We start from the raw sequence: 60,948 nt of genomic DNA on the forward strand, positions 1-60,948 counted from the left end.
ATTTGCCGCAAAGCTCATTTGCATGTGAAAATTATCAGTGGCAAATTTGCCATGAACTCTCTGTTTTCGTAAGTGTTCCCATCGCGGATTTCGCGTGAAGTTTAAGTTTGGTGAACTTTGACAGGCGAATTCGCCTCTTTGACCAGTAATAAGTTGCTTGTTTTGGCAGTGACCTCTGTGTGAGCTTTTCTGCTTGTATGGCTACAGGTCTGTTTTTGCATATTTGTTTCCATAAGTTCACATTCTGCATGATTAAGATGGATCAGGTATAGTCTTTTACAAATTCATTAAGATCATCGTGTCTCAGTGAATCAGCTATTAGCTAAAGTTCTTCATCAAGAAACTTTCACCTTACACCATATTTGCATCTTTTTGGATCAGAGAGGCAAGATTTAATGACTCATTGGGAACTGTCAACATATTATACTTTCATAAGGTAATAGTTCTGAATAATAAATACAATGCAAACATTCTGTTCCCTTTTATTACTAAGGATAGAGACCATATGGTGAAAAATAAGTAATCACATATGTTTGCTTACCTTTGATCCTCAGTCTGAAAATCCTTAAAAAATTACTGTCCTCTATTTATTTTCCAGCAAAATATGCTAATCTTTTCTCCTTGAACTTCAAAACATTTTCATCTATGGGCACTATTTGCCTGTCCTTTCAAATTAACCACCCTCTGAAATGAATGACTTTTAGTATGAGGACATCTGCTTGAGCAATCAGTTCAGGTTCAATCAAGAAAACACAGTAGACTGTTTGATAGCTGAGCTGTGTTTACTGATCACTTTGACAAACCTGGAATGTCCACAGTAATATTTTATTACACAAATTAAATATTTTCTTTCCCTCTCTTTCTTCTCTTTCTCTCTTATGAAATACTCCCACAGACTTGCCTGAATTTGTCCTTGCCAAGGTGTCTGAAAGGCCTTTTTTTCAATAATCTTCGACCTTTTGATTAAAGATTTGTATCAGAACAGACATACTTTCAGAAAAGCATTTTTCCATTACTTAATGTGTAGCATCTGATTGGATGAGACGGTGAGCTTTATTCTTTGATGAAGAGGTAACAGCGATATTACTCATACGTGTGTTGAGAGTTGGCTGAATCTGACCTTGTGTTTTTGAGGTTATGACGCATGAGTTGAGACCATAGCAGTGACTCACAAGGTATAAAATTTGAAATTTTGAAAGGTGAAGTTGCACACACTTTAAATGAATGTCTATGACTTTTGTTTTAGGAAAGCCAGCAGTGGTCACATTTTCTCTAAATCTAAGTCGCTATGTTATTATTGGATACTTGGGTACTTCAAATGCCTTTGCCGCTAGCTATAAACATGTGGACAGTTTAACCAACTAGTTATAAAGATTCTCTTCAAACAATTGCTCTTCCATAACAGTAGTTGACCTGAGAGAGAAAACTAACAATAGAGGAAGAGTGTTTAAGCCAATGCCCGCAAAAGCGCCCCTTGTGGCAACACTGAAAATGCAATATGCACTTCTGTGCGTTCAGATCAGAGGCAGCGAGAGCATCAAAATTTGCTCTGGCTGCCTTGCCAACAACGCTATCGAAGATTTGTGGACGCTCTGACGTAGTTGAAATTGGCTATATTTAAAGGGGCCGCAAAACATCCAGACATTTTGACCGGTATCTTTTTGACGACCTATCACAAGTAGTGTATATACTCATGAAATCATTTAAATGGTTGTTACCAAAATAAAGTAAATAAAATACAATTGTAATAATAACTATGGTCCTGGTTATGTAGTGCAATGGGTCAAATCAGTGCTTTATTACAGGGAAACCTAATTAGTTTCTCTTCCATTTTGTCTTTGGAACTATTGTTTGGTGGGAACCAAAGTTTACACGGTTGTGTTCTGTAGACTTCGCTAGAGCGGAGCACTTCTATACTCCAATAGGTTGCCGCCGAACCACGTCAAAGCTCATTACCATAATGTTGCCCACACTTTAACTTTCCACTGATGCCCACAATGCCCAAACCGCACCGGCCACGGATGCGCCGCTTCTCGCCGCCGAGAGACGCTGGCTGGCATAGAAAATTAATGACTTCCGATTGATTTGACGCTCTTGACGCCTCTGGTCTGAATGCACCATACATTGCATTATAAATTCCGTTCTGACAAATTTAGAAACACAACAAAGTGTGAAATCAAGCTTGTGTTTTTAAGTATGTTTTGGGCCTTAACCCTCTTACAATCTCCATTTGTTCAAAGTTTTTAAATCTTCTATCGTTAATTTTGTCAGCGTCTTTGTAGTTCTTAGTGTTGTATCATAAAATGCAATAGATTATCTAAAATAATAGCTACCTAGGTTAGACAAGGTCAACCCATTACACGTTTCATTTTAGGATCAATTGGCAAGCAATTCAGAATCATTCAGTTATACCTCATTATACATAATGCTACTGGGAGACCTAACAGTAGAATATATTGTATTTCTAGGAACTTATTTCTGTGTTCTCTTTTGATTAACAACAAATTTCCTGCAGTTAAATAATGCTTGGTTTTTATCATTTGTTGAAGATGTTAAATGTGATTTGACATAGTATTTAGGTGGCGATTGTGTTTTACTTTTGCCCCAAAGGAAGTAGAGAAATTAAAAGAAATTAGTGTTCAAACCTCATAATGTTATGTGGTCATTTCAGGTAACAATATTGCATAAAGAACTTTATTCTTGTGTGCAATATACATTTCAAACAAGCTCACAGATTGACATTTACTGCATGCTGATATATTGCTAAAAAGTAAAAAAGAAAGAAAATTGGTGCATTATTTATCCCAAGTATACTTATAGTATTAACTTATTTATATGTCCTAGTTGTGCTAATAATATCCACAATTTTCCTGAATGCAGAAGAGTTGGTGATTCATAACAGAAGCCTTTATTTTCACCCACAGCACTCTATATTTTTAGCAGAATATGTGATGTTTGCTGTATTAAAATAGTAACAATTGCCAAAATAAAATAACATGTTGCTCCATAGTGTGGATACAATTGACTGTCTTTTGTCTGTGCCTCACCTGTCTGTCATGTCATGTTATTATGTTTTCCCCCAAGGACACTTAATTTGAAATTTATAAAGACCCTTATTTTGAAAGTTACTTTGTTTCCCTTCATTGTCTGTGTCTTCAGTTCCTTGCCCTAATTTTATCACAGGTGTTCCTTGTCATCTTGTTAGCATGTGTGTGTATATATGCCCTCTTGTTCCTAGTTCCTTTGTTGGTCCTTGTTGGTATGTTTGTATATAGTGCTTTGTTAACCAGCATACTGCTGTTACGTTTGCGTTACCGTCTTCATAAGTTTCCTTCAGAGTTGTATTCGCTTCTGTTTGTTTATAATTAAAAGTTCAGCGTTTGGATCCTGACTCCTCGCCTCTTAACCCCGATTGAAGGGCCGACCAGCTAAATGGATCCAGCAGAACTTATTGAGCAGATTCCCAAGGGTCCACTTCTGCAGCTTTGGTTGTTCTGGAGACCCTCTTGACAGAGGCCCCTCGGCTCTCAGCTCTGGTGGTCCGGGAGAACCTCTCGACAAAGGCCGTCCCCCTGCTGCTGCCAACAGCCTCAGAGGCTGTTTCCCTGCCATGTCCAGCGTCCGCCACGGTCAACGAGCCCGCGCCCACCGCGGTCAACTAGTCCCTAAAGCATCTGCCATCCCAGAGCTAATGTTTGAAGCCTTGTCCGTCCCAGAGCCAGTGCATGAGTTGCAGGCCACCTTGACCCCCAAATTCTCCAAACCTCCCACGGCTCGACCCTCCGAGCCTTCTTCTGAGACGACTCCTCCAGTGGATCTGCCAGTGCCTTATGAGAATCTAGTGGCTCTACCCGCTCCTCCTGTGGCTCTGGCTCTGCCTCCTGAGACTCAATTCCCTGAGTTTACTGTGGCTCCGCCCGTTTCCCCTCAAGCTGCTCCGCCCACTCTTCCTCCGGCTCTGCCTCCTGAGACTCAATTTCCTGAGCCTCTTGCGGCTCCGCCCGCTCCGCTTCTTGTGGCTCCATCTCCTGGTTCTCCTGTAGCTCTGTCCACGCCTCTATTCTAGATATTTTAATCAAGCACCTGTATTAAGTGAGTTTTGAATGTGTAAGCTTCACATAATCTGTCACTAAATATTAACAAAGCATGCTGAAGAAGTCTTGAGCATATACACAATGTACAGATTTGCCCATTGAATGGTTATTTTTGCATTTAAAGCTGTATGCAACCCACAAAGACTTTTTATCACAATGGTTGATTGACAGGACTGAGTAGGCAGTTCTTTGCTGCTGTCCAGGACACATCAGGACTTTACCAGTGTTGGGTTCAATTGTAAAGTACTTAGTTACTGTAGTTGAATGACAAAAGTTGTGTAATGCATTACATTTTAAATTCTTGTAATCAGATTACAGTTACTGACTTTAAGATACATTATAGTATATTATAGGTTTATGCTTATTTCTAATATATTATTTTTGTAGAATACATTTGAAGTATGGCTCCATAATGAATCATTGTGAAGGAGAAATGTGAAGTGCTGAGTGTATGAATTGTGTTTAACAAAGAACAAGAAGTATAGACAATATTTTGAGATTTTTGAGTGGAAAAGTTTTTAGAAAGTAACTCAAATAAGTAATGTGATTACTTTAGATTACTTTTCGATGAAGTAATTAGTAATTACAATTTGAGTAAACAATTAGTAATTTGTAGTAGATTACTACTTGATTTTTACTTTTTTCGCTTTAGTGTAGATAAGGCCAAGCACGTGCAAACCACGTGCACAGATGCAGACTATCCTTGTGTCTAGATAACCTGGCTACACGTCGACAGTACATGCGTACTGTGGTAATAACTAAAACTACATCACGTAGCAATATACAGAAGTCCGTAACGGCACGCAGAAAACTGAAGTGTTCATAGTTTGGCCTTTACGCTACAAAAGCAATGTGATCACATACACTTCAAACTAACTCTGAATATGGTCTGAGTGATCCAAACCTAAAATGTTTTGGACCATGTTTACACCTGTATTTAGTGTCGTCTTCATCTTAATACCAGGTGTAAAATGGGCCACAGTTTGAGTGGGCAATTGCTTTAGTTTCCAACACAGTCCATCAAAATTACCTATTTGAGACTTCACCAAGATCAATTTGTTTTCATTTTCACTGTAATTCAATCATTCAGGTTTCCACTAGTAATAAAAACATCTGTCGATCAGTGCCATTTCTGCAGACAAAATTTATGTCTGCTGATATAACCCAGCTCCAGTCTTTTGGGCCAATCTGTCCAGCATTGTGTGGTGATCATTTCTGGCATACTCAGCGCCCGCTTTCTCCATCGGGCTGTTGAAACAGCCAATTAGAAAGTGGTGAGTGGTAAAGTTGACATGGCAACTCTGAGTCATTCTGCAACAAGCAGAATAGTCACACTTGTACAATAGAATGTGCTCTACAATACAGTGTCTTTCTCTCTCTTCAACACATTCACTCAGAATTGCGCAGTATGCATTTTTTGTATCCGTCATTTGGTGGTCGTCATCAGGGAAATTACTTCTGTCACCTATACCACAGTCACAGAGGTCAATGGGAATTAAATAGACTCACTGTGAGTGGCAGTACACATAAGAGAGGCACTCACGTCATAGGCTGTAGCGAACCACACACACAAGATAAGACAGTCACAATGACGGATGAAAACTGCTTTATTAAATAAAAGCAGTCCGGGCAAAAGTACAAACAAGGGGCAAATCCAGTGAAGAGTAGTCGTGGGAAGCGTAGGGTCAAAAGCCGGGGAATCAAAGATATAAACAAGGGGGCAGATCTAATGAGGGAGGTGAACGATAGCGGGGAAAACAGTTAACAACTAGGGCGAGGAACAAGACGAGACTAGCGGGAACGAAGACAGGGGACGAGAGGAATGGGGAGTTGGCAAGCTAACAGGTAATCAAACAGTGGGGAGGTCAAACTAGACGAGACTAGCAGGGCAAAACTAGACGAGACTAGCAGGGGCAAAACTAGACGAGACTAGCGGGGGCATAAACACGGAATCTAAATACACAATAACCAACACCCGTGAAACGGAAGTGCTGGGTATTTATAGGGGAAGGTGCAGGTGTAACGAATGACAGGTGATTGGGACGAGTGCAGGTGAAACTAATGTGTGAAGATAGGAAGCGCGTGAGTGCAAGTGGGTCAGAGGGGAGAGAGTTACTGAGCGAGAGCTCGTAATAGCAGAACGAGCGTGTGAGCTCGTGAGGGAGGAAACAGAGCGTACTGAGCTCAAGGGGCGGAGCGAGGAAGCGGAAGCGAGCACGCTCGTGGAGTGCATGTGTGCGTGCTTGTGGACGCGGAGATGGGGCAGAGGAGCGGGGTTCGTGACAGTACTCCCCCTCTGAATAGGACGGCTCCTGACGGCCGCGTTCGGCTGCGAGGAGCGCGAGGGGACAGAACGAGCGTGTGAGCTCGAGGGGACAGAACGAGCGTGTGAGCTCGTGGGGACAGAACGAGCATGTGAGCTCGAGGGAATAGAAAACCCACAAAACACACAAACAATATGAGGGCAGTCCAAGGGGGATAGAAGGTACAAAAGGGAAATGAAACAGTCCATGGGGGTCAATGGGCAGTTCAAGGCAAGGTCAGGGGGAACATAGTGGACAGGCGGGTGTTCGGGAGGTCTAGGGGGCAGCCATAGGGCAGAGACTGGGTCAGGAGGTCTGGAAGGCGACTGGAGGACAGGGACTGGGTCCGGGGGTCTGGAAGGTGACCACTGGACAGTAATAGGGTCCGGAGGTCTGGGAAGAGGCCACAGGACAGGTAAAGGGTCAGGAAGTCTGGGCTGAGCCGTGAAAGGCGGAGCCGTCAGAGGCGGCACCATAGGTGGCTCTGGAGCTGGGGTCCTGGAAGGCTCCGGAGGTGGAGCCGACGGAGGCTTTAGGGGCGAAGGCCTGGAAGGCTCTAGAGGTGGAGCCGAGGGAGGCTTTAGGGGCTAAGGCCTGGAAGGCTCTGGAGGTGGAGCCAAGGAGGCTTAGGGCTAAGGCCTGGAAGGCTCTGGAGGTGGAGCCGAGGAGGCTCAGAGGTGAAGCCCTGGAAGGCTCTGGAGGCAGAGCCAGGGAGGTGGCCGGGAGGTGGCGCAGAAGGCTCCATGAGTGAAGCCCTGGTAGGCTCTGGAGGCAGAGCCGGGAGGTGGCCGTAGGAGGCTCCAGAGGTGAAGCCCTGGAAGGCTCTGGAGGCAGAGCCGAGGAGGTGACGCTGGGAGGTGGCCGAGAAGGCTCAGGAGTGAAGCCCTGGTAGGCTCTGGAGGCAGAGCCGGGGAGGTGGCCCGAGGAGGCTTGGGAGGCAAAGCCGCAGGAGGCTCAGGAGGCGAATCTCTAGAAGGCTCTGGAGTCTTAGGGAGCAGAGCCGTAGGAGGCTCGGGTGGCGGAGCCGTGGAAGGCTCGAGAGGCGGAGCCCTAGGAAGCTCTGGAGTCTTTGGGAGCAGAGCCATGAGAGGCTCGGGAGGTGGAGCCGTAGGAGGCTCTGGAGGGGGAGCCGTAGGGGGCTCGGGAGGCAGAGCCATAGGAGCCTCTAGTGGCCGAGCCCTGGAAGGCTCGAGAGGCTTGAGGGGGGGAGCCATGAAAGACTCGAGAGGGGGAGCCCTGAGAGGCTTGAGAGGGGGAGGAGCCCTGAGAGACTCGAGAGGCGAAGCCGTGAGAGGCTTGAGGGGTGGAGCCATGAAAGACTCGAGAGGGGAAGCCCTGAGAGGCGGAGGAGCCTTGAGAGCTCTAGAGGCTGAAGCCGTGAGAGGCTTGAGGGGTGGAGCCACGAAAGACTCGAGGGATGGAGCCCTGAAAGACTCGAGAGGCGAAGCCGTGAGAGGCTTGAGGGGTGGAGCCATGAAAGACTCGAGGGATGGAGCCCTGAGAGACTCGAGAGGCGAAGCCGTGAGAGGCGAGGGGTGGAGCCATGAAAGACTCGAGGGATGGAGCCCTGAAAGACTCGAGAGGCGAAGCCAGGAGAGGCTTGAGGGGTGGAGCCCTGAAAGACTCGAGGGGTAGAGCTCTGGGAGGCTCGTGAGGAGGAGCCCTAGGAGGCTCGTGAGGAGGGGCCCTCGGAGGCTCGAGAGGAGGAGCCCTGGGTGGCTCGAGAGGAGGAGCCCTGGGAGGCTCGAGAGGCGGCGCCCGGGAGGGCTCTGAGGGGCGAGCAGAGGCCGGCAGAGTTGTGGACGACTCTGAGGGCGGAGCAGAGCCCGGCAGAGCCGTGGAAGACTCTGAGGGCGGAGCAGAGCCCGGCAGAGCCGTGGGAGACTCTGAGGGCGGAGCAGAGGTCTGCAGAGCCGTGGAAGACTCTGGGGGCGGAGCAGAACCCGGCAGAGCCGTGGAAGACTCTGGGGGCGGAGCAGAACCCGGCAGAGCCGTGGAAGACTCTGGGGGCGGAGCAGAACCCGGCAGAGCCGTGGAAGACTCTGGGGGAACCTCTGCAGTCTTGAGCACAAGACGAGACTGGGGAGAAGGGGCCCTCTTCCTTCTCTGACGTCTTCGGCCAACAGGGGATGTGGCCATGGGGACGGTCGAGGCTACAGGCGCTGGCTCTGGGGCGGTCGAGGCTACAGGCGCTGGCTCGCTGACCGTGGCAGACATGGGCGCTGGCTCGTTGGCCGTGGCGGGCATGGGCGCTGACTCGCTGGCCGTGCCAGGCTTCGAGGCTGGGGCCGTGACAGGCCTCGGGATTGGGGCCATGTCAGGCTTCGGGACTAGGGCCGTGTAAGGCTTAAAAACGGGGGCCGTGTAAGGCTTCGAGACGGGGGCCGAGTAAGGCTTCGAGACGGGGGCCGTGGTAGGCTTCGAGACAGGGGCCGTGGTAGGCTTCGAGAGGGGGGTCTTGGTGTGGAGCGCTGGTTCAGTGTCTGCCTCACCCACAGTGAACGAGGAACCAGAGTACAGTAGGGCGAGGTCAATAAACTGAACCAGGTTAAGGGGGCAGCGACCACCAGGCATTAATGATGAGGTTGGCTCATTCAGTCCACATTAAAATTCACCTGGTACGCCAGGACACAAAAATCCATAATATAAGCCTCCACGGTTTGGCTCCCCTGACGCAAACCCACGAGTTGGGCCGCTGGGTCCACAATGCCGAGGGCGGGGCCATGGGCCACACAACCGCCGCCTCGCATAAACACCCCTTGGTCAGCGTCAAAAGAGCCGCACAACCTCTCCGGGGATGGAGAGCTCACGGCGCTCAGAAATGCACTGGATGCATAAACGGACTCGGGGGCAGACACAGGTGAAACAGGGTGACATAAATCAGACATAGTGCATACCTGCTGCCCCCGGGCCATGAGCGCGTGGTCCTCTCTCCACACTTTAGCTCCTCGCGCCGAATGTGACGTGCTTCTCCGCTCGAGTGAGCTGCGCGAATCCTTAGCGCGGGGCATTGTGACTGTCAACGGTGAGGTTGGTTATTCTGTAGCGAACCACACACACAAGATAAGATATGAAAACTGCTTTATTAAATAAAAGCAGTCCGGGCAAAAGTACAAACAAGGGGCAAATCCAGTGAAGAGTAGTCGTGGGAAGCGTAGGGTCAAAAGCCGGGAATCAAAGATATAAACAAGGGGCAGATCTAATGAGGGAGGTGAACGATAGCGGGAAAACAGTTAACAACTAGGGCGAGGAACAAGACGAGACTAGCGGGAATGAAGACAGGGGACGAGAGGAATGGGGAGTTGGCAAGCTAACAGGTAATCAAACAGTGGGGAGGTCAAAACTAGACGAGACTAGCAGGGGCAAAACTAGACAGCAGAGACTAGACGATAGGGGCATAAACACGGGAATCTAAATACACAATAACCAACACCCGTGAAACGGAAGTGCTGGGTATTTATAGGGGAAGGTGCAGGTGTAACGAATGACAGGTGATTGGGACGAGTGCAGGTGAAACTAATGTGTGAAGATAGGAAGCGTGGAGTGCAAGTGGGTCAGAGGGGAGAGAGTTTACTGAGCGAGAGCTCAGTAATAGCAGAACGAGCGTGTGAGCTCGCGAGGGAGGAAACAGAGCGTACTGAGCTCAAGGGGGCGGAGCGAGGAAGCGGGAAGCGAGCACGCTCGCGGAGTGCATGTGTGCGTGCTCGTGGACGCGGAGATGGGGCAGAGGAGCGGGGTTCGTGACATAGGCATTTGCTGTTTGTGCAAGACAAGCTAATTCAAGGTTGACACTCAGCAGTGTCCAGATCTTCAAACACATTGATTTATACTATATTATTTATTTCATCTGACCTGTTTGAAAGGTCTCGATTTTTCTTTCTGAGTCTAATTAATGAAGAGATCTCTGATTAGTAGTGTTGCTTACAGTAGTTACACCCACAAACTACAATTGTAGTTCTGCTATCATTGCTGTCCTGTCGTTTAAAGCAGCTGATTATAAAAATGGCCTGATTGGATCTTCATAATCATGACATATTCCTATGAAGTGGGCTTTTATCCGAATGGAAGATTGTATCATGGATGTGACATAATTGAGAGCCATACTTTAAGTTGCTAAGCCATATTTTGAATGTTCGGTTCTTAAGGCAAGCATTACTAATACCAGGGGCAGATCTTCTGCTCTCAGCTCCGGTGGTCCGGGAGACCACCTCGACAGAGTCCGTCCCCCTGCTGCTGCCAACGGCCTCTGAGGCCATTTCCCTACCGCGGCCAGCGCCCGCCACAGTCATCAGCCCCTGCCGTCCCAGAGCTAATGTTTGAAGCTTCGTCCATCCCAGAGCCAGCGAATGAGTTGCAGGCCACCTTGACCCCCAAACCATCTGAGCTTTCCATGGGTCCGACCTCCAAGCCTTCTTCTGAGACTCCTCATCCATTGGATCCACCCACGCCTTTTGAGACTCAAGTGGCTCTGCCTGCTCACAATCGGCTCCAGGGTGGGGCGTGGATTATGATTTCCGAGGCCCCAAGCAACTGTCCAACTGGGGGCTCCGGGGCAGGGTGAAATGGCTTAAATTATATCTAAAAAAATTTCAGGCTGTTGACGATATTCGAAACATCTTGATAATTTGTATTTGCTCAAAAATTAGATTCAAAATTTTTAATGAGATAAAAGTCTAATTTTTCACTAAATGAACACAATCATGAATGATATTTAACTTAGTAATAAAATATATTATTTTAGTAATTATTTTAATAGGTTATGTTATTCTACAAAATATATATTTTTACAAAAAATGTTTGTGAATGAACATGGTGTGCAAAATCTACAACTTCACTCACTTTTTGGAACCTAGTTGAATAGTATTTATTATTGCCAGTCAAGTTTATTATTATAATATGATGCTGAATTAGTATTATTATTTTGAGGGCTTGTTCTATACAATAATAATATATTTCTGTTATATTGACTACACCTCCACCCGGAGCGTTTATTTTGACAGGACAATGATAGTACACCTCAGTGTCAGTATTTATTTCCAGCTAACAAATCTGGGGAAATGTTGTCACTTCCTCCATTTCTGTGATACTGCGCTAAGTTTTTAGATTTGTATAATAACTTTAAGCAGCTTTATATGTTTGGAATTGCACGAATGGGTGAACCTTCAGCACTTCGCCTTTACAATGCATGTAAAAGGCTCCGCAACTGCTGTAAACAGCATATCCACGCGTGAACACAAAACAACGCTTCACCCCTTGAGTCTTTTGCCGTCCAACCGGGCCCCCTGACATCCGGGGCCCCACATAATTTCGTGGTTTGCATGGTGGTTAACACAGCTGACTATTACTATTGCTTATACTTATAGTTAAGGATATAAACAAAACTCTAAGTAGGGATGCACCAATGTATTGCCTGTTGATTTATATCAGCCAATTATTGAGCAAATGAAAACCATTGCCATATCGGTAATAAGCATGAAAATGTCAATATGAAAAACAGAAGTTTCATGTTATCATATTTAGTACATAAAAAAGCTTTTTTCAACACTATCGGTATTAGGGATGTCATAAAATATTGATAAATCGATTATTGATTGGCATTGATTATTTTATATTTATGAGGCATTGATATTTCTAAATTAAATTACATTTAAATTAGAAACCCACTTCACATGCTTTCCAATTCACACTGGCCTCTGTTTAACAGTCTGGCATAATAGCATTGGGAGACTACAAGAGGGCAATATACCATTTACTGAAGCACACACACACACACACACGGGATGAACTGAAGCCACGCAGATGGCAGCGAAAAAGTTACGAAGGTTTTTGTACTTCTTCAACGATTAACAAAGTGACGTTGATGAGCAGGTTCGTTTATGAAACTGATGAAACTGCGCAAACTGAACCATTAGAAATGGTGACACTTATTACGCAATTTCTCTGTTTGTAGGCTTGAATAGGTCTTTCGTTCAAGCTGTGAAACCACAAAACAACATACTTGTAACTGAAAATAGGCTCTATGAAAGATACATGTTCACAATAGATCATCCAGTGATGGCTAGAGTAAATAGTCTTTGTCCTTTGATAATGATTTGGGTAGAATGTAATGGAAAACTATACGAGTTGGGCTCCGTGGTGCTGCAGAATGTTGACGCTGAGCATTGGTTGTGTGCATACCTTTGTAGAAACTTAATAATTCTAATTCTAATTTTAGAAGGCGCAATGTCATCCGCCAGATGCATCCAGCTCCCTTTAATTTGCCCTGCCGCTCACAGTTTAATGTGTTGTGTTGAGAAATTTGTCTAAAGAGACAAATTCTATTGTGCAATGAGCAGCCCTATTTATTTGTGGGAAAAAAATCCAGATACACTGTATATTAATAATCATTGGGCAAATTTTCTGATTATCGATGTTTGAAAAAGGCATCAATCCCAAGCCTAATCATTACTGACTTTTAGTTTTTGTTAAAATCGGTTCATAAAAATTCATATCGGTGCATCCGTATTATTTGGCATGTAAACTTATGATGTTTGGTTAGTGGATGATAAAAGGGAATTGGGGGTTGGCATTTTTTAATTGGTCAATAAGCAACCACCCAGAACACATTGATAACACCCTGGTAACCACCTACAACACCCTAACAACCTGCATAGCAATGCACTAACAAGCTCTCCGAACACGTTAGCAGTAAAAAGTTCATGAGAAAATGGGCAGTTGACAATTCACTATTCAGTGACGACTTTGCGCGACGACATTGAACTTAATTAAAACTTCTATAAGGAAAGTACATGGTTTCAGAGATGCCCAGTTCTCCAAAAAGACATTCTGAAGGGTCAGTAAGATCTTTTTTTTTTGCAATATATATATATATAAATTTAAAAATAATTCAAATGCTTTTTCAAGTGAATCATTCCTCTCTGGTTAAACATTTATGTGGCTGTGCCTTCTTAAGGTTTGTGTCATGCAACAGTTCTTTTCTTGTGCTGCAGACCACAACAGATCAAGATTACCACAGCAGAGTGATGCCACAGGGGTGTTATGGAGGTGGATGCAGACAAGAGGAACCCATCCGTTCATCATCCTCACAAGAGAAGGAAGAGAGGTGGAGGAAGGAAGTGTGTGTGGGTTGAGTGTGTGTGGGCATGAGCTGGAACCTAATCAGCTTTCCAGGGATCTATCTCTCTTTTTCTCACTTCCGCTCTCTCTTCATCTCCTTTTTTTCTCCTTTTAAGAGTAATACACCTTTTTGATTGATCAAGTCAGTTGTTCTTTAAATTTGGAGAGATGTTTTCAGCAGATGCTTTTATTTTTGATTCAGAGTATGATAAAGAAAAAAACCATAGGATAAAATGGCATTTGATAAATTGAGGTTTTCCGATTTTTTGAATGTGTGTCTTAGGCCCAAAACACAATCTACGCAAATGCGTGAGCGCATACACTTCTACCTATGCAAGCTGATTCCATGCATTGTATAGCAAAATGTGTCAGACTGCAATTCACAACTTAATGCAAGCACGTGCTGCAGTCTCAAGGTTGCCACAAGGGGTGCTTTTGCCAACATTAGTCAACTACCATAATGACTGAGCAGCAGTTTGAAGAGGATATTGCTGAGCAAGAGAGTTAAAGTCAATATATTTATATTAACGTACCTGAATAATACTAAATCAGGTTTAATGGCACAAACTTACAGTAGATAACTTTTTTGCCATACTTAAGTACTGAGATTTGTTATCACCACAGTAACACAACAATGCTAATTAAGTACAGTATGTTCGACCGGACCGCACAATGGCACGCTTGCACATGTTACTTTTATTGAGGAAATAACTTGTGATATTTGTATTATTAAATGACTACCTCTATTCTATACTGTACTCTAACAAACTCTAGACTGCTGTCAAACATCATCAGAGCATCCCCACAAAATTACGTTATGTCTATCCTCCTCCCTGCTCGTCATAGTGATGAGGTTTATAGTAAATTAGTGTCGCTGAATGACTGGATGTCTGAGTGGTGGCCGAAGAATAGCATAGGATTTCTAAATAACCTATGCTATTCTAAGACCACAGTCACCATCGATTTGCTCACTGGGGTTCTAAATACAATCATTATTTAATTATTTATTTTTATACACAATTTACAATAATTTACTCAAATTACACACTGATGACTCTTAAGATTTTATAGATATTGCAGTTTAATTTTCTGTAAAGCTGCTTTGAAACAATGTGTGTTCTGAAAAGCGCTGTACAAATAAAAATGACTTGACTTGTCACCCCTCCACCATTTTGTATTGGCAAGTGTGACATACATCTGACTGAAGAGAGCAAGATCTCAGCAAAAAAGTTGGTAAGTGTGACGCCCTTGGTCAAAATCAATCTGCTAGTCGGCTAGTTTGACGGCAGCTTAAGCGGCTGAAGGAAAGTCGGACGGATGCTTCTGAGTCCTAGTATCTGTGGCATGCAACCTCTGTCAGAGCAACTTATATACACTAATAAGCCAAAAAATTATGACCACCTGCCTAATATGCTGTTGTTCCTCTGCATGCCGCCAAAACAGTGCCGACCAACCGAGGCATGGACTCCACAAGACCCCTGAAGTTGTCCTGTGGTAACAGTCATGGTGAGATCTGGGGAAATGGGGGCCAGGGCAAGACCTGAACTCTTAATTATGTTCCTCAAACCATTACTGAACAATGTGTGCAGTGTGGCAGGGCGAATTATCCTGCTGAAAGAGGTCACTGCCATCAGGAAATACCATTGCCAGGAAGGGCTGTTCCTGGTCTGCAACGATGTTTAGGTAGGTGGCATGTGTCAAAATGACATCCATTTGAATGACCGAACCCGAATTTCCCAGCAGATCATTGCCCAGAGCATCACACTCCCTCTACTGGCTTTTCATCTTCCCACTGTGCATCCTGGTGCCATCACTTCCCCAGGTAAACAGGGCATACGTACATGGCCATCCACGTAATAAAAGAAAACGAGACACATCTGACTAGGCAACCTTCTTCCACTGCTCCAATGTCCAGTTCCGATGCTCACGTGCCCATTGTAGGCATTTTCAACAGTGGACAGGGGTTATCATTGGCACTCTGACAGGTCTGTGGCTACCCAGCCCCACACTCAGCAGGGTGCGATGCACTGTGGGTTGTGACATATTCCTCCCATAACATTATAAAAAATGTCTGTAACTTGTGCCACAGTAGACCTTCTGTCAGTTCAGACAAGATGGGATAGCCTTCTTTGCCCTTGTGTATCGATGAGCCTTGGGCGCCCAATACCCTGTCGCAGTTTGGTGGTTTGTTCCTCCTTGGACCACTGTCAGTAGGTACACACCACTGCTGACTGGGAGCACTCCACAAGCCTTGGTGTTTCAGAGATTCTCTGACCTGCTAATTTCTTCTGCATTCAACACGTTGAGTACAAGAACTGCTAAATATTCCCAGACCATGATGTGTGGCCTTGTTAGGAGACGATCAATGTTATTCACTTCACCTGTGAATGGTCATAATGTTTTAGCTCATCAGTGTATTTATCTGTGCTTGTTTCTCTCTCTCAGCAATGCAATTTTGACTAGGTTCAACTTTATTTCTGGGAAAATACCCTAAAAGGAATTTTTGTTAAAAATTAAATCTCTCCACACTTCTTCAATCACTTTTCCTGTCTTTTACTTTGTCTCTTTCTATTTCTTTCTCCAGTCAAGTGGCACCTGCCCATTCATGTGGGCTACACTCCCTATGACTCATTCTTAAGCACTGGCTCAATCTCTTAACAAGTTCCCACTTTCCTCTGCCTACCCGGCCCCTTAGGAGAGAAACAGCTAAAATCACCTCACATAGTGCTCCCTATGCAATCATTGCCATTCATCATGGTGAATGTTAAAGAGGCTTGGGGATAACATATCTCATATAGCATAAGCATTTGGTGACTGGGAAATATTTTAGCAAACCACGTGCAAGGTCCTGAAATTACAGACATTTCTAGCTTCTTCAATGTTTTATCTGATTTACACTGTTCTCAAAGGTAATGAAAATGTGATACATTTTACATGACGTCAGAAAGAATGCTGAAAGGAAGAGATAAGACAATGCAGTAGGAGCATTCTGTCACTCAAAGGTTGCTCAAAGAGATTTAATGGAGTTCTCAGTTGTGCTACATTTAAGTATCTTTGTTTAAATGTTTCTCTTTAGATGAAATAGAGAAATATAATATGTCTGAACTCTATTTTATATCTATGACTTTTGATTGCAGACTTTGGTATCGTGGCAATCTGAGTATAGTGATAGACATTGGTGAGATATCTTCTGAAACTTTAAAGGAGACATGTGAGATTACAACATGATTACACAGGAAACCAACACGTTTCTTCTGAAAGTGCATGTACCCTGAAATAAAACCCAAGTGGGATTTCCCATAATACATTTTTGAATCATTTAAACTGTGGTCTCCTTTCTATCTATCACTAATGATAGCGCATTGCACAAGCAACCTCAAAGACACTAGTTCTGTGAGACACAGGAAGTAATCGAGTTCACGTAAACAATGATGAGCACTCTTCTGACTTCGCACTAGCATTTTCGCTCTTAAATAGCATTTTTACTACACTAATGGTTAGGTTTAGGCTTGAGGTTTGGGTTTGAGTAGGGGCATCAAACTCATTTTGGGTTGAGGGACTGACTGGACAAAGCGACATTGCTTGGGGGCCGAAGATAAATGATATATACTGTATTTATCCTTTAACTATGTTTAAATAACTTTTATAATTATGCATTAACATTATTAATCATCTTTAACAACATTTTATCATATTTTATCAACTTTGTACACAAAACATTTCAACATGACTGAGAGCAACTTGCAGATAATCACATATTCATTCAGCCCCTCTGAGTAATTCAGAAAGTTCATTCATGGAAGGATTCGTCAAGATTATTCAAAATGAGAACTGAATCACCTTTTTGAAAGTACTGGCTAATAAGAGTCATTTAGTCATGAATCGGACTAAATCAGTAACCGTGTTTGTTGTTGAGTACAGCCAGCAAACACAATAGAAAGGAGCACGCAATAGAAAGGCGCACTGTTTTGTTGTTTTTCACGGTGAACGCTTTGATTTATGTCACCATGCTCAATTCAGACTGCTATCTGCAATATATTCAGAATATAACTTGGGTAAAATATAATTTCTTTAGTGATGCTGGTAGATCAGCGGTGGAGGAAAGGAAAATTGGAGCAGGAAAATAAAAAGATGCGGTTTTCATAGTTAACACTGGGGTAGAAGGTTTCAAAAATGGATCCAAAAAGTGGATATGAATGCCCAATTTCACCAGCCACTTTTATTTTTTTACCAGCTCCTTTGGTTATTCATAGAGGTATTTAAAACACAACTTCTGAAGCTGTAGAAAATTATGATGACACATGGCAATTCATTAATGTCGCTGCATGTCATTTGCTAAGTTTGTATGGTTATACATTCAGCCACAAAATTTGGAATGAAGCAATGTTGCATTCACAATGTCTACACTGTCATTTTTTCTGTGAGAGAAACTTGACTGTGGGAATGTGTGGCCATGGAACTCGTGTCACCCTCAGACATGTGTGGCATTCGCTGATACGCGTGACTCTGTGAGTGCTGAATGTCCCACGTAATTAAAAGAAATTCCACTGATTATGCAAGCTATAACATAGCTACATGCAACACCACTAATTTGAATGTTTATCGGTTCTGCTGTTGCTGATAAAATACGAGTATGTATGGATACATCTTACCAAATTGCAGGCTAAATCAACGTGAATGTTTTCAAACATTACTTATTTATTTTTCCGCAAATCATCCCGCGGGCCAGAGATGACTCCTTGGAGGGTCGTATCCGGCCCATGGGCCATATGTTTGACACCTCTGGGTTAGAGGGCAGAGTTCATAATATATGCATTGCTGTTGATTGTATTACATCATTTACAACTAAAACTACAACTTACTTTTGGTGCCACCCTGTGGACATTTCACTTGGAAACTGGTCAACAACACGTCCAGCTTCGGCCAATGGGGGGCAGTGATTCAAATTCTGGTAAGCACAAACCGATTTTAGCTGCAGAACTTTCAACCTACTGTTGATGAAGGGTGCGTTCCATTCAGAAGTGATCATCCCTAAGCCCTATTCTCTTCGAAGACTTAACCATCCTCTGTGAGAGCTGTGGAGTGCTAAAAAATAGTGGGTTTTAAAAATAAAGGTCTTGGAACTCACTTTTAAAGTCATTTTTATTATAAATTCTGATTGGAGTGACCTTACAGCATGGCAATATTGATTGTTTTCCTTTCAAAGTGCTCTCCGAAGGCATCATTTAGGCTGTTTGGAATGCAGGGAATTCACATCAGTCTGGATATTACTGGGGTCTTGTTCTCCTGAGAAAAATGCTGGAGTCTCTAATTGCTTTCCATCTAATTTCATTGCTGTCTAGGAGAAACAATTGAGATGTAAAAGTAATTCATGTTTTTTCCCCAATGGGAATCTGATCATGTTTAGCACATGTTTAGTGCCTCCAAAGTTTCTGAAGCTTGCCATGTTGAAAATACCAGTTACCAGGTTTTCACATTTTCAGCCAGCTTAATTGGAGAGGGGAGCCTGAGTGACCTTCTAATAAATGTGTGTCTTATCCTCTCTGAGTCACCAGTGTCTCCCACGCATTTTCTCTCTCTCCCTTTCTCACCCTGATAGAAGGGAATTGGGCCATTGAAATGTTGATGCTGTGCACTAGCAGAGTACCATTCTGCAGTCTTTTGATGGCTCGGGTGGGGAGTGAGTTACATTTTATCTCCATTAATTTGTTCATTGCTGGTGACTCACTGGACATCCTTGCTTAATGGATTGCACAAGATATTGTGTTTCATGTATTTCAGATATTTCAGATGCTATTTTTTCCTGCGACTTTGAATCTTCTAACAGTTCTAGGCACAGTGCAGCAAACCCAAATGTTTTATGCTTCCATTATAGGAATAAATGAATAACAGCACAGATTAGATTCCAAGGGTAACCCCATCCGCTATGTCTCAAGATTGCCAAAGAGACAGTATGCTTTTAGTAAACCACGATGAAATAACTCCTTTCACTAAAACCAAATGTGCTGTCACTACAGTGTTGAAAGCATAGTACTCTCTAGCCTCGAGCGGTGCATATGTATACCAAGCACGCTTCACAGGGTACAGTCATCCTAATGAGTGCCAAGCTCTGAAGGGTGATGCCGTAGCTGTTGATCTGCTGTTTCTTCTCTTTGCTTGTTTTCCTTGAGTAATAACTGAGGTTTTAATTAGCTGAAAATGCTCATTAAAACAATAATGTGTGACCATGCAGAGCCTATTCTACTTAAAAAGGATTTAATTACTAGTCTTGACAGATATGTAATGCAGACCATTCTGTTGTCCTTTTAAGCTCTGAAAGGGATACAGTCTTTCCTTAACTTAGTCAAAGTGGACATTCTTTTGGTCTAGGAACAACATTGTCCAATAAGATTTTAGGGAAGGATTTCGGGTTATGCTGTGTTTCAGGCAACTTGAAATTCTCCAACCTCCTACTTGAAAATAACCACTGGGGTTATAAGTCAGGGCATATTGATCAACCCCGAATTCAGTGAGAAGCATCATTTCATGTAATTTCCAAGATGGCAGCTACTAATGTATTTTGGACAGCCTGATCTTTTAAAATGATGTGACAGTGGCAACAAAAGTGAGTGAAATTATGTGAATATTAAAGTGAATTTTAGATGGATTTTTAAAAATAAGTCAAATGTACCACCCTAACCAAAAACTTTAACCTAAACCTAACAAATAGTTTCCTAAAACATAAATGAGAGGTGAACAAAAAAGACATCCTTACTCTTAACCATCACCTAAACCTAACCTTGAGTTTTGAAAGCAAACTCGACATGAAAAGCACATTTACTGAAGCTATAACATAATTTTTGTGTCACTTCCTTGGGGCTTTTGATTCACCTTAACATTCGGACTCAAGGCTCGGTCTCTGAATCCAAAATCCAACATTCTGTCAGGTGTGTAAATGAGGTTGGTCTGTAGAATGTTAAAATGTATAGTTTTCAAATTATGCATTAGAGTAAAATGTTTTCATATAATAACATAGAAGGGTGTGAGTAATAGAGCAAAAAATGGAAATGTATGTAAGCGTAAGTGTGTAATTTCTGCTGCAATGCTGTTTATCGAACAAACAGATAGTCCCACCCTTAACGCATGCCATTGGTTGAGTCAGTGTCACTGTGTTGGGCAGTAGGGGTGCTCAAACATAGCAATGTAGACTGTATGGTGCTAAAAGCTCCCAAACAGATGAGGTTTTTTAAGGTTAATGCTCTACCAAGTATTAGATCAACAAAAACTAAACCTGAACGTAACCGATAGTGTCGATAGAAACCGTTAATAGAAGTTACTACGTTAATAGGTGTATTTAATAGTTAGGCTTGGCATTAGGGATAGGGTTAGTAATATAATCATCTAGCAATATGAATTTCTTGGAAAAATCAGTCAAGTGTCTTTCTCCTATATATCTTTCCATCATCGCATCATCTACGAACACTGCATTAATCCATTATTCTGAGTGGAGTGTATGCTGCTGGTTATGGGTTGTTTTTGACCCTCAAGTTTGGATGTCAGATTGAGTAATGATCAAATATTCAGACTTTGCCCATGGAGAAAAGAATCTCCAAAACCTTTACCATCCATTGACAGGCAAAATTACTGCCTGGTTAGTAATCTTGAATTGAAATTAGGAACATACTCAGTGTGTCATATGGCCATAAATGAATAGGATTTATCAATGATTTCTACTGTTTGCATTCTCATGCGAATGATTGACAGCCACTATAACAAGAGTAAAGGCCCCTTCCCTTTTTCCCTGGTTACCGGGGGTTGCTATTGATTTAGAATCATAATGACTGTACAGCCATCTTTAATTTATTAGCTTGGCTGATATGAATATTTGATGTTCCCAAAGGGATATTTAAGCACCTAAGATGGAGAATAGCAGAATGGAGCATAGACAGGTGCTGATAGTAATAAAATGTGCAGACTATCTCTTGATCTTGAAATAACAAAAAGGACTCAAGCAAAGTCATAATGTATCATTCTTTATTGACTAGTTGGAAAACATAACATGAAAATAAATGTTTAGATTGGTTGGTCCCTCAAAATAGATCTAGAATAAAGAGATCCAGGTAAACAAAACAAAGGTTCAGAAAGCTATTCTTGCTTTCCCTCTTTAGTTGTCTCGCCATAAGGTATAGCTCATTCAAAAATGAAAATTCTGTTATCGTTGACCTTCTTCTTTATTTTAGTAAATGACGACCTAATTTAAAATTTTGGGGTAAACTGCCCCTTATACTAAGTAATATATCAAGCAATTATACAGATTGTATTTCTCCATGGAAATATACCTTGCACAGAGCTATATTTCTCATTCATCTAAATATACCCAGCAATACAAAGAAATTTTATTTTTGTCAATGGTAATACGGCAAAATGTCATCATTCAGCAAAGCATTACATCTAAAATAACAGAACTGTAAAATACTTTAAAAAAAAATAATAATACCAGCTTTTTCATTCTCTACTTGTCACATCTCATTAGGTGCTCAACTGTGGATCCGCTAAACAATTATCTGTCAGTACATGTAAATCTAAACTGAAATCCATCAACAGACAGGCTATTTGATTGTGCATACGTTACCCAATGGTAACAGCTATAATTATGCCAAGTCCAAGACTATTCTAGTGCCTGCGATTGTGCTTATATAACTCTACTGTATCCTTTGTACAAATGTACTGTTTGGTTGTCCATTTGGACTATGGTTAATAAAATCCAACAGCCAGGTATGTAAGCACACGTTCCAGTTAATTTGGTGTACATACTGTATTTTACAAGGCATATAAAAAAACACATTTCAGATCTTCATTTAGCAATTTTGTTTGTTTATCGTTTTTTAATCATTTGCATGCTCTAGAGAAGATCAAACCCGAAATGATCAAACCTAGAATGATCAATACAGAATCCATCTCTTACTGTGAGCTCCAACCAAGAGCAGTAGCTGACACTGTTCACTTTTGACAGGAATTCTAGATTGGGATTTCCATTCGTTTAGGATCTGGTTTTATTGGATCATTCGTATTGACTTGAAAAGTGGCTTTTGTAGCAAGGGCCACAACAATAGCTTATGCTGGGCAGTGGGATTTGGACAAAATGACTCTTTTGTTCATTTTATTCCCCAAAAGCAGCATGTGCAATTGTCCACCTATTGGGATTCTTCTCTTGGTCATCTTCACACAAAAATAATGCTAATAAACTCAGTTCGGTTTATGTAACACATGCAAGACAAGGCATGCCCTCCTCACAAACAACTTGTCTCTAAAGGATGGTACAGGCCTGAATGAAACTCTTAGAGAGGCATATCTGTGTGTACAAAAATGGAGATACTATAATCCTTATTTTGCAAGACTATGCTTTCTTTGTGTCCTGACATTTGATCTTGGTATTACCTGACAATTTGGCACTATATATTAAAAATAGTTCTATTTTCATTCTCATTCTCACAATTCTAACAATATAGAACAAATGATACAATTAATGATGAAAAGCACAATAATATTAATAATAACAAGACAGTGGTCATAAAATTACAGTATCTCACAAAGAGGCAGTTTTAGCCATTCAGTACTTCAATTATAAGGTAATGATTTTAAATGACAAGGACACTTAATCATGGATCTAATTTGGGGAACAAGCTAACATGCCTCTTGTTATAGTGCAACTAACCCCACTCATATTCCATATCATGTTACCCAGATTATAAACACTGTGAAGTTAGGCTGGGAAATAGCTATTTTTGCTAAGGAACTGGACCTATGGCATGGTGTTTCAGATAAATGAAGACATTAACAAGGAGCATTTAGAACAAAGATAATGCTGTTGTTTTTGAATAGCAATCACATTGACAGATTGTGGAGTTATTTGTAATACAGGCTTTATGACATATTGTAACTAGACATGTCTACCCAAAGAAATGATCATTTTTACAGTTTATCCCAATTATTTTAAGGATTAATTATGTTTTTTTTTATTATTATTATTATTATTTAGTTAATAATTCTAACAGCAGGTCTAGCAACACAATATAAACTCAAATGCCAATAATAAATAGTATTTCACTTTACCACAACTTTAGAAAGCAAAACATACATATCTAACTGAATGGAGGGCTATTTTTTTATGTTTTTAAACAAGTAAAATAATTCATAAACAGACATCAAGCTAGGCAGCATTGCAATAAAATTCATGCACTTAGAAATATAATTAATCTTAAATCTAATAGCACCCAATTTCACAGTGGATTACCTAGTGCAGAGAAAATATTGGCTTTCGAACAAGTAGCTAAATGGAGAGCTTTAATAACAAAGACTTGACATTTCATTTGTTAAAGACTTGCTATGTTGAGCAACGTGAGGTATGAGCCCTAATCTCCATATATTTAACACTGGGCATGGAAGAAACATCTCTACCAGCATCTAGGACATGAAAATTATTGAAATGACCAAAGCAAACCTGTTCCAGATCAAAGACAAAAAGCAATCAAAACTTTGGACCTGTAGTTGCTGTGAAGTGTCCCTGTTTGAGGAGGTGAAAGGAGCCACATGCTACACTGGACTGTGATCAGGTGATGTGTAGGTCACAGTCACCGCACTACACTCAGGCTGTTCCCTGGTTCTGCGGAGATCCGAGTACAGCCGCTCTTCGAGGGTAGCTGCTAGTTTGTCGCTCAGCTCTTCTGTGATTGTCTGTGGGCCGTAGCTTGTTTTAGCAAGCTGTTCGGGTATACATTCATCCGGAGGCTCAGGGGGTAGCTGTGCTTTTCTAGAGTTCTCTGATTGTTCCCCAGTAGTGTCAGTTATTGGAGGGGGCAGCGATGCCTCAAGAACTTCCTTTTCATTGAAGGTTCCACTTCTATCAGTGTTGGAAGATATCTTGGTGTCCTTTGCCGAGACCGAGTCCATATCAGTAGCAGTATCCTGACTAGTAGTGTCCTGAAGTGCCTTTGGTGTATCGGGAGTACTGGTCGCACCTTCACTGCTCTCTTCATCTGGTGCACTAATAATTCGTGGGAGTGTGCTGTGGTAGCTAGTCTCTAGAGGATAGTTGACAGTTTCACCACGACGGAGGGGAGTACGGTACCGGTCAAAAGAGGATTGGAAGCGTTGGCCGGGGTCACTGTACTGCTTGGAACGTTGCCACTGTTTGCGCAGGTGCACACGGGAACGATGCTTCGATCGCAGTGGAGACTCTTGTTGATCAAATTGCGGATCATGCCGCAAGAACTCATGGAAAAGTGCATCTGTTTTCTCATCAATGCTGTAATCACGCCGAGAGAGGACGGGAGGATGAGGTTGAGCGTCCCGTTGAGTGAACATCTGGCCATAGGGTGACCACAGGATTGTGCTCTCATCAGTTTTCACTCCATCCACGCTACCACTAGCACCTGCAGGTTCCTCTTCTAGTTCTTCATCAAAGATGTCTGTGTCAAAGCTTTCACACACTGTCCCCTTGCGTCCAGAACTGAAGAAGTGCCTGCGCTCCACAGCTGAGCCGTCTTTACTGCTACTGCTGCTTCCAAACAGCCGCAGCTCCTCAGGAGCTCGTGAAGGAGCTTCTATAGATGCATAACCACTGTCCATTTGCAGGAGCTTGCGGGTTCCTGACTCTCCGTCACTTCCCCTTTCAGAATCTACACTATCCTGCTTGCATCCTTTCTCCAGACCTTCGTCTACAGGCAAGTCGGCATCCCCCTCCATCTCATCTCCAATATCTTGTGAAGGGTATTTAGGCAGCCCTCCCATCTCCATTCTACCCCCTAGAGAACATACGCTGTCTGCATCACTACGGACTGAGTCTTTGTCATTGTTGCTGCTTTGGTCGGAGGAGACATACCGTTCAAGAGAGGCACGAAGAGTCCAGATATCACGGTACAAGGTCTGAGGTTCTAAGCTCTCCTGGCGACAGCCCATTCCAAGACTCTCCTCTGAAGAGGGATTGGCGGGGAGGCCGATCACCCCCTGGCCACTTGCTCTGCTGCAGCTGGGCTCCACCATCACCTCCACCTCTAACCTGCAGAGATCAGCACATACACAAAGTCAGAAAATCTCATAATCTTAAATGTAGATTTTTGGAATTCTTCAGCTGCCACAACGGCAGAAACTTCTGTAGATCCTCCAGACACCCTTCCAGTTCTCTGAGAAACTCTTAGTTCCTGCAAGAATTGTTAAGAACTCTTAGTACTTTCAACCATTCTTTCAGTAACTTCATAAATGAAAGGCTTCAAGGCACTTGAAATATATTTTGAGATTCCTTGAGGACATGCATAGGATATTTGAGTATGTAATAGGATACCATAAAAAGGATACATTTCAAAGGGTGTCTGATCGATTTCCAGAGGGTTCCAGCGTGTGGTTGCTGAGGAACCCCAAATGGTGCTTCAAGTATCTTTTAATTTTTACAGTGTTAGAAAATACAGCAACATAGCATAATATCATGTTTATGTCAGTGTAGGTCTATGTCAAATATACGAAGTTTGTTTATTTTTCTATTTCATGATAGATTTGTGCCCAGGTTCAGAGATGTTAAAACAGATGCCTTGATTAGTGCACAGATGGTAGTGACTCACTCTGTGATGGTTCATTTGAGGAGACCACTCCACAGCCGCAAATATGGGCAAGTCTTAATAAGTAAGCAAATATAAACAAATATTCTAATGGTGAAACCCATGTGTATTGACCTTCCTGGACTATTATGCAAAAACACATGGGAAAAATGCAAACCAACTGCTAAAATAACCAAAAGGGACCCATATGGTATTTACCTCAATTCAAGAAAACAAAATGGTTGATAAACAACCTCCATCTTATAAAGCAAAGCAATGTTACTTTGGCACTCTCTCTTCATGATGTAACTGTAAACAAGCTGATGATGCCATGATAAGGCAATGCTATCAGCACACTGAGATCAATCCAGCATGGAATGAGTCTGCTGGATGAGGTGTGAAGAGGCAGATGGTTACTATAGCAAATGCATGGGCGAGGCAATTAAAGATACCTGCCGAGGGAGGGTGGGGGTGTGGAAGGGGGGGATAAGAGGCGTGGTCTGGGCCAGGTGGGACAGTAGGTCACATCCTTGGTGCGAGCAATGTACTGGATGAGGTCGATATGATGGGCATCGTGTTCTTCTTGGTCCATGCTCTCGCTTGCTGCACGCTGCCTCTGGAACTGCCTCCGTTTGGGAGAGCCTTTGGGGACAACATGAATGTTATTCATCAATTCTTGGATTTGTTCTAGCTTTGCAACAAGCAAAAAGCAGCCAGACTGCATGCCTACAATTGATATGTGCAGTCTCAGTAAACAATTCTAACAAATATTCTTCCTTCCACATTGATTTTGAGAGACAACACAATATACAACTGACCAGTTAACCAGTCTCCCAATTTTAGGAAAACTAGTACAGTCAAGAGATCTTGAGTCCACATAGAAAATCTTCCAATTCTAATTTATTCCTGGGCATAAAAATAATGTTTTAAGATAAAACAGCATCCATCGCATGTTGGTGAAGATGGCAAGGTGTATTTTCATCCATTTTCCTTCAAAATGATCATTCATTAACCCAAACTTCCTTGGTTACGGGTCAGCTGGCTTGAAATTGCATTTAGAATGAGGAGGAATAATGGGAATTCGCAGTTGTGCTCGAGACATTTCACTGAATTGCTGAGGTGATCACAAATGAATACAATGCTTTGGATGCCTCTGGAATTTATTTATATTTTTTAATGCAGTTGTCTTGGGATGCACAGCAGTTTTTGCCCTTTATATTTTGTGTATTGTGTTGATGCTCATTGACCCCATGGGCCTGACTTTAATTGCATATATGAGTTCACATTTACAATATAGTGTGCTGTTCAAAATTGTTTCATAATGTTGACAAATTATTCATCTGTAGAATTTGTCAACATTATTAACTTTTATTTACTAGACTATAAACTAATTTAAGCAATAAGACATCAGCAGGTTAAAATATGGTTTTCTTTTACTGACTTGATTTTCAACGGCTTCAGCCTCTTCATAAGCTAAGACCGCAATGTGCTTATGCTTTTATGTTGTCAGTTTGATTATAAATGTGTTGAGATCGCTGTACTATCAAACTATGGAAAAGCTCTTGGGATGCTCTCTTTCGGTCTTAGGTTTAAAAAAAAAAAAACATCTTTGGAAGGGAAGAGTCCTGCGTCAACTGGCCATCTGCTTGAGAGTGAGTCTTGGCACCCAAATACAGCAGCTCTGTCTTGGCTGAGATAATATTCTACAGTCTGGTACACATGCACACAAAAGCCAAACTCTGTATCTGACTGACTCTGCCACATGAAGGCAATAAACCTCTATTGAGGTCTTCAATCATTTTTACAAGGTAATGCACAACACATAGGCTAAATGAAAAGCAGAGAAACATTCAATATTGCTTTGCATCCCCTAAGGCTAGGAAATGGATCACTTTGCAGGTTTATAACACTTTTTATGCTTTCCATTTCAACAGCAGTTATCTCACTTCCTTTTTTAGGGTATAAATAAAGATAATGAATACCTTTATACTGTAACCTAAAAGCAACATTCTGTTTCCTCTGTTCATTTCTTTGTTCATGTTTATTCATTCAAGCATGTTCATTCATTAATTCATTTTTATTAATTTATTCATGTTCATTCACTCATTCATGTTCCTTCGTGTTTGTTGATTGGTTAATTAATGTTCATTCATTAATTCATGGTTATTCATTCATTCCTTTTCGTTCATGTTTATTCACTCATTCACGCAATGCTCATTCACGTTTGTTAGTTCATTCATTTATTCATGTTAGTTTATTCATCCATGCATTAATGGTTATTCATGTATTCATGTTTATGCATTCATTTTTTCCTTCATTTATTCAGTCACTTCAGCTTAGATACCATGCAGATAATATCATGCTTGTTCCTTTAGAAAGTTTGTAGCACAGACTTTTATTTTTTTTGCTTTTTTACCACTTTCAAAGGGAGATGAGGTGGGAATGGAATCAGGAAATCATCAGGATCATTCTATTCCTCAAACAAAGCTTCTGAAATGCTTTAGAAGAGTTGGAATATAGTCCCAAAGTCATATGGACTACTTTTAGGGGTCGTATAGACCGAACACGTTCATTTGCTAAACAAAGCTAGACGCAGTACAACGCATAAAACAGAACGCAGTTGTTTTCTTATTTATCTGACACAATGTCTAAAAAACGCTGAACACCTTTGTGGAAAAAGAGGATACAGATACGCATTCAGTGTCAATGGCCATTTATGGTGCTTTTTGTCCTGTTTGGAGTATGGTAGTCTCAGATCACTGTTTGCTTTCATTCTTCAAAATATCAATTTTTATGGTCAACAAAGAAAAGTCAATGACAGAACAGAATTAAAATTTTGGGGTGAACTATTCCTTTCAAAAAAACCTATACATTGCACTTAATAAGGCATTTGGTTAACACAGTCTATGACACTTTCATTGCCTGCTGTTCTAACACAACAGCACGCATATCATTGTCAGTTAAAAGCCACTTGCTGGTGACTGAGGGGTCATTATATTCAGCAGAACTATTTTACGCCATCTTCTCAATATCTCTTTTTTCACAAATCTATTGAAAAAGAATAAAAGCAATATGCAAAGGGAACAATTCAGTCAATGTAGCCTGTTTATTCAAATTAGTGACTTGCAAGTACTTCGGATGCTTTCAATAAAACTATGCTGAAAACCCCATGGATGTGTCACCCACCTCTCATGTCCAGACTTGAAGCCCTTTGGCTGCTGTCAAACTTCCATTTCTTGATCTTGAAATAGGGACTTGCTCCTTCCAGGCTGGCATGCCGACGGAGCTTTGTGAAGAACTGCAGCATGGGCCCTTGTGGGGCCCCTCCAGAGGAGGACAGGGCAGTGGCTGAGGCAGATGTGCGGTCTCTACCATTACCAATGATGCCTGCGTTCCTAGCGACCCCTCCTCTTACCTCCATCTGTTTTTGTTTCCATGATTAAAGAATAATTATATAATATTATTTATATTTTTAGAACCAGTGATAACATTTTTAATCTACTACACTGCAAAAAATAAAAGTCTTAATCTGCATTTTTTTAATTGTTTTCTAGCTAAACTTTCTAGATATCCTTGAAACCAGATACATTTACGTGAGAAGCAGAATGATGTAAGATATTAAGGGGTGGATTTCACTGAGAATTCATTGTGCCCTGTAAAAGCGTGATAAGTTCTTCTCCACCATTTGATGAATTACTTCTGACATGATCGATAAAATGTATTCAAACATCTCTTTTATATCACATTTTGTTTAGCCTGCTTTCCTCTGAAGGTAATAGTGCACTGTTTATTGCAGCAGGCAAATATCACTGAGTTTTGTGAATAAAGTGCAATCTATAATGAGCCTAATTACATAGAAAAGTTACTTGATTTAAATACTTAAGATGCAGCATTATTTCAGCACTGATAAAACCTGCTTAAACTAGATTACTGGTGGTCAGCGTATAAGATGCAGTTTTGCGCAAAAGTGGCGCAATTGTTTAGTAAGTCTTGTTTTCAGGGGAAAATGTAACTAAATTTAGCGAGGTTTATGCTTAAAACTATTTGGCAATGAAGTAAGAAAAATAAACTTGTTTTACCTTTGATTTATTTTAACTTATCACATTGGCACATCTTACCCCACTGGCACATCTTACCCCATTGTCACATTGTTTTTATTATTTTAAGCATAAACCTGTTTTAAAATCAAGTTTGTCAAGTAAGCTCATCTTGTTTTAAGGATGTTTAGATATATTTACTGGAAAAACTAAAATAGTGATTAAGAAAATTAGTTTTTACAGTGCAGGAGTATAATAGTATTACAATATGAAATATGAATATAAAATAATAATAATAATACGTTTATTTTATATCATGCCTTTCAACAAACTCAAGGTCGCTTTACAAGTAACAAGCAAATAAATAAACAAATTACAGCAGAAGGGGAGAGCAATTAAGAGTCAGAATGACAGAGGGAAAAGATATGTTTTCAGGTAGGTTTTGAAACCATGTATGTGTTGAGGTCCTGGAGGGAGTGTGGGATGGAGTTCCATAATGTTGGAGCAGTAGTGCTAAAAGCCCTGCCAGCCAGTGATATCAGCTTGTAATGTAGGATGAGTAGTCAACCAGAGTCAGAAGACATATGTGAGCGAGATAGTGTGTAGGGACATATACGATCTGATGTAAGGAGGGGAAAGACCATGTAGAGCTTTAAATATAGTGAGGAGTAATTTATACTGAATGCGGTATGAGACAAGTAGCCAGTGCAGTCTACGTAAAATGGGGATGATGCGAGATGATTCCTTGGAATAATTAAAAGATAAGATAATTACAAATAAATAAATGCTACTTTTTAAGAGAGTAACAGACAAAAATCTGTTGTTTCAAGCACTTGTTAAAGAAAAAGCTGTAGTACGTAGCTGTGACTCAAATAAACGTAATTGTGTATTCATTATGGACTGCGTTTTATGAGTATCGTGGAAAGCTGCATGTGATGTCATATATATATATATATATATATATATATATATGGGTGTTACTCACTAGACAGGGGCTGGTAGGCTCAGGACCGGGTACTGCAATGCTCTCACAGAATGTTGTGTCCACTATAGAATTAAGAGTATCACCAGGAAGAGCAGAGCTGGGACTGAGGCTCCGGCTGGTCAGGGCAGTCTGGGGTAGTGAAAATACTGGTGGCTGTGAGGAACCAAGAGCTATTTTATTATGAAAGTATTAAATACAAACAAAAGGTAAAAAAAAACACAATTATGCAGTAATTTAAAGTTTGGCTTACACTCTCAAAAAGATAAAGTTCTATAAAGGGATTATGATGTCATAGGAGAAACTTTTTATGTTGCATTTAAAGGATAATCAAATGGTCTTGTATCATCGAAAAGAGATTTATTTTGCAACAATGACCACCTGATTGTACAATATCTCCCCTCCCCCCCAAATTCTAAATATATAAATGGACATACATTTATTGATTTGTGTATAATTTAATTTAGAATGAGGGTAAATAAATAATGGCAGAATTTTCATTTTTGGGTGGGTGAACTATCCCTTTAAGATCCTTCTTAAAGGATCCTTCTTAACTGACCTGGGGGGGGGATAATAAAAAAAATAAAATCGATCTCATGCTGTCCTTGTTATGACTGACATCATATTCCAACTCCTATTAGCAGAGCAATGTGGCTGTCACCTGAAAAATCGAGAGGCTGGATTTAGCGACGGGGCGCGTTGTCATGGCAATACTGTTCTGGGATGACTCACACTCGTGGATGGTGAGTATCTGGAGGGCGGGGGGAGGGATGTGGAGGTGTGTAAGCCTCGCATTCTTTAAGTGATGGAAGTCGCCCTCCGTGAGCGTGTACCTGAGTTCAGACAGACAGGGAAGAGGTTAATACACGCAACAGTACGTCAGCGAATTGAACAGCATGACATTTCCTAGAACAAAGGGACAGTATACATGTATGTGAATGTTCTACAATACACACTGTATTAACACGATGGTGACTGGTTACAAAACCATGCATTCCTTTTTAATATTAAATATCTAAAGTCCACATTGGTCCCAAATTGTCTATTAGCTTAAAAGTCATCTATATACACATCTAGTGTACTACAAAAATGTACCTTGAAAAGAAAAAACCTTGAAAACAAATTGTTTACTATCCACTGGCAAATCTATTAGAAGACTTTGGAAAAGGCCCCCCATTTACTTCTTAAGAATTCTTATTTGTTCTTCATTCAGGGGTGAAAAGAAGTTTGAAACAGCTGAGCAACAGTATACTGGTTCAAAAATTCAGACACCCACACACACCGCAGTGGGAGGCGTATGGAAGTACATTTAAATAGGAGGACGCTGAAGACTACATGTAAAACTTATGTGACACTGAAATGTTTTATCAATGACTTTATGCCTCATTATCAATAGAATTCACTCGAACAACTCGATGATGATTTAAAGCAATATGCACTTACTGAGCACCACCTGAACACCTACTTATTCATGCAATTATCTAATCAGCCAATCTTGTGGCAGCAGTGCAATGCATAAAATCATGCAGATATGGGTCAGGAGCTTCAGCTAATGTTCACATCCACCATCAGAAGTGGGGAAAATGGGATCTCAGTGATTTGGACCACGGCATGATTGTTGGTGCCAGATGGGCTGGTTTGAGTATTTCTGTAACTGCTGATCTCCTGGGATTTTCACGCACAACAGTCTCTAGAGTTTACTCAGAATTGTGCCAAAAAAGAAAAAACATCTCGTTTGATGAGGTCAACGGAGAATGCCCAGACTGGTTCGAGCTGACAGAAAGGCTACAGTAACTCAGATAACCACTCTGTACAATTGTAGTGAGCAGAATAGCATCTCAGAATGCACAACATGTCGAACCTTGAGGCAGATGGGCAACAACAGTAGATGACCACGTTGGGCACTTAATGAGGACTATAGTGTTCCTAAAAAGTGCTCAGCGAGTGTACATGCAGTAGTTAATGTTTAATTTGTCTTGTTTACGGTCTGAATTAATTGAGCTGCAGCCATAATATTCGTTATTGTAATTCATGATGGCATTGATACTATAGCAAAGTTGGATGCATAAAAGAATGTTAATGGACAGAATCCAGACAAAAATGTATGATAAGAGGTATATCTTACTTTGGGCAGATGTGTGAATGGATTTTGCTACAGATGGCACATGAGTAAATAGGCACTTGAGAGTATTTGAGTAGATTTGATTCCTTTTGTTGACTAATCTAACAAACAAACAAAAACGTGATATGGTCTTGGAAAATTTCTCTACGTGAACGATTGTACATACTGTATGTAGGTAAATTTGCACCAGTTTGCTAATAAATCTGAAAGCCGGTGTATTCATGTTTACTGAACAACGTAACCAGAATGAGCAGTCGGCCTCAAAGTAGGTGAAGCTTCAGGTCACACCTACTGATGACATGGACCAAGGTGTTCAGCAGACAGTAAGAAGTTTTCCTAAAAGTTTGCCCATGTGAACTGTTATGAACCACCTAAATTAACTCATACATTTTTGGCCAGATTTTGTTCCAAATTACATCACACCAGTTTGTTCTTTGATTTCGTATTAAATATACCAGAGCCAAAAAAATGGACCAAAAATGTTGATGACTCATCTTGCCCTACACAGATTTTTGTCCAGTCAAATGCTCTCTAGAATGAAAAGTTCCTTCCCCAATACTACCTGAAACCAACTAGTAAGTAGCAAAAATCATGGTTCATGGCTTTGACATAACATAAGTTCTAAAAAATTCTAAAAAGTTCAAAAATTAAAATAGAACAAACCATTAAATATGTCCCACTAAACTTTCAATAGGCAATTTGTCTGGCACAGAGGAATCCAGCAACACTTGCAGTGAAAAACTTTGACTTAAAATTAATAACATAAACATAAACTACGCATTTCGGCACAGGAACACTGATGAAGGCCTACGTGCCGAAACGCATTGGTTTATGTTATTTATTTTAAGTCAAATAAAGTTTATCACTGCAAGTGTTGCTGGATTCCTGCCATTCCTGTTGTTTCTATCCATGCGCCTTGTGAGTGGGTAAAATAGTGCCAGAACTTCTACAGCAGGCAATTCGTCAACAGAGGAAAGAAACCTGTGTTTGCCAAGTGATTTCATTGGGATTTTAACACAAAAATAAAAATGATAATTATAGTGGAAAAAGTAAGGGTGACCAATCATGACATGTCATGTCCTTTATACAGTTATATAAAATTTAAGCTAAAATCTTGATGTTGAAAATATTTTTTATTAGTCAACAACCCATCGACTTGATAAACACAGATTGCAAAATGCATACAGTATATGAATAAAGGCTGTAGTCTGCTGCAGCAGTATCTGCTATGAATAGGGGCACTTTGTCAAGATTGGGCGGTATAAAAGAGTGGGCAGCTGACCTTCGACCTTTCTCCTGTGGTTTCTTGCTGTGGTCAAAGAGCGCCGCTTCATTGAAGGAGACCCGGCGGCCGGTGGTGCCTGTGGAGAGGAAACGCTCCGTCTCCATGTCATGGGAGCTGGCTGCCGACAGGCAGTCTGATTCATCAATGCGAATTGTAATCTCTGTTTGAGGAGAAACAGATTATATTATATTATACCAGAGGAAGGGTTTTTTTTTTGCTTGATGGCCTCAGTATACACTGCAGCCATAAGGAATAATGTACAGATTTTGCTCTTATGGAAAGAAACTGGTACTTTTATTCTCCAAAGTGGCATTCAACTGATCATAATCGGGACATTAATAGCGTGAAAAATTACTATTACTAAATTACTATTACCCACTTTAGTCACATTCACATGACCCGCACGATCAGCATTTCCCCGATATCTCTTTGCAGACAATTCGGATAAAGTATCATTACATGGACAGTGCCAATGCTAAATGTAAAACAAGATATTCTCTGCATGTGCTTTCATGTTGAGTTCAAAGCGGCAAATCATGTACAGTAAATGCAGCTTCACGATTGCTGTCACAAAGTGGATGGTCACACTTAATATATTGTGGAGGATGAGGGTTTAAGAGAATGAATGCCCATTGTAATGAAAACGCAAAACTACATGAAATATATATTTCAATTATTTAACCTACAACTGGGAAATGTTTTATGTTACTTGAATTGGAGCTATTTTAGAGCATTTCTATCTTTATACTATGGAATGCTTAATTTGGAAAAACATTGTTACATATTGTTTTCTTTTCTAAGAAGGAGCTAAATGCATTTTGACAGGAAAAGATGTATACTGTATATATAGACAAAGTTCAGGACTTTCAAAATCTGTGATTAACTATGAAAATTCATGCTATTAATCATTATTAAATATTTGAATCAACTGGCAGCACTAGTTTTAATGTATTATAGTTTTTAAAAGCTATTTAACTGTGAATAATTAGGATGAATACAGGTAAAATGGGACACTTTCTAATAATCTGTCATTTACAATTTTAAATATGATTCAATTGGCTACATCAACGTCATCCCATACTAGTTTAAAATGAGCTTAATACTGATTTTTAATAACGGAAGAAGATTGATGATTACGTTTAAGTGTCCCACATTGCCAATTATTCCTATATTCAACCCTAAGTATTACTATAACCAGGATTATAACTATTTACAAGAACATACTGATTATAAGGAATATTATAAACCACTATGAATGCATTTAATGTATTTGGATTACCATTATAATGCATTACATATACACCAGCTTCAAGTAAAGCATTACTGAACAGTCTCCTTTGCATTAGCTTTATATGATGCCAAGAACATTTCAGTGCATATGCAACACATTTTATTTAAAGCATCAATTATTGTGTAGGTTTGCATTTAAATGTTTAATGTGCACAGAAAAAGATCATAACAAGCATGCATTTGCTTGTTATGTGGTGAAAGTCTTACCATGCACTGGCTGGGCCTCCTCAATATATGTTGTATTACTTTTCTCTGCATCATCGCTAGCCCTGAGGCAAAGAATGAACCTTCAATGCAAACATGTAATGCGTCAAATTGACATTCATGTCAATCTCTTTTAAATCATTCATAATTACAAATTTTCATTTAAAAACTCTAATTCACATCCGAAACCTAATATGACATCAAAACAAATGACGTATGATTGCGATAATAATAACAGCGGCTTTATTACAACAATATACAGCTTCATTTGCCATAAGGCATTGGTAATGAGAAACTGGAAATTAGTTTCCAGTCTTCTAACCACTGTGTATGGTGGCAATATGAGTGTGTTTTAGTGGGTGTCGGCTAGAGTGCACTCTCCCGCACCAGGAGTGATTTATTGCGGCTGATGGCTGCTATGAGATCTCATTATACTCGCCATTTGTGCGAGTCTGCACTCCTCCCGGCTGCCTGGAGAGCAGGCAGACTGTACACCTCACCAGCCACTGAGAAATACAGCCATGCTGTGATAAATGTGTTGAGAAAACATTTCATTGGCTGAACATTGTATGCTTCACAGGGGCATCAGCTAATTCCATTTGAACTTTAATGTTACTGTTATGTATTATGTGTAATATATTGTCAGCCATAAAAATTAGATTATAATTATGGAAATTATATTGTTGCTTTAAACCGTAAACTTAAGATCTGATTGTTTAACAGGAATGTTCTACCAGAACCAAAAAGGTTGATTATACAAGAACATGTCATCGCATGACAATGTATGTATGGGTGGCTAAAAAGGGTTTATCTTACCACGCATGTCGCCTGTCCCCCTCACAACAGCGGCGACAGAGAATCAGAAGGATGGACAGCAGGACTAGTGTCCCCCCGACAAAGATAGACAAGAGGACCAGCAGGAGGACATAGCCATTCTGTGTCCCTGATGACAGGGGGACGTCCTAGGAAATCACCAGAGAAAGAGAAATCAGTTTGGAGGCTTGAAACACTAGTCTGAATACAATGTATTCTTACAAGGAAATTCCCTCTGCAAGTAAAATCCCATGACTTCAATTTACCCGGCGTACCCAATTATTAGGCGCATTGTATTCCTCAGGATTAATTTTATTATTGAACAAACACAATGCTCTCAGTCACTCCAAAATGATATTGAACCTCAAACCTGAAAGTGTGCACAATTATTAGGCAACAAAATTACAAAAATTATTTTTAAGAGTAGGTGCAACAAATTAGTAACAAAATGACAATTGAATTACATTTTTGGCCTTTCAAAAATATTCAGTGGCCAATATAGCCACCCTTCTTTGAGCCTTACATCCATGGAGTCTGTCAGTTTCTTGATCTGTTCACAATCAACTTTCGCTGAAGCAGCAACCACAGCCTCCCAAATGCTGTTCAAAGAGTGTATTGTCTTCACTCACTGCAAATCTCATGCTTGAGAAGGGCCCACAAGTTCTCAGTAGGATTTAAGTCAGGTGAGGAAGGGGGCCAAGCCATTATTTGGGCATTATTTTGAGGCCCTTGCTGGCTAGCCAAGCAGTGGAGTACTTGGATGCATGAAGATCATGGCCTTCTTGAATGCTGAGGACTTCTTCCTGTACACCTGCTTGAAGAAAGTACTTTCCAGAAACTGACAGTAAGGTTTGAGAATTGAGTTTCAGTCCATCTTCAACTCGAAAAGGTCCAACTATCTCATCCTTAATTATAGCAGCTCATACCAGTACCCCTCCTCCACCTTGCTGGCACCTGACTCGAAGTGGTGCCCTGTGCCCATTAGTGATGCAGCCATGGGCCCATCCATCTGGCCCATCAAGATTCACTCTCATTTCACGTCTTCATGTATTTCTTTGCCCAATCTTGATGCTTCAACTTGTGAATATATTCAGTGGTGGTCATGTTTCAGCCATCTTGACCTTGTCCATGTCTCTGAGCACTTGACACCTTGTACTTCTGGACACTCCAGGTAGGATGCAGTTCTGGAATATGGTAACATTTGAGGATAATGGGTTCCTGTTATCTTCTCATTTAATTCTTCTAAAGTCTTTTGCAGTCATTTTGCGCCTTTTCTTCTCCATGCGTTTTTTGCAACCCAGATGACTATTCGCAACAAAACATTTGATTGTCCGGTGGTCACGCTCCAATAGTTTAGCTATTTCAAGAGTGTTGCATCCATCTGAAAGGTATTTTACAATATTTTACTTTTCAGAGGTAATGAAGCTGCCTAATAACGCACACCTTGATATAAGGTGCACTTTTGCCACACCCTCTCTCATTACACAAATACATACCACCTGAAAATTATTGAATCCAATAAGCATTCAAGTTTATATGGTTTGAGGTTGGAAAATGTGCATGGAAATAATGATAAGATCAGAATACTCACTTGCTAATAATTAGGCACGCAGTCTAGATTTTGAGATTAAATCTGTAGAAACTGTAGAACTAGGAGCAACTGAATGGTCTCATGAAATGAAGAACCTTAAGTCTTACAATTTTACTGACATAGACATAAGCCAGAGACAGTTTCCACATGAAAGCCACTTTGTTCAATATTGACCCCTATAGTAATACTACATAAAGCCTGGCTTCTCATCATTTTTGTGGGGCCCTGGAGAGGAGGACCCATGTATGGGGGATTTTTTTTCCAAATTGAGATGTTAAGTGCAGTGTTCGCTACGCCAAAGGCTGCAAGACGAGTTTAGAAAGATCTTGAGGCGAAGACCTTTGCAATGGAGACAAGCGAGAAAAAGACAGAAGGTTTCTTCCTCAAAGACATCAAAGCACAAAGGCATACAGCACCTCTTGTCTTGCCACCTGGTTAATTGTCATCTTCACCCATGTATCCACAGTGGTGTTCAATGGGTAGAATTATAAATAAATGCATAAGAATAAGGCCTGAACAAGCCTTTGGGCTATACATGTAGAACCATGCAATTACTCTTACATTATACAGTTTTTCATTGGTGGAGAAGAACATAGTCCTAATTACTCAGTCGTCATTGTTCAGATGAAGAGCAAAGAGTGCACTGTTTATTAAGAGCAGGTCCATTAGTTTCAAAATTAGACAGATAGGAAGATTTATTTCTCCGCACTCGTTTTTTGCAGCGTTAATCTATAAATGCCAGCACGCAATTAATCACTGGGGGCAGTACGCCATTAACCTAGCAGAGCCAGAGAGAAAGATGTTCTCAGAGGAGAACTGGGGAACTCTTAAAGGTGAACTCAGTATTTTTTTCCTCTTTAAAAAAGTTGTACTCCTAAAGAAATTAATTGTTATTTTAATACACATGTATACATCCATAACCACTCACACAAGATGAAGACTCCAGTCATATCAGTAACCTTATAAAAGCTGTTTTATTCTACATGGAGTGGGTCCCCTCATGGGGGGCGGCCATGTTAGGATCACATAAGTGTTGGGGATGCTACATTGAAACTTCCCAAGCTACTAGCTACCCATAGCGTAAATTAGATACATTATGGTCAAGATACTCTTTTAAAAAAGTAGTAAAAGTATTACTGTAGTAAAACCACGGTAAATTTGTAAGAGTGAAACTAAATGTGTTGTTACTGAAAAAGTCACATTATGCTGGAAATAGCTTAACTACGGTCATGCTACTGTAAAATGTAGTTAGTAGCGCTTTCAGTTATCTTTAGTTTAACTTTAGTTAATACCCCAAGCTTCATCTCAGTAACCGCCCTGTTATTGAATACTTTCACTCAAGCATTACATTTATCATGGTTGACTGTTGATGTGTCTCAATCAGCTCCCTAGCTCACTAGCTCAGGCACTTGCAAAAGTGTTCATCCACACTTAATTACCTGCAGCATGATTACGATGCCGCGCTTTTAGACACAGCTGGTATAATTAAGCAACATCGCTGTATTAATGACACTATTGTGCATTTTCATTGTAGATATTAAAATGCATAGTGTTACTATGAAAGATAAATTACACGAATAAATAAATATACAAAGGAGAGTGTTTTTAATCTTTTACTCTAATATTTAAACGTTTTTTTTTTTTTTTTTTGCCTTTCATAAACATTATGGATGAAAGATCATTCTCTTTCAAAGATAAATGAAGGCTTTGACATTGTATATTTATGCTTGCGTTCATCATCTAACGGAGGCCTGCCGACATTTCCAGCAAGGGACCATAGTGTGAACCGATGCTCCCTGATTTTCTTAGAGAGCGAATGTGCACTCGAATTATTTTTGTGACTGAGAGAGTCTTAGAAATAGCCGACTCCCTAATCAGTGCCCTAACTACTGAACTTAGGAGCTGATTAAAAGAGAATGGTCTATCTGCGTCCTGCAAGACTACTACAAGGCACGCCCACTACAAATTATGCTCACCTTCAAATATCCAGAGAAATGCTGAAGTCTTGCAACAGTTCGATGTCACATATATACACTATAGTTGTTGTTATTAGGAGTAATTCAACAACCCTACACCTATATCTACCCCTTAACCTAACCACAAAGATTTAAATAATGAAAAGTTTGTAAAACGAATAAACATACAGCAACTTAAAATTGATAGTGAATGCAACATACCACCGTGTAACTAGATGGCGACAGTATGGAGAAAAGTGATGAAAATGAAGAGGAGAAGAATTCAGCCGTGTGCTAAGCTAATAGGCTAACTGGTTAGCTTGTGAGTGAACTGAAGAAAACAGTACAGAGACATTTTTTATTTTACCATTTATATCTTCAGTTTAATAATATAATATATGACATTTAATTTAAAAGTTATTATTTGTTGTATTTACACAGTTATTTTATTTTATTTTATTTCCAGGATATAAACAAAAACCATACATAAAGAGTGCAAGTGTATAGACTTAGATTAAATAATGTTCTATAGAATAGAAAAAAAAAAAAAAAAAAAAGACAGAAAGGCATGAAGTATAAAAGCACAGAATATTACGTTTCAACGCTTAACAAATTTAAAGAGGTAGCACAGGTTTACGTTTACAGTCTTAAAAGCTTTTGTGTTCTTTGAATGTGAAATGGTTTGGATGTATTGCCTGACTTCTATTCAAATACAAAAAAAGGGCTTTTGATTACTGAAGTTTCTTTTGTGAATGTGAAACTTGGCAAACAGCAATAAAAGTTTAATAATAAAATACTCATTACTTTTTGTTTTGCTGATGCTATAAAACCAAACAATACATCCTGAAACAACTCTGAGAAATCCAAAAGCACATTTTCATTAATTAAATGACAAAATAATTGTGTAGAGGGTCAATCCCAAAAGATGTGAAGTGCAGATTAATTTGTGGCATCACAAAAATAGCCATTTGTATATATATATATATATATATATATATATATATATATATATATATATATATATATCTTTTAACCTTTTAAATATAATTTGGCTGGGTAAAACCTATGTAATAATTTGAATATTTACACAGTTAAGACAACATGAATCATACAGCGATTGCGTTGGATTTTAAAAGTTATTTTAGCCAATGGAATCGCTTTAAGATTCAAGGGGGTGTTCCTTGGAGTGGATGCGTCATGTAGTGGGTGTTCCTTGTAGTCTTGCAGAATGCAGACATGGGCTTAGTTTGAAATTGCTTAATACCCATACTACTTATATGAGTAGTATAGTAGTATGCAATTCCAAACTCAGCCCATACACCCAGATACACTTGGAAAAATATACACCCAGTGAATAGTACATTTTTACAATGGCATCAACACATCCACGCCACTAGGTGTCAGTACAAGTTCACAACAACACAGAAGAAAGAAAGTCATATGGGGTTGGAAGGGTAGTAAATTACTGAATTTGCAAGTATCCCTTAAAACAAAAATGGTTCTATATAAAAAGTGCAAAGAACCATTGAAGAACCTCTATTTTTAAAAGTGCTAAGAAGAGTCAATGCCAAAGCCATTTGATCTCTCTTTGTTAAGCCACATCAACCTTGGATTGAAGCTCATAAACATCTCAGATTTAGTCACTGTCTGTCCACTTTCACAATGTATTTAGAACTAATCAAATGACGATGCTTATGCCGGTAATTGAAGTTCCTGTTAGTAACACTGGGTTCGGATGCTCTATTACACTGTTTGACTGTGCGATGGATTCGGTCTGACTCAAAGTTCTCTCGCAGGGGCTAATTTGCTTAGATCTCACAATGGATCCAATTAGGAAGGATACAGAACAGGATATTTTCTATTTGCATGTCTGGGGATAGGGCTGTAGAACGAGACAATGGAGGAATTGAAAGTTACCAGCAGGAAGAAGCAGCAAAAAGGGGGTCTGTCGACTTACTGTGGGGTGTTCTGTTAGGTTGGTCCATACGGCAGACTCATTGCTCATGGTCCAGGCCAGAGAGAGTGTCCCCCCTGAGAAAGACATTACAGGAAGTCATGCAGCCACTTTGAAGCTGGATATGGCACTAAAGAAGGAGTCTGAATTCCAGGTCTCCGTTAAAGGAATGTTCTGAGTTTCAATAATTGAAAGCATTTGTATCATAATGTTGCTTACCACAAATAATTATTTCGTTCTTTCCCTCCTTTATTTGCGATCACACTTACAATGGAAGTGAATGAGGCTAGCACATAAACATTAAAATACTGTTTCAAAATTATAGCCACAAGTCATGAACGCCATACATGTTTAAATGATTTTAGTGTGATAAAATCAATTATAGGGTTTACTGGTGTTATGTTGTCATGGCAACAAAGTTAATATTGGCAATAACTTCACACAGAAAAGGTTAGTAGGCAATTTTATTACACTAATATCATGTTAACACATATCATGTTTGCATCTTTTGGCTATGCCTTTGAAACAGTGTGTATTTTAATGTTTATGGACTGACCCCATTCACTTCCATTGTTAGTGCCTTTTTTTGTGGTATTCAACACAGTCTTTAAATGATTTAAGATAATTGTAAGATAAAATGTGCAGCTTGGACAGTCTGCAACACATCTCCTTTTGTGTTTAACAGGAAAAAATAAAGTAAAAAGGCTTGGAATGGCATGAGGGTGAGTAAATAATGACATAATTTCAAATCTGGTGTACTATCCCTTTAAGGTTTGCAGGGAAAAGTTTATTTACAAAATGAGCATACAATACTAGAAATATACTGCATTCAACAACAGTATTTTTCATAATTCATGCAAATCTTGTACATGAATGCTTATAAAAACTGTAATCCTGGTATACCAAAATATATACCAGTTGCAGTTGTTATGCAAACTGCAAAAGAAAGCAGTTTGCATAACAATGGTAATATTTAATTTTCTATTTTTCCCTTCCCATTATCTGTTTATGTTTCTGGCTTCCAGTGGCTGAGGCCTGGCAGCATATGTTCCCCATCTCAGATAATACCATTAATGCCACATCTTTCTGCATAAACCACAAAAACCATCTCTGACTTGCACACTCACCTCCCGAACAGCTCAACACAAACACATCACAGTTTGTGCTAGTCCTTGTTTCTTCAATGATGCGATGCTGCCTTTCCTCCCATGTCTGAAGGCAGTGTGTGTGTGTGTGTGTGTGTGTGTGTGTGTGTGTGTGTGTGTGTGTGTGTGTGTGTGTGTGTGTGTGAATGTGCGATGCAGACAGAGATCAGTATGTTTAAAGGGTCTTAACTGCAAAGTCTTCAGCTTCTGCTGCATACACATTCAGCTTCAGCCCACCTACATGTTTTCACGGCATCTCTCTCTCTCTTAGTCATAAACATTAAGCATTCAGAAAATAATGTTTGCTTCTCTGAAGCATAATTCTGCGTTATTAGTTACAGTTATAAAAACAAACCCAAGAGATCAATTTGGAACTCCCTTTGAATGTGTTTTGGACTATTCTTTCAGATTTAATGACATTGTTATTACTTTGTCACTGTCAATACTTTTGTGGTGGCCAGTCTTCTATTGTTTGTGTTACTTTGGTTAATTGATCAATTTAACAATGACGTATCTTTGTATGTTTCAGAATATGCTGTTAAAGACACAGTAAAAATGGAAAGAATCTGGTTTATTTTGGTTTACTGAACCATATAACAGTGATTATGGTTTGTACATTGCACACTTAACTGTTTGAGCAAACATTATTTACTTTTATTTCAGTTTACTGATCCATATAACAGCGATTCCTCTAAATAATTCAGACTTGTGTTTTGAGACACTGTAAAAAATTCAGTTGTTACCTTAAAGAGCTATTTGTATGTGATCTGAACCTTAAATCTAAATATACGTATATATATATATATATATATATATATATATATATATATATATATATATATATAGGGTTGGGAACAGGGCTGGACTGGGAAGGGGGGTGGGGGGGTTGTGTTGTTCTTTTCTTTTCTGCATATCGCGGCGCTGTTTTGTGGTCAGTTCTGCATAACACGACGGCTAATTTTATCTTATCGCGGCCCATTCATAATGTTTCGCGGACGACACACCCTCTCCCGATGGCCATTCCGCCCATGATCGGCCCATCGGGAAAAGACCCGGTATGCCAGATTACCAGTCCAGCCCTGGTTGGGAGGGTTACTTTTGAAATGTATTCCACTACAGATTACAGAATACATGCTGTAAAATGTCATTTGTGACGTATTACGTTAGATTACTCAAGGTCAGTAATGTAATCTAAATACTTTGGATTACTTCTTCAGCACTGGTACATTTTTTTACTTGTTTTGACTATAAAAACTCTGCCAGTACAGTAAGACAAAATACACATTAGTAATCCAGTTACGTACATGTATACAATGCAAAAAGTATTACTACCCATACCTATATATATATATATATTAAACCAGTTAAATTAGATTATAAATTAACTGTCAAACCATGTTTTACAGTATAGCAGATCAACTATCAAACAATGAATGGTGTCTTCAGAGTAAACTTCAACACCATCATGCTTTATAACTCGACACCATAAAGTCGATATTTTCAAAAGATAATACCAAATCAGTCTTAAGCCAGAGTGATAACTGTAAAGATCAGCAATATTATGCAACATATAGACTACTCCTATAGGTGTATATTCTTAAATGAGCATTTCGTATAGATTATTGGCTTTTTAAATGGATTCGTTTTATATCGATTAACGATATCCGAATACGCATGCGATTTTGATCATCCATAGACAGACGTGCTAAAGCAATGTAGATGACTGTTACTCTAATTCCCCAAAACATTCATGTTCATGCTATTCTTTTTAAACACAAAATAATCAAAGCCTGTTTTCCAAAACTGTCCATTGGCTTCTCGAATACGCTCTCCGCATTTTAAATGATCATTTGCAATAACGCACGATGTCATTTTGAGACGCTGAGCGCATCCTATGACAAGCATCATAGAAACAATGTATGAATGACAACAAAACAGGCAAACTTACCTATGTATAATTCATGTGGTCCATGAGACAAAAAGCTCGCAAACGATTCCCCGATCTTTCGTTTTAATTTTGGGGATTTAAAGCTATTTGTATTTATGAATGAAATCCCCCCTCCGTTGAACACACCCACTCGCCCATCACCCAGTGAGAGGAGCACATTGTGATGTCAATGTGAGGTATAGCTGTACTTTCATCAGAAGTGTCTATCACGCCCTCGTCCTCTGATCATGTTATGGAAATGAGGTAATCCCCCATTTGAGTCAGTGAAAAATCCTTCTTCATGTAACGGGCATCCCCATGCGGTCTGAGGTGAATGCAGCATTATAAGGTGCTGGTCAGTGACGTAAAAATATAGGCTAGATATCTCATGTTAAAAAGAAAAGGACCATTATAGATAACATGGAGGTACGCCATTGATTTTAAGAGGAGAGAAAAAACTGGGCAATATATCATTTGGGTGGGTGAGCTGCGATGTTTATGTGCTAAATTACTAATCTATATAGAATTTAATTATTTTTACATTTTATATAGAATTATTAGCGCCTAAGTAGATACTGGAACGAAGGCTGTAAGATTTAAATTCAATTAAATATTTTTTTTTTGTTGGCTGAGCGCCCCCTCCTGGTCGTGAGATCCACAACCCTTTGAATAGTTCTCATAAAAACGTTCTCTATAAAAAAGAATAAAAAAAATCTCTATATAAAATAGAAATGACTAATGAAAAATAAAATAAATAATAGAATAAAGATGGACAATTTTGTGTGTATTTGTGTACACATCCATCTCATAATATATGTCATCTAAAAGTAGCCTATATAAAACAACTATTTTCTAATTTTGGATAATTAATGTAATATGTAACATACCTATATATATATATATATATATATATATATATATATATATATATATATATATATATATATATATATATATATATATATAGCCTATATATGAGAGACTAAATATGATTACATCGAAGTACTAATAAAGGGAATTTTCAGCCATATTAAAATTATCTCATTTATTCACCGTCATGCCATCTCAGATTTGTATGACTTTATTTCTTCTGCAGAATACAAACTACTATTTTTTAGGAGAGTATCTCTGTAGGTCCTCACAATGCAAGTTAATGTAATGCTCCAAAAAGCACATAAAAGCAGCATATAAGTCATCAATAAAACTCCAGTGTTTTAATCCATGTCTTCAGAAGTGAACTGTTAAAATGCTAAAGCTTAAAATAATTGGTGACCAGTCAAAGCACCTAAATATACACTTTCCTTTGTACATTTATGGTTGTTCAATTGAAATTATTTTGGAAAGTTGATATGTTCTGTGGTGTGACAAGCTAAAATTGCAAAATAAAAATGCATTGGAGGCACTGCAGGACCATTTGTAGAGTGAAAAACGTACCTAAACTAGGCCTTATACATTCATATAAAGTTTAATAATAAATCTTGAATAAAAAAGTTAATAAACATGTTGTGTCAACTATTATTATCAAGAACGGGCCACTTTTAAATTAACGAATGTAGAAAGAAAGTCCCGCCTTACAGTTAAAGAGCCAATCACGTTTAGATACAGACATCACCTGTCCATCAACTCGATAACGCGCATGCGCAATGCCTGTACAAACTGGGGAAATCTCGTTTTTGTAGCTTTATCTGAGGTAAAGAAGCACAATTTATGGTTGTAGTGTTGTCAGATTTTACTACTGATTTGAAATACGTTCTTTGATCATACTCCTGACCAACATTGGAGATTTAAGTAGACAGCTGCTGCACTTTCATGACTGGAAATAGCTTCCTGGGAGTGCTCCAACTTAGATGACCGCCAATGAACCACTAATGCATTTATATTTTAATCAAAAGTCTTCAAAGCTCGTGCCCATGTTGTCTGTCAACTGTCCACTGTCTTCCACAACACAGTTCATGATCCACCGCTTAAAAACTACAAATCCCATCCGGCGCACAACTCTCGCGATATCTGACGGGAAAAGTTGACCGTGTCCTTGTGGTATCAGCCGTGTACTGTCTGACTGACTGCTGGTGAGGACAGGAAAGCCGAGTGCATTACAGTGTTTCAAAGGTCGGTTTTCATTTTCTAAAATGATGGCAGCAAGGTTTCTCCTTCGTCGTGCGGCTCCTACGCTGAGACACGCGCGCTGCTATGCCGACGCGCCCGCTGCTCAGATGTCCTTCACTTTCGCATCGCCGACGCAGGTACTGAAGATCCGGGCTTTGGCCTACACAGCCTACTAATAGTTTAAATGCATAGACGCCTGACTATTTCAATTTTATTAGGTATTTAGTTTACCTTTGATTGACGTGTATCTCGTGCAGTAGATCGCTCCATTTATTTCTTTAACTATTTTGTTTTTTTGTGCTGGAAAAGCATTCATGGCACCTTTAAAGTTACTAGTTACTCAAAGTCACAATTGTTCTAGAAAACAAGAAGTTTGAATGAGCTTAGCAGGTTGTTGGCTTTGCCACCAAACACACTGTCACCTTGACTCTCTAAAGTACGCAATTATATGCAGTTTGTAGTAGTGTAATTCTCTTAAAATCCAAAGGTTGGTAACTGGCATTACAATCAGTAGTCCCTATTCAATTATTTTAACAAAATCTTCAGAATCAGAATGAGCTTGTGTGCTTCAGAATGTATGTATGTATATATTAGGGCTGCCCCCTGATAGTCGACCAAACGTTAGTCGATGAGAAGAGTCTTGGTCGACCAAGTTTTGATTGGAACTGATGAACGCCGGTATTACAGCTGGTTGGACGCTAGGTGGTACTATGGGGTAATTTTCGTTAAGCAGGGTTAAGCCTGCACAATAAAGCAAGACACCTTGATTTCAATCTTTTAACTTATTTTAACAAAAAATTCTAATGAAACTGGAAATGTTATTTTTTTTATATATAACTGTTCATGAGATGGATAGCCTGAGGGAAATGTCTTGATCCTGTAATCATTCTTTAAATAACTAGAGACTGCCAGAAAACTTGCACTACACATTTAATAGGCACGATCTTGCTGGAGGAGTGAACTGAGTTAAGGTCACAATTGGTAGTTGTATATGGATTGACTTTTTAACCTTTTGGTTGCTGGTCTGCATCTCCGTATTGAGGCTTGTCATTTTTGTTTCAGGTATTCTTCAAGGAAGCCAGTGTAAGACAGATTGATGTCCCAACACTGACAGGCATGTTTGGTATCCTCCCTGCCCACGTTCCCACACTGCAGGTGCTCCGGCCTGGCATAGTCACCGTCTTCAGCGATGATGGTGCTTCTACAAAGTACTTTGGTGAGTTTTAGCTACAGTAGGCATGCTAGTTTTGTCATGGCGGACAAATTGAGTACAGGCCTGGCACACACCCAGCTCTGAGAATAGAGTGGACATAGTTTTTTGGCTAATACGTATTCTGACTAATTCTGACTGTGGGTCAGTAGTTTCAGAATCAGGTTTATTATTCTGGGTTCCAGCGGTCATAGAAAAACCTGGAAATATCATAGAACTTAAAAAATAAATTAAGGGCTGTCGATTTAATGTGTTAATTCAGTGCAATTAATTATATCAGGGGTTCTCAACGGGGGTAGTATGGGGGGTGGATGAATATAATATTTAAATATTTTAAAATGTCTAAAAATCCTTAAAACAAAATAGATTTACCTGAAGCGACATATAATAAATTTAGACTTGCTTTCAGAAAATATATCTTGAATTTTTTGTTTCTCCGGTAAATCTTGTTTTAAGGATATTTTTAAATGGAAAACAAAACACCGATTTTTTTTGCAGTGAATTTTTTTTTGGACTGATTTAAACTTTTATTTGTTTCCTTTAATTTAATGAATGTCATTTAAAAAAAAAATTAAAGATGATTTTGTCCTCTTTATTGTTAGTAAGCACGTTTATTATAACCTTTTAAGTCAAGGTACAAGCTGAGTAGTTGGTTAAGAGCTAAGGATTAATCGTTGCAATAATCTGCCGAATAGTCAAATAATCGTTCTAAAAATCGTTAGATTAGTTGATTATCAAAATAGGCGTTAGTTGCAGGCCTACTAACAACGTATCTGGTTTAGCAGCATCATATACACCGGTGGAGGCACAACCTCGTCTAATGCACATGTATGGCTTTGTAGATGGATACGGCTCAATGGACAGAGCAGCAGCCAAAGCTCTTAAAGCTCTTAAAGCTCAAGCTCTTGAACTCGCAGCTTTGTGAGAATGCGTGAGAAGCAGAAACCATTTTACTTTGGCACAGAGTTCGACATCACCACCCTTGAATTTACTATAGTAACACTAACTGTACTTTAGGCAGAAATAGATTGATAATAAATAGTATCATATCACTACTTCAGCTCTATTAAATGTGTCATAGGCTACATTTGGGAATGAGAAAGTTCTGCCACATGGTTTGAATGTTCATTCTCAATTAAGGTCAGAAGTGCAATTGTAAAAAACTAAACAATTTTTTTAATAGATTTTACATAAAATATTATACATGGTTACATTACTGATAAAAAATATATAAGCAAAATAGAACTAGCAGGAGGTGCATCTGACTATATTCTGGGAATTGTAGTCCTTATTTGGGCATTTCAGTGGAAGTGATTCAGTTTTGTAATATCGTTAAATGTGTGTTGTTTTGAACATTGTCTTTATTTGGTATTGCACATTTCAGAAATCCATCCAGAAGGGGGCGATCTTGTCTAACAGTTTATTTTTTCAAATTCTGCTCCTGTTTAAGTTTTAGTTGGTTTTGTTTTGTTTATTTTGCAGTGAGCAGTGGATCAGTGACGGTCAATGCAGACTCTTCAGTGCAGCTACTGGCTGAGGAGGCCGTTACTCTGGACACCCTCGATATTGCAGTGAGTACCATCATGTCATTATTTTAAAATGAGTACTTGTAATGAATGAAAGGGAAAAGACGGAGACCATGTAAACATTATTTTTTTAATAGCCTTGGTGCCCTACAAAACCAAAACGCAGTAACTACAGCAACACTGAAACTGAGAAAAATGGCTTACAATTTTTACTGTCCACAAGGGCTGGGTATTGATACAGATTTCTGGATTCGATTCTGAATCACAAGCTTCGATATAAATTCATGTGGGTATATTTCGGTTATAATGTCAATTTTGCTTGCATATGAAATAAATTCTCTCTCAGCTAATGCTGTTATTTATACTGGGGACCTTTTAACTTGGTACATTAAAAATATTAATTTGACTTCATAATTTTGGTCACATTTAGGATTTTTTAAAATGAACAAATGCCTGATTGAAGAGAGGAAGAATTGCACAGATCACAGTTCAGATGCACTCTAAACTTTCCAAACAGCTTCAGCTCGCAGTATGTAGATCGCGAAGTATGAGTTAATTTTACAAAAATGCCAAATAAGTAAACGCAGAAGCACTCTCGTTGTGGAATATGTGGAGTCGGAGCTCTTTAAAGGGAAACACACTGGCGTTACATCTTAAATGTAGTTTTAATGCGTTATAGCTTTATTAAAGTTCAAACAATGCAGAAGCAGGTCATGTAATTAATTACAAACTCCGAAACTGCCGTTTCTCTGTGCGGTCAGCACCTCTTCTACGAGTTGCGCGAATGTCCCGATCTGATCACACACTGTCGCCGTGACGCTCGTTCCTCGAGCCTCGAGGATTTTTAGACTATTCTAAACGGAAAACAAGAGAAAAACACTTGATAACAATATTTTTTTACAGTGAATTTCTTTACTGAATTTAACTTAATAAAAAGTTTTTCGCCCTTTAATTCAGTGAATGTCATTTAGAGGCATTTTAAAAAGATGATTTTGTCCTTTTATTGTTGGTAAGCATGTTTAATACAACCTTTTATGTCGGGACACAAGCTGAATAATCGGTTAAGAGTTAATGATTAATCGATGCAATAATCGCCAAATAATCGATAGTTGCAGCCCTTTGGCAGAGCAATAGTAAAATAATATTCCTGGGCAAGGAAGTTAAAGTTCATATATTTATAGTAACTCACTTGAATAACACATCCAGTTTAATGGACAGACTTTTGAAGGTACTTCTATTGCCTCCAGGTTTGTTACCGCCACAACTCAAGAACGCACGTTAAGCATGTTTAACCAGACCACACACGTTTGCCTACACGTATTTGTGTAAATAATTTTTGACAAAATGTGTAGTTACTGAGTTTTGGCTTTGCAGGGCATTATTGTGGTTCAAAATTGGATGGGTTGCATAAATGTTAGTATTAAGTTGTTAATAGTTGATAATAGGAAATCTGCAATTATGCCTTTTTAAGGTCATTTGGAACACAGGATGGCCTAGGTAAGCAATGTGGCCATCAAAGGTGAAACTGCTGTAGAAATGAGTGACTGGCTGTTTTTCTATGTTTTCATAATTTTAGACCATACATTTTAAAAGAGGCCTGTAGGTTTTTAATGACGCTGAATCTGTGTGGTTGTGTAATTTGAGAATTAGAAATCCAAGCACTGTTACAGAAATGCCCTATTATCAATATGGTGCAATGACCTTACATATACACGCCTATTATGGAATTATTATATAAACGTATTCAAAACTGTGTCGAGCCGCCCTTTTCATTGTATTCGTGCCATTTTTTGCATAATGCAGCGATATAAATTTTCTGTTAGTCAACTCGTTGAACAATGACACTTCAAAAATGAACTCATTCCAAACTAGATGTTCTTCACAGAAATGCCCTTTATCTGACACTAAATGAAGAGCACTTCTGAGTTCATTCCACATAAATAGACAGCTTTTTTATTCTTCCTAGAGATGGTTGTGCTCGGGGGGCCTTGCTGGTTAATAAGCAAAGAAAGGTCAGTCACTGTTGAAGTGGTGCAGATGTGTCAAATCCCCATTGAGAGACCTTTAACTCACAGCAATGTTTGGCCTTTACACTGTGTAATCGCCACTGTGACAAATGTCCTTCACAGGAACGAGGCCACGTTTATTTGCCTGCACTGTTGAGAATGCGGCCATTCTAGTCTGAGGTTGTGTTAACAAAAGATTTTCCACCATTAACAATGGTAAGAAGAGGATGCACCAAAAAATATTTTTCCGTTCTTTTGACCGATTAACAGAAGTTCTATTAATAATATTCACAAGGCCGCATCGTCTATTTCACATCGCAAAATAAAAAGTAGCCAAACCGTAATGCAGTGCTTGGTAAGACTAAATTGTGATTTTTAGCATCGCGTTACTACACCTACACTTCTTATGCTGCTTCTTATATGTAAAGCAGCAGTTTCCTGGTGAAATGAACACCACCTAGGCCTGTCGAGATTATGAAATAATCGTCTGATTGCACCTTTTTCATCTAACCGCGGTTATTTAAGATAAACGCGATTATTGTGCACTTGAAATTCCAATCACATTTTAATGCTCAAATAAGCAAATATATAAATTCTATCAATGGCATTTTGAGAATCACTGAGCCGTAACGCGTATGTCAACCACACTTCTCAAACGCTCTGATGCGTGCTGTTAGCAGAGGCTCTTGACAAACTCCCGTGAAAATATAAACTTTGCAAAGTGGTCCGCCTTCACTTTAAATGATTGTGTAATGCCAGATGTTCCTGGTCATAACGGGTTCATACACGCAGTGTTAATGACATGCAGTGATACAGAGAAGACTCACACTTTATTTCTGTGGAGTGATAAAATTATTAAACAAAATCTCAAAGGTTTTGCTTCATGAGAAATAAGGCCTCATGGGTTTAACCAGAGTGTATTCAAATAATGTGTGGACGTGAAGAAATTAGGACAGAAATATTTTTATATTGCATAATATTTATTATGAAAAATATATATGTATTATATTTATATTTATGATTTATAATATGAGTTCCAAAAACAACAGTGTAAATGTAAAATTGACCGAAACTAAAGTTGACCAAAAAGAGAGACAAATTGTAAGGCATATTGTAAGTGTTTTTTAAAACATTTTTAAGCCTTAAAAGGAAATCTTATATCCCTATTTTAGACAGTTAATGGTCGTAATCACTATTATTTGTTTGACAGTTAATTGGCTGCCAAATTTCATAGTCATGACAGCCCCTCTGTACACACAAAGGTGCTAAAAAAAGAGAGACATTTATTCCCTTTAACTCAAGTCACAAATAAAATGGCAGATTGTCTCCATATCATGTTCCTCACACGATGCTGTATTATGACATGTAAACACTTTCACTATAGGGCTTGACCAATAAGGCCATTTAAATGCTTGCATTACATTAAAAAGCTTGTTTGAGCGCATTCAAATTGTGAGTATTTTGAGTACCATAAACTATTTTAAGTACCATAAAGTAACATGGTTGCTTCAGCGATTTGCCTTTGTCATCTGAAATTAGTTTTTTATAATGCTATTTCATATGTTTAGGGTAGGGAGATGGGTTTGTTGATTTTAAAAACCTAATTTGTTTGGCAGAATATTTTACATGCTCCTAGCGCCACACAGTGGACATTTCTCCTCAGAACTGCCACTGTTGGTGTGAGGAACCACGCAATATAATTTTGGTCAAATATGTCTCTGAAATCCATCTGTTAAAAGTTCAAGCCTAAGGCCCCCGTTTCCACCTGGTATTAAGATGTTTCTGGTGTTCCGATCACATGTGGTCAGCCCTAAAAACGGGTCTAAATGGGGTCTAAAAGTTTTCGGATCACAGAAACCACGTATGAATGTGGTCAAAAACACATGTGTCCACATCGTATTTGAGGTGTAAACCGTAATCCCTCCTCAATGCGTCCTTGGCCGCAGAGAAGCACCACCCTTCACCTGCCATTAGCCTCTGCGCTAAAACAAGAGTTTAAACAAGCGGCTTTAAAAGGAAATAACCGAAAATTTAAAAAAGTGATACAAACAAAATCACAAGAGCGTCACAGATCTTCTTCAGTGTGTCTGATATCAACACAACAAAAAAGCATGAACACTTGATGCTTCTTTAATACTTGTAATACAATAAAATGATGGATAATTCTGCTTGACGTCTAGCGTTTGTACTTGGATTGAATTTCAACCGCATCTGGGCGAAACATTGCACCATTTTTTGTGTGTTTTCTTTGTCTTTTCTGACTTAATTTTGCTTAATTATCATGCGGTAACACACTGACATAGTGATTTATGTATGTCTGAGACCCTCCCCTCCAAATCCGAACACAATTGGTCACCGGAGACACATTAAACGACCAGGTGCAAACAGCGATGTGTCTCACCTGACCACATGTGATCATGTTATAATATTTTGCTGATGGATACATTTACAACCCACTCCTTCAAAGATAACGAGTAATGATTACTTTAATTGCGACCTGATTCTAGTGTAGAATGCGGCTCCTTGCCGTTGCATTGATTTCGAAGACAAGATTAGTTTTTTCACTAATAAGATGCTTCAGGATATTGAAGTTTTCGGATCTATACCTACACCTTTTATAATGTCAGTTGTTATTGATGGATTCCCTCGACCGATACGTCAAGATTAGAGTGAACATGAACCACATGTCTATGGTGTTTTGCGCAGGTGGCGAAAGCTAACCTCGAGAAAGCCCAGTCAGAGCTGATGGGAGCTTCAGACGAAGCAGCCAGGGCAGAGGTTCTGGTCAGCATAGAGGCAAACGAGGCAATCGTCAAGGCGCTAGAGTAAATGCCTCGAGTACTGGTATGTATCCCATCATAACACTTTTAGCTGGCTTCAAATGAGAAATATAAGAGAGAACATTTATGACATGGAGGAAGTTGACTCTATTTCCTGTTTTAAAGGGATAGTTCACCCAAAAATGCAAAGTCTCAATTTATTCACCCTCATGCAATCCCAGATATGTATGAATTTCTTGCAAAACAGAAAGAAAGATTTTTCCTGTTGGTCCTTTCAATGCAAGTGAATGGTGACCAGAAATGTAAAGGTCAAAAAGCACATAAAGGCAGCATAAAACTTATCAATATGACTCCAGTGGTTAAATCCATGTCTTCAGAAGAGATACGATAGGACACCTTTCACCTTTGACACATTTCATATCGCTTCTGAAGATATGGATTTAACCACTGGAGTCATATTGATTAGTTTTATGCTGCCTTTATGTGCTTTTTGTAACTGTACATTTCTGGTCACTATTCACTTGCATTGTATGAACCTACAGAGCTGAGATACTCTTCTAATATTCTTTGTTTGTATTTAGCAGAAGAAAGTCATACATACACAGCTGAGATGGCGTGAGGGTGCCTAAATGACGTGAGAATTACAAAACATATTCCTGGTCACTGATTACTATTCCAAAGAAAATAAAGTCCCACCCTACATTTTTTTCTGGTTGAATATCTTGTTTTATTTTCAAATGCATTACCATTACACAATTAAAATGGTTGCGAATGCCGTTTGAAAAGTCAAAGCAAAAAATACAGCATGACTGTATTGTATTCATTGTTGTCAAATCTCGATTTATATCCATTTCTATTTTGTATCTTTATTTTTGCTTTTTATTTTTTCGTTATGTTTTTTAATGGTAGGAAATTCTGTTGGTGTTGACAGGTCTCCAGATTTGTCTGTTCCCCACCCCAGTGAAGTCAGAAACTGCAAAAATGAACTACTTGGTTTGTACAGTGGATGGAATTACTAATAAATTTATTTGGAAGTAATGGATTTCGCCTCTGTTTTTCTGTGCCCTTCACACAAATAATTTTGGAAGATCTTCCTTTATGTTGTGCAAGAAATTATTAGATTATGTCTGCAGTGTTTTTTGTTAAAGAAAGAGGGCAGTATGGTACTTTTGAAGCCTAAATGATAGCCAAGCCTTCAATACAAGGCAGCTGTGTGAGTGAATCAGTTCATCTTTTTCAGTCAATGACACCAATTTTAAGAGATATTTCAGAGCTTTTTATTTATTTATTTGTGCATTCTTTAAACCTCATAGTAGCTGTTTTGTCAGTTTTGTGTAGGCAGGGTTGCCTAGTGACTACTCATTCTCGATCATTTCACAAATATTTTCTAAATCCCCTAGTTATTACATGTAAAATAATGTATGAAACAATTACCTAACGCACTCACCGACTCACAACTACAGAGTTACAAGCTAGTCTGCTCTTTCAGATACTGCCTACTGACAGTGGGTGTTGTGGTGTACAAAAGTACAGGTGAATGTAAAGGGCCGCTATAGAGCAATAAGCATGTGCAAACTAGAGTTTTACGTGACTGAACCACATGTGTTTTTATGAACGTTATACGTCTACCATGGCAGCATGCTGCAGCTTGTTCCAGGTCCACGTTTGCTGAAATGGCAGGAACACATGCAACAAGGAGTCATTGATAAACTTTTTTTGACGTTTCGTCTATATCTTTGGGATCTGTATAATTCACCGTTTATTTGTGTTTAACTTGAGTTGATGAGAAAATGTCCAGATAGCATGAAATGCCAAGTTCAGATGTCACCAACGGTGAAGGCATGCGTTGGAGAGAAGAAAAAAAAAAATCAGTGTTGCAAGGACTGACATAAGGCTACCAAAAGACTACTTGTGGTACTTTTAAGGAACCGCAAGATTCTATTGATGTCACAGGATGTTTCTCTTGTTGCTATATTTCGTCCTTGCATCTCAAGTAGTATTGCCTCTATTCTTAGACTTCCTCAACGGTATAGTCGTAAGTGCCGTTTCTGCAGATTTGAGAAAGATTGTTTTAAGATTGGAGGTTCTGCATTTGCAAAATACTTTCTAGTAGCATATATATTAAACTCCACATGCATAACCTAAATTAACTCTCCATACAGATATTATGGATGGATGAATTAAATTCGCCTGCAGCTACATCACCATTTTGAAGGGTTTGGGAATAATGAAAGCTCCTTTACTGCAAAAAATTTAATTAAAGATGTATTGTGAAATCATGAAATCTTATACTGTGTTCTCAATTAAAATGTTTTAGGTAAGGGATGTATATTGGATAATGAAAGTCTTATCTAGCAATGCATGACTGGAAAAAGTCATGGGAAAAAAATGGTATAAAATTGTATGACAATGAGCACATTTACATACACACCAATTCATTTGATCACTACCAAGAATAAGCTAATTCAAAACCGACAAAGCAGTTTTTATGAGACTTTTTTTTTTTACATTCTTCACGCATATTGCCACCCACTGGGCAGGGAGGAGAAATTACTTCAATATTGGACTATAAAAAAGTTTTGGGACACCTTAAAGTTGATTTCCTGAGATGTCTATCAAGTGTATTTATTACTAGAGCTATACTGATGGAATTCAACGGGCAGGTTTGAGGTGTGTATCTCAGGTTTGGGTTTCTCAGAAATGCTTGCACTGATCTATTTGTAGGCACCTTGCTCTTGCGGGTGAGTGACAAAAAAGGATGTGGTGTAGGGTCAAAATCGAGAAACAGACCTTCAAAACTGACCTAGGACCAGCTTCCTCACTCTTAACTCCAGCCTCAATCAATTTCTAAGACTGTACAACTGGCCTCAGATCTGCGCTGGTCCATATGTCTGTGTAGGTGGGAGCATCAGGTCACCGCCCACTCCCAGCCTGTGTGCCGTATCTCACAGCCACCTGAGACTCTGTGGCATCCTTTTGCACACTGCAAGCGAAAGAAGGTCAGAGCTTCAAGAAGCACTTTCTCGCTGATGTCCCTCATGCAAACCCCTGCATTGAATTGATGCATCAAATGTGGAGATTGTTTCAGTGCATATACATGCACATTCCTACACTGATTTTAAGGCAGTGTAAGAATAAGGCAACGACGTGTACGGTCATGTAAAAGCCTTTAACGGTTTTCTTTAATCAGGTTACGTTTGCATGTTAAAACCGGAGAAAACCACATTTACATGAGATTTGAAATCATCTGTTTATTCTCTGTTTTTGATGTCAACACTTGCGCACATTGAGTAAGCCTGTATGATCTGAGGTAAAGGTGTTTACATGCAATCCAAAATTGAATGTAATGGGGGAAAATTGATGGGTGCCGAGCCATTTTTGGTTAATCCGTTATGACCCTGATAAAGAAAACCATTTAAGCATTTATATGACCCTACATCTTCTTGACTTACTAAGCATAATTGGTGTAAGGTTGTGCATGTAAATGTATTCAATGACTTTTCAAACAGACATTTCAGACAGACAGGTAGTCCCGTCCCCAAACTCACACCACTGGCAGAGAGCTGCCTCCAAGTCTTCTGATTGACTAGCATTCTTTTTAGCTGTTTAAAGAGCCTAGGGTTGTTATGAGACAACTGATAACTGCAGGTAGTTGGGAAATATTATGTGTGGTATACAAGGAAAATTGATTATAGCAGCTTTTACAGATGTGTAGGCATATAAGCCTTGAAGAGGCTCAAGATTCATGGAAGATTGCCATGCTAAATGTCAGTATTTTGATGCCCACATATGTTCTGTATAAATATGGCGGGGTACAAATTTTATTTGACACTAGTAACATCAAAGTATTTGATAGACACTTATATCACTGTGTCAAAAAAGTAAATTGTGTCTTTATGTATCAATATTATGGACTACATACAAATTTTGCTATAGGGTATTCCATTTACATTTACATTTATGCATTTGGCAGACGCTTTTATCCAAAGCGACTTACAGTGCACTTATTACAGGGACAATCCCCCCGGAGCAACCTGGAGTTAAGTGACTTGCTCAAGGACACAATGGTGGTGGCTGTGGGGCTCGAACCAGTGACCATCTGATTAACAGATATGTGCTTTAGCCTACTACACCACCACCACTCACAGGGTATGATGTGTTAACTTGTATCTTCCTCAGGCATCTATCAGTGCTGTTTGTTCCGCTCTTGCATTCCACAGAGCAAAGTGTCACATTCCAAAAGGGTGAGGTTGTTAAATCAGTCTACTGGGAAAGTAAGGGAGAGGCTGTGGGCACAGGGGTCCCAGAGTGAAACCCTGTACACCAACAACACAGTACAGTTTCATTAGAACCATATAAGTCAGGCTGCTGGGCATTATGCATTCATTTCAATGGTGTAATGTACTGTAAGGTTTATAGAAGAAAGCACATTTCAATTGTGCTCTTGCTGATGCAACAGAACCCTGCTGAAACTCATCCAGCCTAAAGTGGTTTGCTGGTAGTAGCTGGTTTAAGATTGACTCCTAGCCTGACCAGCAGAAAAGTGTCCCAAACCCCTCTAAAAACAAGCCAACAGATAAGCCTGGCCAGGCTGGGTGACAACTTAAACTGGTCTGAGCAGAATTTTCTAATCCAAAAACTTCCTTTACGTCTCCAATGTATGATTCCATGTCGTCTAGACATTTCTGGTGTTAAACTTACCAATCAAGAAGCAATTTCCTTCTCCGCCCCCTTCACTTTTTTCCCACGGAAGGTATCCAGCTGTAAAACAGCTCTGATTTTCCCCCTTAAGTGCAAAACATTATTCTAAATGCATTGCTTTGCAGAATTAGCCCTCTAGCACTGCATGGAAAACCTATTGGGGAAAACCCAATGGTCACATAGACCTACTGTTCCTCTAAAAAAAGTATACTCACATGTCTGTGCATGCATTGCTACTCTCTAAGTAGCACCGCTTGTTTGACAAGAACACTGAGTTTGTCTGTGCACATTATATAAGTGTTCATTTGTTTTATATTTAAAGACTAAGATAATGCTAAGTCTTTGAATAAACGTTTAACAATGAAATAAAGGTATTATAATCATACATTGCAGCATTAGCAACATACACTTCGTTGCACTTGAAATGCTAAGTTTATGGATTCGAATCCCAGTGAATACACAAACTAATAAAATATACACCCTTGAATGCACTGTAAGTCGCTTTGGATAAAAGTGTCTGCCAAATGCGTAAATGTAAAATTGTGTGTCCTTCATATTACTTTTTCTGTCCTTACCTAACTTAGAGTGACTCGTGCTGGTTTCCAAATCACATGTCTTTGTGCTGAAGCACTAGGAAAATATGCCATCAAATTACTTTCCATCCAGCACAACCCAGGCAGACATAGCTCTGTTTGCATGCTTATGCTGTTTCAGACAAGGCCTGGACTCTAGCACAAGGCCCCACGCCTGCATGCAAATGTGTGACGCCGTCCAGTTCTGGCAGACAGCAGATCAAGCAAAAGTATTAAGCCGAGCCATTCATCTAAATGTGTCAGCTGGCCCAGTCTTAGCAGCTGGTGGTGGGGTGAGGTAGGATGGGCAGTTAGGCGAGGTCAGGAATGCAATGACTGTAATTGCTCAACAGAAAGTGTGATGTCGGTTGGTCATTTATGGTGGACACTGTGACGACAAGCAATGATGACAATAATATCTCAACTACTAGCCAAGCCTTATATGCCAAGAGGGGAGGTGACGCACACTTGAGAGTGACCTTATATGTTTACCACCTTGGCCGTGTTGTCCCCCTTACAAATTTATGCTATGACGATCTCTGTGAGGCAATGCTCCCAGGAACTCCCTTGTTGTTCGTCACAATTCTGGAAAGGTAGCATGCATGCTAAAACTAGCCTTAGCATTTTCCATTCTGACATTAGACAACCAGCAAGAGGTTT

General features: G+C 39.6%; 2 protein-coding genes across 4 annotated transcripts; one reads left to right on the plus strand and one right to left on the minus strand.

Moving 5' to 3' along the window:
• Positions 1-21,524: 21,524 nt before the first annotated feature.
• Positions 21,525-45,618, minus strand: cbarpb (CACN subunit beta associated regulatory protein b). 3 transcript variants are annotated; one of them, XM_052123591.1, is made up of 10 exons: positions 45,409-45,618; positions 42,319-42,392; positions 36,819-36,964; positions 36,006-36,067; positions 34,506-34,668; positions 31,763-31,934; positions 31,105-31,257; positions 29,269-29,503; positions 26,535-26,724; positions 21,525-25,550 (listed from the first exon to the last, which is right to left on the minus strand). In XM_052123591.1, the coding sequence occupies exons 2-10, from the start codon at positions 42,364-42,366 to the stop codon at positions 24,086-24,088; spliced, it is 2,634 nt and encodes an 877-aa protein (XP_051979551.1). In that variant the 5' UTR covers positions 42,367-42,392; positions 45,409-45,618; the 3' UTR covers positions 21,525-24,085. The 3 variants fall into 3 exon arrangements, with proteins under 3 accessions (XP_051979551.1, XP_051979549.1, XP_051979550.1); XM_052123589.1 differs by having other exon boundaries at positions 36,006-36,085; positions 45,409-45,617; XM_052123590.1 differs by lacking the exon at positions 45,409-45,618 and adding an exon at positions 43,443-44,110 and having other exon boundaries at positions 36,006-36,085.
• A 1,782-nt stretch (positions 45,619-47,400) lies between these two features.
• LOC127641320 (ATP synthase subunit delta, mitochondrial-like) lies at positions 47,401-56,057 on the plus strand. The gene is made up of 5 exons (XM_052124249.1): positions 47,401-47,630; positions 48,556-48,709; positions 50,186-50,274; positions 54,942-55,079; positions 55,947-56,057. Exons 1-4 carry the CDS (start codon positions 47,517-47,519, stop codon positions 55,062-55,064), a joined length of 480 nt encoding a protein of 159 aa, XP_051980209.1. The 5' UTR covers positions 47,401-47,516; the 3' UTR covers positions 55,065-55,079; positions 55,947-56,057.
• The last annotated feature ends 4,891 nt before the right edge of the window (positions 56,058-60,948 follow it).

The sequence above is a fragment of the Xyrauchen texanus genome, chromosome 50 (genome assembly GCF_025860055.1).
Source record: "Xyrauchen texanus isolate HMW12.3.18 chromosome 50, RBS_HiC_50CHRs, whole genome shotgun sequence".
NCBI classification, from domain to species: domain Eukaryota; kingdom Metazoa; phylum Chordata; class Actinopteri; order Cypriniformes; family Catostomidae; genus Xyrauchen; species Xyrauchen texanus.

Bases quoted from the DNA above. Each gene is read 5' to 3' on its own strand.
- cbarpb (XM_052123589.1), bottom strand. From the start codon at position 42,366: ATGAGCAATGAGTCTGCCGTATGGACCAACCTAACAGAACACCCCACA. The intron at 36,086-36,818 runs GTAAGATAAACC...TTTGCATTGAAG, and splicing joins GGGGACAGGCGACATGCGTG to GTTCATTCTTTGCCTCAGGG. The intron at 25,551-26,534 runs GTATCTTTAATT...TGATCTCTGCAG, and splicing joins CCCCCACCCTCCCTCGGCAG to GTTAGAGGTGGAGGTGATGG.
- LOC127641320 (XM_052124249.1), top strand. From the start codon at position 47,517: ATGATGGCAGCAAGGTTTCTCCTTCGTCGTGCGGCTCCTACGCTGAGA. The intron at 47,631-48,555 runs GTACTGAAGATC...TTTTTGTTTCAG, and splicing joins CTTTCGCATCGCCGACGCAG to GTATTCTTCAAGGAAGCCAG. The intron at 50,275-54,941 runs GTGAGTACCATC...TGTTTTGCGCAG, and splicing joins TGGACACCCTCGATATTGCA to GTGGCGAAAGCTAACCTCGA.